A 72089-nucleotide genomic window follows, 5' to 3' on the forward strand; every position below is an offset into this window, starting at 1 on the left:
GGACCCAGACTGATTGAGGTCATGATAACTTCAACATGTGGTTTCCAAGGTCACTTGAAATTGAAATCCATAGAATGAATTCTATGAAATTCATATAATGGAACAGTGGATATGGGTGATTATATGGGCACAGTCTGGAAATAGTGAACATCAATTTTACTGACTATCCATTGGCAAGAACTCAGTCACAAAGCCACACCTAAGGGAAATGTAGTGAAGCTCGGTTTCCAGCAATAGAAGAAAGGATGGCTTTTGGTAAACAGCCAGTCATTTCCACCAGACCTTGGAAACACAATGTTGCTGAAAATTTCAGACGTGAACTGCTGAGAACATTTAAAAATATCTGTTACTATGATCTTTGGGTAGAGTGGTGTAATACCTTGGACTTATTCAGGCTTATGATGTCAATGGCACAAGAAAAAACACTTGGTAAAGAAGAGGTCAAATACAAGACAAATTTCAGAGAGTAGATAGAGCCAGTGATTTATTTCGGAATTCACCATTATAATTAGAATCAAGAAATAACCATTTTCATGAAACCATCAGAGCACAAATTATAGCAAGTGGGAGATTATTTTAGAATTGGAGGAAATTTTAGACATGGGGTTCATTATTTGTAAACCCCTCTGTCTGTAGAGATAGATAATGACATATGCATTATTATAAGCTTGGCTAGTGCTGCCACACAGTCAGTTTAACCTCCAGTTCTCAGCTGGATTCACTTTAAAGTTGGAGACTGCTGATGCTCCATTTAATGACTCTTTTCTTTTCTACTTGTTTCCATTTCAGCAGTTACCATTTTGTCCTGGCTCTCATAACTTCACACATGGATTATTTCAACAGACTCCTAGCTGTTCTCCATCAATTCAGTTTCATGCCAATCCATTCTTCATAGTGCTTACAAAATTAATCTTCCTGAAATACTAGTTCATCACATCTCTTTCGTTTTCCAGAATGACGTGGTTCTCAGGTTCTTTCTGAATCCAACATAAGGCTGTGCACTTTTTCCTTTTCAATCCTGCTCTCATCAGCCTAATGTCTCTTTATGGCCCCTTAACACAGACACTCAATCTTATGACTCTCCGTCCAACATGTTCCCTTCCATCTATGTGTCTTTCACTCTTTAAATCTCTTTCTCCAGGGTGCCCCTCTTCAGCCACATTTCACTGTTTCCTCAAGAAAAAAAAACACACAAATATTTCTATTTTCAAATCCTGACCTTACTTACTTCCCATTTGGCACCTCCCAAGAGACGTTAACTCTCAATTTCCATTAAATTTCTCTAGTGGCTTCATATGTGCAAATCGAACTTTGCTATAAAACATGAGAAAGGAAGACAAGTATATATGCCTGTGATTCCATAAAAAGTAGAATGTGTTCGGATTGTCTCCTGTGCCTTCACTGTACACAATATAATACACCATGTGTAGATATTTCGTGGTCTGTTATACATTACTTATACAGGAAAGATTTTAAATAATTAATTAGTTAATTAATTAATTTATTTTAGTGCTATGGATTGAACCCAGGGGCACTTAACCACTAAGCCACATCCCCAGGCCTTTTTATTTTATTTTTTTTTTTAATTTTGAGACATGGTCTGGCTAAGTTGCTAAGGCTGGTTTTGAACTTGCGATTCTCCTTCCTCAGCCTCCAGTATCGCTGGGATTACTAATATGCACAACCACGTCCATCAGGAATGTTTTTCTTTTATTCCACCTTTCAGAAAAAGACTTACCTTTATGGACATGCTAATATACGGTAAGGTCACATACATCACATCTACCTGAGCCAAAAAAGATGTACCAACAAAAATGTGTACCACTGAAGTCCTATAAACTTGACAAGAGCAAACTATAAATTTGGCTGTGGGTTTTCTAGACATCATTAAATAGAGGAAATCCTGCACAGAAGCAAACTGATTGCTCAGGAGAAATATACCTAATTCATATTCCTTATATTTTATCGAGCCATATTCATAAACATATACCTGTTCTTAGACCAATATTTTAAGGCCATTATTACTCTTCAAATTCTGAACCATTGAAAGGCAACTGACTGAGACAGAGGGATATTGAAAGAATTGGAACATCTATTAGAACAGAACTCTCTAATCTTTTAGGCATTCACTTGAGAAGCAAGTTGTCCAACTTCTGGTAGACTGAACAGAATAGCTTCCCAATATTCAGATGGCATTAAGAAAGAATGATACTATGAATCCTTATATTTTAATTGTATAGTTAAAAAAGACTTTTTATGAAAAATAAAATAATCTTATTTTTAACCTATTGCTTAGGACTCATTTTTTGAATGGCCTTTCTTTTAGATACAAAGCAGGTTCAGTCTTCTTCTCTCCACATGGTAGAAACCAGTTGTCCACAACATTACATAGTGTTCTTTTTACTTATTGAGAGAATATTGGATTAGTTTGTAGAACGAATGTACCAGACAAAGATATTTGCTTCAGAGACTCCCTTCCAGTTGAGATACATATATGACATTGTTCTGTACAGGAGGGTGTACAGGGTTTTGGGGAAAGCCTCTATTTTGCTGATCCAATTACTACTTCAATGCTCCTCCTTTTTTTTTTTTCTTTATTATGGGAATGTAGTCACAATGTCTGGAGAAGATACAGATACTTTATAGGCTTAAGGATACAAGCATGAAGACAAAGACCTTCATCTTTATAGTGGAGGACAAAGACAGAGAGGTTTTGGTCTCTATGGTAATTGTTCAGTCACTGCATGAATCCAGGGCTACCTACGTCTGGACTTGGCCTACTTTATGGTATAAATTTGAGTTGTGAAAGTACTTCAGCTATATATGCTAGGATGATAGAAAGTGAGATGAAGTTGGGTAGACCCCAGACCTAGAAGAATGGGCCTTGTACCTTTTCCTAACTGTCAGATTGGAATTCAGCGTTTATGCCAGTGGTCCAATATCTATTGCCTAAAGTGTAGTAGTTAATTCATAGTGAGTTGTCATTGGTACCCAAGGAAGTTGCACATGGCAGTCAAGATGCAAAAAGTGTGCATTATAATCAGGTGAGGGATGGATTTGAATTCTGGTGAAAAATTAAATGTATAAGCAGTAAAAGATCCTATTGTAGAAAATTGGCAAAGGTAAGGTCATTGTCAAAGTCCATTCTACCATTCTGACCTTGTAGGATTCAGAGCAGAACTTCCTACTGCATAAATGGACCACTAAAGAGTCAAATGAGGCAAATGCCTTCAACATAAGCAGTCTACATAGTGACTATGAAGAGATATAACTAGTCAGATTCTGCATGTACTTTGAAGATAGAGCACAGTGAACTCCTGAAAAAAAAAAAATGCATTTGAGATATGAGAGAAGGAGAAGTCAGAAGAGGCTCAGAGAGGAACAGTTTTGGAGGAAGGTCAGCAGTTCAGATTTGGACAAGACCAATTTAAATGTTTATCAGACATCCCTATAGAGATCTCATCCCTATATGAATGCAATATTTTTGAGATAATTCTAGGCAGAAGATAGAATTGCAAGTGTGATCAGCAAATAGATGATATTTGATATCATGAGACTAAACATACATCTAATAAATGATGAAGCCTGGATGTGAAGGGAGGATTTAGAGTAGGTAGATAAGAAAAAGTAAAGTCTAATGCATAACGATAAAGCCATCTGACTTTATTGCATGGAAAACTGGTCAGGAAGGGTTGTGTAGCTAATAATGCAATGAGAAGTTTGCAACCATGAGGAAAACGTAGGAGTCATTTCTCCCTTTGAATTCAGATTCTACTGGGAGTTAAGTGTGAAGTGGAACCAGCTGAGGACAGTGAATTAAAAAGTAATATTTCTGGGCTGGGGATGTGGCTCAAGCAGTAACGTGTTCCCCTGGCATGCGCGGGGTGCTGGGATCGATCCTCAGCACCACATAAAAATAGAATAAAGATGTTGTGTCCACCTAAAACTGAAAAATATATATTAAAAAATTCTCTCTCTCTTCTCTCTCTCTCTCTCGCTCTCTTTAAAAAAAAATAGTATTTCTATGCACTCCAAGGAACAAGGGGCAGATGCACAGGTACAAACCTAGTGACTGAGAACTCCTCCAGAAAACAATAAGGTAAATTCATAAACAACTGCAAAACAAAAGACTATTATCAGAATTTATGAGATTTATTGTATTTGAATACATCTTTAACATGCTTATTACACATCTGGTCATTTGGAGGTTTTTGTTTATGTTGCTTATGTTTATGCTGGATTTTGCTCTAGGTGTTGTGTCTTCTTCTTATTTTAAAATGTGAACTTATGATCTCTGGAACTTTTATTTTTGAGACGTTTTAAGTTCTGAGATATCTAATTGAAAAGTAAGCTTATACCATGAAAATTTGTCTTTACTTCTAAAACATTACTGATCCTAAAACATGACCGAGTGCATAAACCTTAAGGGATTTTTGGAACCGCAAACGAAAGCTGATTTGGAGTTATAACCTCAGATGAAAGTTAGTGTATGGCTATACATTCTTTTTTTAACATTTATTTATTTTTTGTAGTTGGACACAATACCTTTATTCTATTTATTTTTATGTGGTGCTGAGGATCAAACCCAGGACCTCACACGTGCTAAGCAAGCACTCTTCTGCTGAGCCACAATCCCAGCCTTGGTTATACATTCTTAAAGGATATTTTTCTTTTTCTACACCCAACTCCAAATTCAGGACAAGATAGTTTCCTTGTTTTACTGTTCTATGGGGAAAATTGCCCTATGATTATTCGCATTGTGCCTTTTGAAACCCAAGTATTCTAGAACTCTCTGATATTAAAGGAAGTCTCTTGTCTTTCCTCTGGAAGCTCCATATCATCGGATTTTTTGCATTGTCCTTGAGGCAAAAGTGTATTCAATACTACCTTATATCTCTTCATTCCTTCCTGTTTTACATTCAATAGTGTCTTCTGACATTCTTATTAGCTTAACAATGCTTTTACAAATTATTTTTATTTAATAATTTATGCATTGAATCCATTAATCACTCTGGGTAGTTTAGACATTTTAACAATATTAATTCTTTCAATCCATGAACATGGGAAGTCTTTGTACTTTTTTGTATGTTCATTGATTTGTTTCATTAGTAGTTTATAATTGACAATGCAGAGATTTTTCACATTCATATTAAGTTTATTTCTAAGTATTTTATCTTTTTGTAACTATTATGTATAGGTTTGATCTCCTGATTTATGTTTCAGCAAATTTACTATTGATGTGTGAAAACACTACTGATTTTAGTACATTGATTTTATCCTGAAACTTTACCAAATTATTTTTATCAATCCTTGCAGTATTTTGTAGAGTTTTTAGACTTTTATATTTGTAAAATTATGTTATCTAAAAAAAAAAAATAACATAATTTCTTCCTTCCCTGGTTGGATGCCTTTTATTTCTTTCTCTTCCTTAATACTGCTTTAACTAGGATGTTTAGTACTATGTTTGTTGCCTGGGTCCTGAAAGTGAACTACTTATCTTGTTCTAGATCTTAGAGAAAGCGTTCAGCTTTATCCTGTTCAGTATGATATTAGCTGGAAAATTTTAATTCATGGATTTTATTTTGTTGAGGTACATTTCTTCTGTATTTAATTCATTGAGAGATTCTTGAAGAAATGTTGAATTTTGTTGACTGTCTTTTCTGTCTCTATTATGATGACCTATGCATTTTGTCATTTATTCTGTTCATATGGTCACACATTAAAATGAAAATGATATTCTTCACAAAAATTTAAAAAACAACTCCTAAAAGTCCCTATATATTAAAGCAATCTTAAGCAAATAGAACAAATCTGGAGACATCGGGATACCTAAGGCTCAAAATATACTACAGAGATATAGTAACCCCAACAGCATGCTACTGACATGAAAACAAGCATATAGACCAAGGAAATAGATTGGAGTAAGGATATCCTCTTCAATAAATGGTTTTGGGAACACTGGATATTCATATGCAGAAGAATGAAACTAGACCCCTGTGACCAAAAAAAAAAAAAAAAAACACTTCAAGACATTTGTATAAAGTGTTTTATGATAAGACTACAGAAGCACAAATAAAAGCAAAACTTTAAAAATGGGCTTATATCAGACATAGAAGCTTCTATACAACAAAAGAAATAATCAACTGGGTAAAGAAACAACCTAAATAATGGGAGAAAATATTTGCAAATAATTCTTCCAAGAAGGGATTAATACCTAGAACATTTAAATCATTTAAAAATTCAACAACAAAACCCAAATAATCCAATTATAAATGTGCAAATGATCTGAGTACGCATTTCTCTAAAGATACAAAAATGGACAAAAAACATATGAAAAAAATGTTCAGCATCACTATTAGAGAAATACATATCAAAACTACAATGCAAGATATCACACCAGTTGGAATACTTAGGATTGAAGAGATGCCAACACTCTCATGTTTATTTACAATAACCATCATATAGAATAAACTGAGGTGTCCATTGGGAGATAAATGAATGAGTCAAACATGATATATATATACTATCAAATATTATTTATCCATAAACAAGAATGAAATTATTATTTGTAGTAAAACGAATGGAACTTTCATAACATGAAAAAAGTCAGAGACAGAAAGATAAATACTTCATGTTCTCATTCACATGTAGAAGCTAAAAGAATTAAATCATTGAAGAGTAGATAGTGATCACTGAAGGCTAAGAAAGGTAGAGGTCAAAAGGGATAGGAGAAGGGTGGATTACAGAAACCAAAAAACAGTTACCCTGGAAGAATGAGTTTTAGTGTTCTACAGCAAAAGAGGGTGCTGTAATTTACAAATTACCACATATTTTATAAAGAATTAAGAGAAAGAATTTCAAAGGATCTCAACACAAATAAATGATAAATGTTTAAGGAGGTATTGATCAAATAATTGTCCTGATTTAATCAATACACATTGCACACATGTATTGAATTATCACAGTCTTTATCCCACAAATATGTACAATGATTACGTGTCAGCTTAAAAAAATTATGCATTCTGTGTAGTTATTAGAGTGGAAGGGAAATTGATAGGCTTTGTAACAAGTCCTTTGTTTTCTAACAACTATATTGCTGGACTTACTATCTTTACAAGACTAGTTGTTGGGTATATAACTGAATCACTTTCCCATATAGTAAAAATAAACTTTCATAACACAGACTTCAAACAACAAACTCTGACTCATGTAGTAGATCCTAACTTCAATAATGGAGAATGTGAGATTGTTTACTTGATGTTTATTCTTTATGTGATATACCAAAAGTAACTGAAATCTCAAGTGGACTGGACTGTTTGTTGAGAGGACAATGATTGTAGTTCAACCATATTCTCAGCAAAGTTCTGTGGTCTTAATAAGGGCAATTTCATCATTAAATATAAAATTGGCATGAAATTGTAGAGCAGTCTTTGCTAACTTGTTTCCGTGATAAAAACAGACATGCACTCTGGGACTGTCCATCTGGCACCTTCAGTAATAAACTAAAATTTGATTTTTAATGATCTTAATACTTATTGTTAACAATTATTTTAATGCAGAGAATGTAACTTTTTCAAATTTAGAGTTTGCTTCCCCAAATTCTGATTAAATGTTGATTTATCACATGATTTTATCTCATATATCTGTATGAGAACAGATTATCCAAATATTTATATCTTGAGTTTGTGTACCATTTTGTAGATTAATTCTTGTCTTCATCTGTTTGTGCTGCCATAACAAAATGCCACCAAATGAATAACTTATATGAAACAGAAATTTATTTCTCCAAGTTCTAGAGTCCAGAAGTCTCAGATCAAAGCAAGGTCATCCTGTGTCTGCTGAAGGCCTGTTTTCTAGTTCTTAGATGGCACTTTCTATGTACTCAGTAGTGGGAAAGGCAAGTAGCCTTGTGGGATCTTTTTTTTTCAAAGGCTCCACCCTTGTGACCTAACCACCTCCTAACTACCTCATCTCCTATATGCCACTACATTGGTGACTAGATTTCACATATAAATTCAGGCCACAACTGTATTTAAATATCCTCAGACATTAAAAAATACACAAAATTAGGAAATACATATAATGCTTTTTTGCCCCCAGATTCTTTGTGTCCTCCCAAACCATCAGAATGATTGGTGGTAAAGCTGGTGGGTCAGTATAGAAAACCATAACCCCATTCATCATAAGAACTGCCACTGAACTATAATCTTTTTAATAATTTATGCCTATTTTTATTTTCATGAGTAGAAATCCACTTTTAGAAATGTGATTTTTTTTTTCTTTTAGCTATAATTCTACATTTAGATAGAAAATATTATTTTGTGTGAAAACTGATCAAAGTTTTGGGGCTTTTTGTTAGCTTGTTTTCATTATTTACTTTGATTTAGCCATCAATATGGTCCAGCATGCCTGCATAAAACAATTTTAAATATGGGACAATAGTTTTAAATATAGAACAATAGTGTGATAGTTATATTACACTGAATAGTGCTTATTGATCAGTGTCAAGCTAAGCTGAGAGCAGATTCTTTTTATGCATTGATTTGAGTGATTTCACATTTGGCTTATAATGTAGGCTTTGACTTTTGGTTTTAAATTCACTGGGCAGTCTTCTATTTGGGGACATTCCAACTGTAGCTCAGCCTACTCCAGGACTGGCCACCAGGTGGCAGATATAAAAGTGCTTATGTTAATTAAAAAAAAATGGAGCTGTTTTCTTTACTTATGTTTTGACATAAGTGAGATACTAACATTAAAACTTTGGAGTGTTAAATAATTCTACTTTGGTTATTATGTATGGACCTGCATAAAAGCAGACATGTTATGGAATACTGGTTCTTCTGCACCCTTCATGTTGTCCTTTCATTTCACATAATTCAAGATTGAAAATGGAGGAGGTTTTGTGTTTGTTTGTTTTTAATCATTGTAGGTCTTGGCTAGTTGACTGAGTTGGAGCAAAACCAAACATGGGCATATCTAGGTTGCCCACTGGGAACCCCAAAACCATTTCTAGCAAAAAGGGTTGTAAAAGGAGAGGAATTCAAAAGCATCACTCTTGAAAGAGAAGGGGTGACAACATTTTCTGTAACTTGATTTTCCCTTCCTTAGTAACAACCAGTTTTCTGAAACATGAAAATAGTTTGCAAGAAGCAACTTTATTGCTTTTCCTTACAATTAGGGAAAAGGAGGCAGTGGTGTTCAAATGAGGCTTGACAGTCTGGGTAACAAGCACCAACCATCTGTGCTCTAGCAGCACTGTTTGTATTTTTAATGTTTACACATACAGCAAAGATAATTAAAAATAACTATAATTAAAAATGATTACAACAAATTACTTTTCCCTCAACAGTAATATGTGTCTGTAACTTATAAGATACTTACTAAAGTAACCTTTATGGAGTCTAACAAGAAAACCTTATCATTGCTGCCTTGTTTCTGAAAGTGTATAGATTCGAGGGAGGGGAGATTTTTCCCAGCCATGAAACCATTTGGCTTATTGCACTTCACAAATATTATTTCTTAGTATAGGAATTATTTCTGTATTTATAAGGCAAGATTCTTTTTTCTTGGAAGAAAATACTAGATGTAGTTTCTGCCAAAAATAGAAGTCAAATGACAGGGTAGAGGGGCACGTGGAAGAGAGAGAGAAAAAAAACTAGCTTAGGTCCCTGCACAGTTTTTCATTATTACAATTATTTTTTAAAAGTCATATATCCTTATATTTTTCCCTAGAGACTATGCATGAATTTAGGGCCCAAGGACAGATACAGATAATTGTATCTTTATTTTTCACATTCCTATTTTTCCCCCCAATAGCTATAGCTTTGTTAGATACTTGCTCAAATTCACCAGGGCAGTTTCTTCTCTAAAGATCGATTTTCTCCTGGAAGGCTTCCCTGCTTTTCAGTGTCTCTTGCAAATAAGCTTCTGCCAGTCTCTTCACTGTGGACCCACCATACCCACAGCGTGCCTGGACCCCAGTAGAAGGCAGATTTAAATGTTTTCCAGAAGATTTCTTAATTCCCACAAATCAGTTTTCTTTAGACCATACACACTAGTCAATTTAAGAGGCCCACACATGCTACTTAAATACATTACTAAAGGAAATTTAAAACATGTTTTGGTTGCAGATGCTCTTTAAATTTTTTTGGAACAATGTAGGCTTGAGTTAATTCATAAAAGGATTCCAACAGAAATAAATTCAGGTAATTTCTGATTTAAAAAAAAAATCTTCTAATGAAGATTTCTCTTCTTTTCTCTTTTCCTTATATCCCTTCTACATCTGTTTTTCCTTCCAAGTATGGCTATTTTTATGGGAAAATGTATCAGAAAATTAATTTGACATTTTTTTTGCCTCAGCATTATGTAAGTCAGAATACCACATGAAGCAAAATTCTCAGTGTCTACTTCTAAAGACTAAAGATGTAAAAATAAACTGCATTATATTATAGCATATTGTAATTTGTAAGTACATGAATTATATACATTATAAAACTAATAATTTTCATCAGATAAATTTCATATGTTCGTGCTTAATTCTTTGGGGTTTAATGTGAACTCAGATGCTTTCACATTTGATACCACTAGTGAAATAATGGGGTACTCGAAGATGAGAGAAGAGTATATTTCATAGTTATTAGTGTGTGATGGTCTGTAGCTAATTGGTAAACATTTTAAGCTCTTCTCCTATTTTCTCTACAGGATTATATTTGGGAAAGTAATAGTGGCAGGGGTCAGTTAAGATTCATTTAGAGACATCTAAAGATGAAAACTTTCATTGTAACAGCAAATATAGTGAAGCAAAGGCATAGATTTCTATAGGAGTATGAACAGATTATAGAATCCTATTTCCTTTTATTATAAAATTAAAACATTTTATTAATTAAACATTATATGCTTATAACATTTAACCATAGCAATTAAGTGTTGCATATCAAAATACTTATAATTCAATAAAATTTAAAAATGGATTAGCTTTATATTAATTTATTTAAGTTTTATATAACTGGAAAGGAATTCTGAGAATCAGTACATTAAAGAATCATAAAATAAAATTTAAATGAGCAGTGTCGTCATGTTGTGTCATGTACCTAAAACCATACCAAACATTTATGGAAAAGAATTATCCCCAACGTCTGAGGCAATCATCCAATGACAAGTTCTGGAGCAACAGGAGCTGAATTTCTCTGTTGTTTTTGAGAGTGCTTCAAAGCAGATAAGTCTAAATGGAGATTGGTAAATCCAGACTGAAGAGAGCCAAAGCATCAGAATCTAGCACTAGAGCCAAGATTTTTGTATTTAGATGCAGTGAGTTGATTCAACACAAAGGAACAGTGCAAAGACCATGAACAAGGAAGAGTGCAAAACCATGAACAAGGTGGAAATTGCCAGACCTTTCTTTGAGTATTACTGAATTTTGACCTGATGGCTCAGAATCTAACTTTGAGAATCAACATGAATATGGAGGGCCATGGATGATTAGATAATGTTCTGAATAAAATTGATGGGCAAAACACTTTTTGCAAGGGTTTATTCAATAGATTATTTATTAAGTACGAATTATGTACAAGCAGTATAGAATGCATCAGAGGCAGAACAACATACACAAGGAAATGAGAAATTATAATGTAGAATCTCACTGTCAAGTGCTACTGTGAGAGTTAGGAGAAGACACTGCAGGAACACAGGAAGCATCATTGCTCTTGGATTTAAATAGTCAGAAAATAATTACAGATAAAGAATGTCAAGAGAGAATCTTTAATATTGCATAAAAATTAGCTAGATAATGAGATTCAGCCTGTGCTAAGGCCCACAGTCTAGTGACCCTGGAGCATGAATTCCAGGGGACTAAAACAAGTGTGGAAGGAGAGAGAGTCTAGGATCCTCAGTTTCCTTTGCACATATTTGGTGGGAAGGGAGGAGTGAGATGTCAAGGAATGCTGCTTAGTTCATAAAAGATATGCTGTTCCTTTTATTAACTTATTTTTCATGAATAAAACCCAGTATTTTTTATTAGTGTATTATACAATTAGTATAACACACACAGAGGTGCCCACACATGCATACAATCTGTATAGGAAGCTGTGTTAAGTACTCCTAGAAAAAGATTTTTCTACTGAAAGATAAAGTTCATTTTGGAGAATCATTGATCATTTGCTCTGGTGAAGTACATTGTTCTTGGCCCACAAGTTTACCTTATATTGTCCCCAAGTATCCTGTCAAGGACAGGACTTAGCTACTTCCAGTAAAAGGTGCAAATTTGTATTATTAAAAAAAACATGGTATAATATTAACCTTTCCACACTTTAAAATTTTTTTATTATAATGGGTTGTTGACTCAGTATTGACAATAATACAAAATTAAAACCCAAATAAGAAATCTGCTAAGTTTTTTTTCTTGACCATATTTCAAGTGGAATGTGTTAACAAGTCATATTAAAAAACAAATAATAAACAAAAATTCTATTTAAAATAGTTTGTGTCTAGTGTGAAAAAAATGACAGTATGGTAGAATGTAAAAGTCTAGATTAAAAACAAAGAAAACAAGAATGTAAGGGAATGAAGGAGGGGGAAGAGAATAAAATTTGGGAATGTCAGAAAATAACTCAGTTGTGTTTTTAATGTTTCTAAATATCTTCTTCTAAAATTTCTTAGAAATTCTAAAACTCTTTCCTGATATAGGAAAGCTTGTATGTAGATAGTTATGGTCGAGACTGTTGTCTCTATTTTGACATGAAAATGTATATGAGTGGTAGGAGTTGTAGTATTTCCTGTTCCCTTTCATGTTACTGAGAGAAAACAGAATGTGTGGGAAAACATTAGGTGTCCACAAGTAGAAGAAATGACAACTGTAAAGAGACTTTTTCTCAATTTACATCCTGTTACAAGAGATTTATAGGGTATCAGAAAAATAAAAGCAGAATTCTAATAGCATATGATAATATATATATATATATATATATATTCTTTTGAACACAAATATTATATTTATTATAAATAAGCTTTTATAAAATAATAAAACTGATTTTTAAAAACAAGCCATATTAAAACTTAAATAATCGGAGAATGTGGTACTTCAAAGTATTCTCCATGGGAATGCATATATTTTCCTTTAAATATGCTGCTGTTACACTTCAAGCCACATTTAGAATCATTCTTTTGAGATTTTATAAAAACTTACTATTATATTAGTCACACAAGAAAATTCATCTATTTTATAATCAAATCACATAATTTAGAAACCAAATGTCATATTATTCAATTTTATCATTCTATTTTCATGTCCAATATTTCTCAGTGTTACAAATATTTCTCAGTGTTATAAAAAATGAAAACACAGTCAAAAGATTAAGATTTATCTTTAGAGAAGATATCTTTGACAAGTGAATAAATGCATAAAATATTAAGTAAGTTCAAAAGTACCTATTTTCAGTTCAGAAGATAATTCTAAGAGTTTCAAACTGATAAATCTTAGCATCAGTAGAATCTGTCTGCAACCTTGGGACTTAGCCACCTAAGAAGGGACAAGACTCATTTGCAAGAATAAGTGCTTCTATGTTTGTTCAAAAAATATCACATAGCTTTATGGGCACACTGTGTAAATAGAAAACAGTGCTACACACATAAAAATGAGGATAATGAGCATGTCCTTTTACCAAAAGGAAGCAATTAGACTCAGTAGCAAGTAATTATTTTAGTGAAAAGTACATTTGCTTTTCAGTTTTATTCCACACTAGAACTCCAGCTGAAAAAGACCTTGGAGACCAGTTAGTCCAAACCAACTAACGTTTCAGGGGAGAGGAAAATGAGGCATAGAAACTGAAAGCTAGGTGACTTGTCCAAGGTTACATAACAAGTTATAAATCTTTGTTCAGAATTCTGGGCACTTGACCATTGATACAAGATTCTTCCTAGTACATCCTAGTGTAAGATTTGTTTCATGGAATGTTTACATAATCCAAAGCAATTTTTGAAATGTTAAATTATAGAATAAGTTAATGTATCTTTTGTGGACTTTGAAAGGATAAAGTACTGCTTTATCCTTTTAACTTTGTTCCACATGCCAAGAACACTATACTTTTTAAAAGTCACAAGTGGGTGATTCAGAAATGTGGATGGATCACTTAAGAAAAAAATCTAGTTTCTTTTTCACCAGTCTCACTACTTCTTTTATTATTTCACTTAGACTGAACAGTGAAATCAGAGTATTAATTTCCAATTTTATTCACTGTTTTTCACCCTGACACTAATATGTGTTTAGTGCTTTTGATTTAGCCAATATTTTACTCTGTTTCCTTGGAGATTTTTCCAAAATATTTCAGGAAAAAAAAATGTTGTATTTTCTGGTTGACCACCTGTTAGAAAGACATATTTAAAACACTCAAAATCGTGAGTAGTGTCTTAGTCCATTTGGTTTGCTACAGTAAACTACCCTAGACTAGGTATTTAATTAAAAACAGAAACTGGGAATTCCCAGGTGAAGCTGCTAGACAACTGGGTGTCCATTTCACAGATGGTACCTTCCTGTCCTTTCCTCAGGTGGCAGAGGAACAAACAAGCTCCTCCATGCCTCTTTATAAAGGCTTTAATCTCATTCATTGTGGGTAGCCCTCATGATTTAATCACTTACCTGAAGGCCTTACCTCTCAATACTATTACACTGGGGATTATCTCAACATATGGATTTTTTCTTGTGAGTAAACAAATGTTCAAATCATAACAACTAAATACAAATCCTTAATACTGTTTGTCCAAAACATGCTAAAAGAAGACTTTCCATTTGGTAATAAATGGTATTCAATTTCTATTCTTTTGAATTTCAATTAGTTAATAAACTCCGTGTGGCACATTCTTCCCATTTTACTATAATCCTCTACTATCAATTCCAGAAGTTTGTATTTTTGCAAAAGCACCAAGGAAGAACTTACCCTGTCAGTTATGCATTATCTTTCCATATAAACTGACCTTTGATTTTTGAAAGGGAGATGATCAGTGGGATTCCAGGAGAATCACTTTATTTAGACCCAACTTCAGTCTTCAAAATGAACCTTCCCACCCACAATAGGAAGACTAAAGGAAGTACAAACTCTGAAGATTGTTTTTATTCAGAAATGATAAAATTTTAACAAAAATATTCTTTAATATTCTCCCAAAAATAGCACAGAAAGACATTCTGCTGAATAGGAACCTAGGTTTTTAAATTAGGAACAGGGGATCATAAGCCTGAGATAAAGGCAGAACAACTAACACCAAGAGTAGTTCAGGATGTAGAGCAACCAAGCACACAGGATCAGATGGAATCTGTACTGAGGGCAGGAAGGGAGCATTTGACCTTTCAGAGATGAGTAAGAATTGGCAAGATGAAGTGCAGGGATAGTTTTGTGAGAGGAGTGCTCTCAACAGAGAGAGCAATTTTTGCAACAAACTTAAAAAAAAATAAAGAAAGAGAAAGAAAAGATGTGGCCTATTTTGGAATTAAAATTAATCTATTATGCATGAAATGCAGAATGCTGGGGAGAGTGACTAAATATGAGAAGCCAGCAGAATCAGTTATTGAAGGGTCAAAGAAACATCATTAAGGAGTATCAACTTCATCCTGAAGGCAATATGGAGATATTTAAAAAATTTCTTCTTCATGGTATTAGCACAGAAAGAGTTGTATATTAGAGATATATCCTGGCTACAATGTGGAAAATAGATTAGGCCTAGAGGATTGTCTATCAGCTAAGGAACACAAGATACAGGATAATGGCTTGGCCAAGGTTACTTTTGATTTTTTTGAAATGATTGGTTCAAGAGATATCAAAGAGATAAACTGAATGCAATTTGGTGATTGAATGTGGCAGCCTAGAGAGGGGATTCCATAGCAGTGCCATTTACTGAGAAGGGTAATGTAGAAGGAGGAACACCTTTTGGAAAACATAGTGACCTGAGTCTTTCATGTTTTATTTGAAGAATATGTATGACAGGTATATGTAATTGATAAGCAATGGTATCAATATGCCGTTGGATATCTGAATCTGAGAGCTTAGAAAAAATACCTGAGAGATGTAGATCTTGGAATTTGAGGGGATGTGTACATATAATGTGGCACTGCATATAGTGAAATATTTAGTTGAACATAAAATGGATTGAAGCATTGATACATAATAGAATGTAGATAAACCTCTACAAATGATACTAAGTGTTATACTTGCAAGAAGTAACAAAATAATTTAGCTGGAGAGAGAGAGAGAGAGAGAGAGAGAGAGAGAGAGAGAGAGAGAGAGAGAGAGAGAATGTTTAAAGAAAGAAGGAAGATGAAGGGATAAACAAGTTGTGTTGTATACAACAACGGAATATTATTCAATCTAATGTGGAATGAGGTACTGATGCATGCTTCATTATAGATGAACTGCCAGAAAATCATGTCAAGTGAAAGAAGCTAGACACAAAAGACCTCATATCTTAAGATTCCATTTTTATAAAATGTCTAGAATAGATAAATCCATAGTGCCAAAATGTAGAATTATATGTCCTGGGACAGGAGATGCTAAGGTGAAGAAACTGTTTGATGGGTAAGGGAGTTTGGTTTGGAGAGATGAAAATATTTTGAAGCTAGAAGAGATGCTGGTTGCCCAATCCTGTAACTGTACTAAATGTGTTGAATTATTTGTTTAAAATTCATCATGAATCTTGGGGCTGGGGATATAGCTCAGCTAGTAGAGTACTTGTCTCACATGCATAAGGCTCTGGGTTCAATCCTCAGTACCACAAAAAAAATTATTATAAATTTTGTGTCAATAAATTACTTTTTTTTTAAGAAGGAAAGTAAATGACAAAATCAAAAGTCATGATTTGAGGAAGGAAGGGACTGAAAAGTTTCCATTTGTTCTGGGTATTGGGAAGAGGCCATATTACAGTGGGTTGAAGAAGGAGGAGGCTGTCAGATGTAGAAACAGTAAGCATTCAACCTCTGAGGATATTTGGCTCTGAAGGGGAGGAGGAAGGTCAATTTCTAGTTAACTGATGTGTTTCTCAAGGACTTTTTTTTTCCTTAAGATGGGGTAACTTTAATGTATTAAACTGTTCACAGGAATGATGTAGTAGAAAGTGAGAAGTACAGTTACAGGGCTAGTTTTCTTTCCATTGAAGGACAGGCTGTGAATGGAGGCCCACTGGTAAGTTAGATGGAAAGAGATTTTGAGATTTCCCACCCATGTCCTTGTATTTTTGAAACAGAAACTGAGAAGTTATCTACTGAAACCCATGGAACTAGAGTAGAGATGTAAGGGACTGGAGGAGACTTCAGAGAGTCTTTGGGGTATTAGGAATAAAAGTGGACTTGAATGCACCCTTGGGGGTTGCAGATCATTGACTCATATTGGCACCTTGTGTCTGCTCGATTTTGTTTTCTTCTGAAGTCTCATCTTGAATAGAGTTCCTGAGAATGTGGCTAATCCAGTTGATTCATTTTCGAGTTCTACCATTGTGAAGGACAGCAGAAAATGGTAATGGCTGGGAGAAAATCACCCATTCTTCTAATGACACAATCTTTGCTTACCTTTTCTGATAATACAGGACTGACTGGCATTTGCACGTTGCTTTTCATTTTATACTTTCATCTGCATTATGCCTTGATTTTCAATATAACAAATTGGTCTTACTATTAATATTTCCATTTGATGTGTGAGGAAATAGAAACTGAGAGATTGAAATGTGTTAGAGCCCACTTAGGCTTCCTGACTTTAATGGCGTGATTTGGAACATGCACACGATGGCATTAAAGAGTATATTGGATTAAATGGCAATAGTTGGATTTACCAGAATATAAGCTAAAGAAACAAAGAAAACTCCTCACCTCTGCAGAAGGCTGCCTGGATGGCACACAAATGAGAGAATGGAGGCTTCTATGAAATTTGACAAATAACAAGGTTAGGTGCAATACATAAAATAAATATTATATCTTAAAAGAAATCAATCCTTGGTTCACAGCTCAAAATAGCATTTTTTTTCTTGGTGCAGCAGAGGATGCTCTGGTATTATATCAAGCAACATTTAGTGCGCAAAAGTAACTGAATGCAATATATTTACCCACAATAGTGCCAAGGCTTTTCAAGGAATGGTATTGATTTACTTCTTTCAAAATCAAAGTGACAGCAAAAGGTGTGGGGGGGCAGATCACATGATTCAGGGAAGATATCTGAGGATTTAAAAGTGGCAAACACAAATCCATTAGTTTTAAAATGAGTCAAAAGACAAATCAGAAAAACAAGACTGGTGAAACAGTAGACTCCATGTCTATTGTAGAGAAAATACTGTGTAAGGAAGATGGTAGGAGGAAAGAAGACAGAAAGGAGTTGGAAGGATTGTTTTATGAATCTGTAGCTGAGTGAGTTCAGTGATTTTATTCTTCCCTGAAGCAATATATTATGGGTTTTGGTATTTTATACTCAGCAGACAAATATAATTTATTTATTAGATTTTCTTTTTTTGGTTATTTGTAATACTATTCTAAAAATTACTTATAACTAACTGGAATCTAAATAAAACAGTATCTTATTCAGGCATTCTTAGGCTGAGTAGCCTGGTATGGCTCAGTTAATGCACACAGCTAGCCCTAGAAAACAGGTGAAGTTATAGTTGGTCTATTTTTATTGTTCTCTGAGGACTCTGCCCTCAGGTTTGAATTAGGATGAGAAGCCCTGAGAAACTCATACACAGCATGGTGGAGGAGCAGTCAGAAGAGGTAGCTTATGTCCAATTCATGGCATACTTAACCACATTCCTACTCACTGCAATACTGTGGGAAATGGGTGAACGTATAGAGGGTATTGGAATGGTGGAGGTGGCAGAATTACAGATAGTGGGGCCAGATTTACATCACCTTCAACTCAACCTCCATGTACTTGCTAAATGTAGTACTCGGCTTGCTCCACAGTTATATCAATGTCCACACTCCTAAACCATGAGTGATCTGGAGAATCTTGAAAAAATGGTTATAAGCCATTTTGTCTTAGCCTGAAATAGAAAGACTTTTTTTTAGTACTTACTAAATAATTGTACCTATTTATTATATAAACATATCAAAAATGCTACTTTTGGTAAAATTCTATTCAGTATTTTTTCTCTGTCACATTAAAGTGTTACTACTTTTTAAATTTGTTTTAATTAGTTATACATGACAGTAGAATGCACTTTGACACATCATGTATAAATGGAGTATAATTTCTCATTCTTCCAGTTGTACATCATGTAGAATCTCACTGGTTGTGTAGTCGTACATGTATTCTCATTATTTTTTGACAGTCTTTGTAATTAGAGTTTATTACCTTACAACACTCTAAAGCAGTATTTTTCAAAGTGTGCCAAGACCACCTATTTTTTTAAAATGCTCCTATTCACGTTCCATCCTAATATTTCTAAATCAGAAGCTCTAGGATTGCAGTACTGAAATCAGTATGTTTAACAAGATCCCCATAAAGAAAAGTGCATCTTTGGCAATTATACAGTGCATTGGAATTTTACTATCTGAATATGCTTATGAAACCAGCACTTTGATCAAGAAATAGAATGATCAGCGCCTCTTGAGTAACCTTTTTGCTCTCCTCACCAAGTATAATAACTGCCTTAATTTCTAAAATGTAGGTAAGTTTCACTTGTTTTTGTAATTTACACTAATTGGATCAAATCATATATATTTGTTTGTGATAGCTTCTTTTGCTTAATATCATATTTAGAAAAGCAATTCATATTCAAGCTTATAGTTACAAACTATTCCTTCTTAAGACTGAATAGTATTATTTTGTGAATATACCATGACATAAACATCCACTCAACTGCTCGAGGTTACTTTGAGTAGTGAGTGCTGCTATGAACATTATTGAATTTGAGTTGATCAAGTCAAAACCTGCATCAAAATTAACAAGGAGGGCTTTATCCAAGTCTGTTTTAATGGGTAGAAAGAGCAGAATGCATGGGAGAATTATTAGGAGCTGGGGTAAGATGGTCTTGAATGTTTTTTGTTTTCTAATTGGCCACACTCAATTACCTATCTCTAGAATAGAAGATAGTCTTACAACTTTGAAACAGGTATCAACTAAAGTTAGCCTCCAAACCTTATACAGAAACTGGGAGATAGATCTGTTGATTTGAGAAGGATTTTATCTGTGTATTTGAGAAGGATGGCTCCAAGGTCCCTGACAAAGCAGGTTCTGGGCTGTGAAAGTGACAAGGAACTTTAAGAGGTCAGATAAATAATTTACAAGTTTTTTAAAGTAAGTTACCAAGGGAAGGGAGGTCAGATGGCTAGAATAAGGCTTGGAATAAGGAAGATTTCTATCCAAAAAAAAAAAAAAATTCAAGCTGAAGGAAACGTGAAGGCAATATAGGTCAAGAGTATATTTAAGAGAAGAATTGGTGGATCAATGGTCATGTATATATTCAGTGTTATAGGATTGTGTTATACATTTTCCATATTTTTATGCCTATCTATGTTTCTTTGACTAGTGTAGGAAAGTTCTGGTAGCTGTACATCTTCACCAAAACTTGACATTTTCCCTTTGTTTTATTTTAACCATCTTGTGGACAAAAGTGGCATTTCATGGTACCAATCTATTTCTAATTAACTTTTAATAGCTGTGGACTTTGAACCTTGTCTAAGAACTGTCATCAGTCTTAGAGGCATTTTTGTGAGTTTTTTCCATAGCTGTACTAATACAATCAATTATCGTTTTAATAGGATATCTAATACTGGACAACCCTTGAATTTCTAAATAATTTACATCCAAATGTTTTTATTTCCTATTCAATTGTTTGATATTACCTTATTGGGCACTATTTCATCAATATTCATGCCAGGTTATTTGTAGATTTCTTTTTAGTTTTATCTTTACCAATTTAGGTAGTGATATTAAAAATTATGTAGAAATATTCACAGATTTTAAGGAAGAACAGACCACTTCTGCTCAGTTCTGAAATATGTAAGGTTAGGCAGCTTTCATGGGCAATCAGGAACAGGAAAATAATGAAGAAATATATCTGAGTATTATCTGCACCTTTGCAACATGTTGTAACTTTTGCAATCTAAGTTTTTACCTTTTGGAAAACAGAGCAGAAAGGTTAAAAAGATGTGACTCTAAAAACAAATAAGTGAATAAACCTCCAACTAGCAAACAGCCAAAGAAATATTCAGTATATCAAAAGCATCTTAAGTGTAAAGTAGTAAAATATTGTTGGTATTTCAAGACATCCAGAAGGCAGAGTTTGTATTGAAAACAGCCAACCAAAGATTTTGCTTCTGAACTTTGAGATTTTAATTATAAATCTTCAATGAAGATGTGTCTAAAAATGTGATCCTTACAATTTGCACATCTGTTCTGTGTAGGAGGTACAGCAGTTCGAGAAGTTTTTTTTTTTTTTTTTTTTTTTTTTTAAAGAGAGAGTGAGAGAGGGGAGAGAGAGAGAGAGAGAGAGAGAGAGAGAGAGAGAGAGAGAGAGAGAGAGAATTTTTAATATTTATTTTTTAGTTCTCGGGGGACACAACATCTTTGTTGGTATGTGGTGCTGAGGATCGAACCCGGGCCGCATGCATGTGAGGCGAGCGCGCTACCGCTTGAGCCACATCCCCAGCCCCTCGAGAAGTTTTTGAAGAAACTGGTATACAGTTAGAATTCATGTCCCTCCTGAGTATTCAACAACAGCACACCCTTCCCACAGCCTTTGCAAAGTCAGACATGTACATCGTCTGCTGCCTCCAGCCATATTCTGTCAGCATAAACTGCTGCCCACAGGAATGTCTAAGGTGGAGTGGGTGGATCTGGGAGACCTGGTCAGGGCGGGGAAACACAACTCCCATCACCAGCAGAGTGGCCACAGAGCTGAAAAATGGATTGAGTGAACTATGAAATGATTCTGATTTCTCTTGGTGATCGCAGGTGGAACTGTCAAGCCTCTGTTTCATCAAGCAGATGCCTTTGTGACCATTCTGTTATGCTTCTCTAGTAACAGTGCAGTGAGATCCCAGTGCAGGTAGTTTTGGCATTGCCTTTATTTCCTGAGATAAGACTTCAAAGATTTTGGTTTCAGTCCTTTAATGCCAAAAGGCAATAGTTGTCTCATCAGTTTTCAAAAGGTTAGGGATCTATAAAGCGCAACATATAGCCAGGTGTAGTGGTGCATTCCTGTGATCCCAGAAACTGAGGAGGCTGAGGCAGGAAGATCCCAAATTTGAGGCCAGTCTCAGAAACTTAGCAAGCCCTTTTCTCAATATAAAAAGAACTGTGGTATGTATCTCAGTGGTAAACCACCCCTGTGTTTGATCCCCAGTACTAAATACATAAATAAACTACATTAAAATTTTTATAACAAAAAAAAGAAATATTCATGTTCTGTATGTGGAGTGCCCTGAAGACTTTCTGATTTAGGGCTGATGTCTGGTGAATACGCATCAAATGAATGAAGAAATTAGGTGAGTAATAAATGTCTTCTGCCTCATTCAATATGATGATTTCAAGGGATTTTGTTTCTTTTGAAGTCTTTGATTTTTTATTGTGAAATTGACAGAAGTCGGTAGAATATAAACTGTGATGTGAAAATGTTTGCTTCTGTTAAATATTCAGGGATTTCAATAATCCTGAAAGAGTGCTAAGTTAATGTTCTAGAATATGTATGTAATGTCTTGTAGATAGTATATATTTAGACCTCACAAATAAGCATGCAATTGACCTTGATACTCTATTCTTATAGTGGTCTTTCCTTAGTCCAAGATCTATAAAAAAGTTTTATTGTTTCTGTTTTTATACTTTTCCTGATCCATAGACAAAGTTTTGTCTAATTCTTTGATAATGGCTAGGGCATAACTTCAAGGATTTGAGCCACATTCAGGTGACATTGCTTAAGCTTCATTTTCTAAAGATGAGAGGCCACATCTTCTTTTCATATAATTGTGTTACATGGTAGCCTTCAAGAATGATTGAGGTACTCAGGAGCCACAATTGTATCACTAGGAGATATTTTTCTGCTTTTGAGTTTTCTCTTCCTTTCTGGTACCTAAGGATTCCCTTTCTTTTATTATTATATTTGACTGCATATTTAACAATTTTATAAATTATATCATTTCAGTGCTTCTCTATTCTCAGCTTGGTCTTCCATATTTCTGGAAATATATTCCAGGTGATTCTAATGTACACTTAAAAGTTACAACTGTTGATGGTGCAATTTATTGGTTTAACAAAATCAATTTTGTTATATTTACAACATAATGGAACAGGATAAGCCAGTTATTTGAATTTCTATGGATTCCTTAGTGTAGAAAATTTGGGGCATATTAGATCTTTGCATCAATGGAGAATATATGCAAATAGAATATATAAATCATTAAACAGATGAGGATGTGGCCAGAAAGATACAAGAAAAGGAGTAATTTCTCAGAAGCTAAAGGAAACTAGAACTTTGGTATGAGTGAAAAACAGAGTCAAATGTCACACAGGACTCAAGTTTTATAAGGACAACATATTTGTCTATTTCATTTTGAAATAGGGAGATCACTGACCACTGTTGACTTTAGTAATAGGACATTAGTTGTAGTTGTGGAAGCAAAGTCAGACAGATTTTGGTTAGGAACTGAAACGGGAATACATGGGCAGGAACATTGAGTGAGAACTACATTTTAGGAGCATTTGGCCCCAGGGGAAATGGGAAAGTTTCAAGGAAGCTAGAATCAGTTATGGGGATGAGGGGAAATTTATTTATTTTTGTTTTGGAAGAGACTAAATCATGTTTATAATTCTGAGAGGCCTGTTACAGAGAGATATGGAAAAGTTGATGAAGAGTGTTACCTCAGGAGGAGGGGAGGTTGAAAATAACCTTGAAGTTGCACAGGAATTATCAAGGCATGCAAAGGCCATGATTTTGATGGTGACAGAACTCTGGCAGAACACAGTATGTGCTTACTCAAAAGACATTCTTCCTCTGCCTAGTTAATGCATAAGTATGGATTTTATTAGAGTGTCAATGTGTCCAATTCTAGATTACTCAAGTCATCATTGATTTAAGTTAGTGATGGTAACACCCACTTTTCAAGAAACTCATTTTGCTAAGTTTTCTTGCAGTGTTGGTCAAGAAAACAAAAAAGATTCCTCTTCCACCAACCCACTTTCTGACTTAGGAAACATTTTTTTTTTTGGTGCTTTTCTTATAGAACCCACCCTGAGTCTATAAGGTAATCATATAAAGACAAGATTCAAGTTGTACAAAGTTTCCTCCCCATAGTGAGTCTTTATCTTCCTCAGTAGCACCCAGTTTATTTGAAATTGTATCATAATCCTAAGTAGCATTTCTATTTCAATTTATCACAGGTCTCAAAACTCTTTATGAATTGCCTCAAAAAATAAAAATACCCAGGTTTCATCATTATATTTAAATTGGTCAAGTAGTAAAATTCTACCAAATGACTCATTCGTAACTCCCCTTAGAGAAGGTTCTCTAATTATTTCGTTTCTAATTACTTACGTACATAGCTGAAGTTCAATAACTAGTCATGCAATAGACCAATTCAATATAACCCGTTTAGTTCATTTTCTGAAAGGCATGGTATAAAATGTTTTTACCTAATTTCTCAAAATGAATTAATTCTTTATGCTTAAACACCTTTTATTATATGTTGTTTCACCCATTTTCCTACCTTCTATTGTATTGAAAGTATTAATGTAAACACTCTAACTCCTCTATCAGGATGATGCATGAAACAAGGTGGAGCCAATCGGCTATAAGCAGAAAAATGTACACAAATTCTAGGTCATGTCTTCAATCAGGAAATTTCATGCCCTCCACTATTTCTTATTTTCCATTCTTGTAGGCTGGAATGCAGAAGGCGTACTGGTGTGTTTGCTGTGACCAGGCTGACCAGAAAAACACTCTAAGGGATCTGAGTGCTGGATGACCTCCCTGGAGGTCAGCCTTTTGTCCCTGGAACATCATTGCTCATTTCCCCCTTTTTTTTGCCACATATCTCTTAAACCAATGACCAGCCATTTTTTTTGCTAGGCTCTTCTAAACCCAGGTATTCACTGAAACTAAAGAAGGGAATGTGTGGTGAAATCTTGAAAAGCTGAGCATTTCCTCAAGGAAGCTATTGACCTGGAAGTGACTGGGTTATATTTATTGTGAAATGATGGTATATCTCATTTTAACAGTTTTAACAGGACCAGAAGTCTCTACTGAAGTTAAATTCAATACAATGTGAAAGATTTTTCTGCATACTTAAGTTGTGACTTTAGACTTAAGTTGTGACTGTAGACTTTACACTTATTTACCAGGCAACAATTTATTGAACTCCAAGACTGTTGTAGCACTTGTTTTAAATATGGGTACAGCACAAAATGAGGCAAGACCTCCACTCCATAGAAAATGCTACTTCGAGAGAAAGAGTGTCAATGTGTAAGTGACCTGTTTGGAAAATCATCATCCTAAAAACGTGAGTAAAAGGTCTAGAAGGGTACATTAGGAAGAAATCAACTAAATCTAGAAGAATTAAAAACATATTTTAAATCTAACTATTTTGAATACTTCTGACTACATGCTGAAACTCTAGTTGTCAGCCTTTTATTAGTGACACTCAATGGAAAAAAGTTCATAAGGGCATCCATATTTGGAGGCTATCTTGGAGCTGTTTGAAGTACAAAATATTTCTATTGTGATTTTGACATTCACATTTATCTTAATTACTTTGTGTTTTTAATAGAAAATAATCACGTTTTAATATAATACAAGACAAACATGTGAAATATAAACTTCCTTAGAAGTGAGACTAAGTACAATTCTACAAACAAATTGCAGTAAAGCCTATTAGTGGAATCTATTGGCAGCTATGTTAAAATGGAGGTTCCTTGGAAGGAAGATCTTGACAGAGACCAGATTCAGGAATGCTACAACACAACATAGCAAGAAAATTTCTCCCCTGCCTCTCTGTGCTTGGAACTCTGATTGAGATTTTTTCCTGAGCACAGCAGAAGATACATTGCTTCAATGTCACATGCCAAGTTTAAACCAGCAACAGCCATTCAAGCATTGCAGTCTCTTAGCTATTGTATAATGTTTATAAAGGATCTAGAGGTGATTATACCCTCTTAATTTTTCCCCTGTTTATTTTAAATGGGAGGTGGATAAAGGAGGAAAGGGAATCTGAATGTTGCACCAATGTAATGATAAAAGAAATAACATGCACAGATTGTGACAATCCACTTGGAAAAAAAAATCCAAACTAATTTTGTTCTATTTCTTCTAAGCCATCTGAGAGCCTTTCTACATTTACCCATACAGACTAAATTACACTGTGATCAAGTTTATGGGAAGATAGCAGCACATATGTAGATGAAAGCACAGACAGATATTTATGAAAAACTGGGTTTCTATAAAAAAGGAAAGTTGGTGGTTATTTTGAGGTCTATTAGTTAATGTTTAAAAATGGAATCTTTAAAGAATATGCCACTTATTCAAACATGCCACTTTTCTTCAAAAAGAGAGAAACAAGTTTTCGATTACCAGCAGTTGTTAAATGTTGGCTTTGGCTGGCTGGTCCAGCCTTTTGTCTTCCCAGCTGTATGAATCACCTCTACAATATGTCCCTTTTGTTTGCATACTGCGACTTGGTGCCTGTCTGGGGGTGGGGGAAATATGTGGAGAAAAACCTGTTACTTTGTTACCCCAGGACCAGATTGTTCCAAGTCTGTGTGTGCATAATTTATTTCAGAGTCTTTCCTTAAATCTTGGCTTTCTGTCTTTCTTGCATATTTCTGCCCATCCCAAAAGAATAAACCTAGTTTTGTACCAAAAATAAATTGCATGTTATTAATAAACCAAATCTTGTAAACCCCTTCTGTTTACTTTTAAAATTGTCTGTGTGAGATAGAAAATGTAATGGCCTTTTATGTTCCACTTGCAAGTAAATGTAATCCTTTCTTTTTTATGTAAAAAATTTTTATTTATTTATTTATTTACTTATTTTAATTGGTTGTTCAAAACATTACATAGTTCTTGACATATCATATTTCACACTTTGATTCAAGTGGGTTATGAACTCCCATTTTTACCCCAAATACAGATTGCAGAATCACATCGGTTACACATCCACATTTTTACATAATGCCATACTAGTAACTGTTGTATTCTGCTACCTCTCTTATCCTCTACTGTCCCCCCTCCCCTCCCCTCCCATCTTCTCTTTCTATCCCATCTACTGTAATTCATTTCTCTCCTTGTTTATTTTCCAATTCCCCTCACAACCTCTTATATGTAATTTTGTATAACAATGAGGGTCTCCTTCCATTTCCATGCAATTTCCCTTTTCTCTCCCTTTCCCTCCCACCTCATGTCTCTGTTTAATGTTAATCTTTTCCTCCTGCTCTTCCTCCCTGCCCTGTTCTTAGTTGATCTCAGTATATCAAAGAAGACATTTGGCATTTGTCTTTTAGGGATTGGCTAGCTTCACTTAGCATAATCTGCTCTAATGCCATCCATTTCCCTCCAAATTCTATGATTTTGTCATTTTTATTGCTGCATAGTACTCCATTGTGTATAGATGCCACATTTTTTTTTATCCATTCATCTATTGAAGGGCATCTGGTTTGGTTCCACAGTCTAGCTATTGTGAGTTGTGCTGCTATGAACATCGATGTGGCAGTATCCCTGTAGCATGCTCTTTTAAGGTCTTCAGGGAATAGTCCGAGAAGGGCACTAGCAGGGTCAAATGGTGGTTCCATTCCCAGCTTTCCCAGGAATCTCCAAACTGCTTTCCAAATTGGCCGCACCAATTTGCAGTCCCACCAACAATGTACTAGTGTACCCTATTCTCCACATCCTCTCCAGCACTTGTTGTTTGACTTCATAGTGGCTGCCAATCTTACTGGAGTGAGATGGTATCTTAGGGTGGTTTTGATTTGCATTTCTCTGACTGCTAGCGATGGTGAGCATTTTTTCATGTACTTGTTGATTGATTGTATGTCCTCCTCTGAGAAGTGTCTGTTTAGGTCCTTGGCCCATTTGTTGATTGGGTTATTTGTTATCTTATTGTCTAATTTTTTGAGTTCTTTATATACTCTGGATATTAGGGCTCTATCTGAAGTGTGAGGAGTAAAGATTTGTTCCCATGATGTAGGCTCCCTATTTACCTCTCTTATTGTTTCTTTTGCTGAGAAAAAACTTTTTAGTTTGAGCAAGTCCCATTTGTTGATTCTAGATATTAACTCTTGTGCTATGGGTGTCCTATTGAGGAATTTGGAGCCCGACCCCACAGTATGTAGGTCGTAGCCAACTTTTTCTTCTATCAGATGCCTTGTCTCTGGTTTGATATCAAGCTTCTTGATCCATTTTGAGTTAACTTTTGTGCATGGTGAGAGAAAGGGATTCAGTTTCATTTTGTTGCATATGGATTTCCAATTTTCCCAGCACCATTTGTTGAAGATGCTATCCTTCCTCCATTGCATGCTTTTAGCCCCTTTATTAAATATAAGAAAGTTGTAGTTTTGTGGGTTGTTTCTGTGTCCTCTATTCTGTACCATTGGTCCACCCGCCTGTTTTGGTACCAATACCATGCTGTTTTTGTTACTATTGCTCTGTAGTATAGATTGAACTCTGGTATCGCTATACCACCTGATTCACACTTCCTGCTCAGCATTGTTTTTGCTATTCTGGGTCTTTTATTTTTCCATATGAATTTCATGATTGCTTTCTCTATTTCTACAAGAAATGCCATTGGGATTTTGATTGGCATTGCATTAAACCTATAGAGAACTTTGGGTAATATCGCCATTTTGATGATGTTAGTTCTGCCTATCCATGAACAGGGTATATTTTTCCATCTTCTAAGATCTTCTTCAATTTCTCTCTTTAGGGTTCTGTAGTTTTCATTGTATAAGTCTTTCACCTCTTTTGTTAGGTTGATTCCCAAGTATTTTATTTTTTTTGAGGATATTGTGAATGGAGTGTTTTTCCTCATTTCCGTTTCAGAAGTTTTGTCGCTGATATACAGAAATGCCTTTGATTTATGCGTGTTGATTTTATATCCTGCCACTTTGCTGAAATCATTTATTAGTTCTAGTAGTTTTTTTGTAGACCCTTTTGGGTCTTCTAGGTATAGAATCATGTCATCCACAAATAGTGATAATTTAAGTTCTTCTTTTCCTATTTTTATGCCTTTAATTTCTTTCGTCTGTCTAATTGCTCTGGCCAGTGTTTCAAGAACTATGTTGAACAGAAGTGGTGAGAGAGGGCATCCCTCCTTTCTTTTAAAAAATGTAGCTTTGAAATATATTTTCGTTTGTCAGTTTAAGATTATAGGTCTCCGTTTTCGCAGGCATGCAATCTGTATCTATATTTACATATAGACAGTCTATGTTAATTATAAATTGTACATATATGGTGTACATACATTCACCAAGATGGATGTGTTCTACGCATTTCTGTGAGCATTATTTTTTATTAAATTCTTTTAAGGTTGTCACCAACATCATCACTTCAGGTATGGAAACAAACTTGAAGAAGTTGAAGGGAATCTATACTTGGAAATCTGTCCTTTGTTTCATCACTCTTTATTTTCATAAAGACAACCTGGTACATGCAAGTGACTCATCTCTGGTGGGAAATAGAGCTATATTTGAATCCAGGACCCAAAGTCTAACACATGATCATTAATCAAGATGCCAACACATTTTCTGTCTAAATTGTCTGTAAAATAAATGTTTTAAAATGTTATATATGATGAGGTCCCATAATAGGAACTATATGTTTCTTTTTTGTTTTATTTTTATGGCTTTGCCAATTTATTCTCAAACTTTTTTATCATCCATGATGTCATCTTCCTGCTATGAATATTATAATTTTAAAAAGTCATACATGTTCATTATAGAAAATCTGGAAAATACATTAATGTACAAAACCTGTGACATTAAGATATAATCATTCTGAAATTGTTGCCTTGTATACTTGCAGTATTCTTGCAATGATTTTGTGTCTGCTATGTGCATGCATTTTTCTTTTGAAAAAAAAAACTATGTACAGCAACATAATCAGTTTGGTTTTTAATAGGTGAATTTTTATGTAATTATTGTAAAATAATATGTATATCTGCATAGTATTTCATAATGAGTTTATATATTTTTTAGTCAATGATTTTTTGTTTGTAAACTTACATTTCATTGACTTTTCCATTTTACAAATGTTTATGTAAAGATTTCTCTAACAGCAATATTTGCAAGTGCTTGTTTGCATATTTTAATAAGTGTATGTTACAATTACGAAGTACTATGCAAATTAGATAGGCAAAATATTCCATTTTACTTTTAGCTTGTATTTGATTGCTTACTACCTTAAATAAGTTCTAAAAACTTGCTTGACTCCTTATCTCTTCTTGATTGAATCACCTACTCTTTCATTCACATGGTTATATTTATTCATTTGGTGAAGTATACATATTTAGAGCCTATTTGCAGGCCAGGTTCTGTGTAATGAGGAACATTTTTGGTTTCAACCCCCACAAAACTTATAAGCATTCAAGCCTGATAAGCAAGGGATATAAAACGAATATATTTTTTAAACTACTGATTTATCTAAATTTCATGGAAAGAAGTGTAAAAGGTACTTAGATAGAAAAGAAAAACTTCCTTCTTATAAACAATGTTACTTACATTTGAATGGTCAAAATATGTAAATACATAAAATTTAAATTATATAAAATAATACACTGTGAAAAACAGCTCCACCAACTCTCTTGCAAATTTTGTTTGCAAAGAAAATCAATATTCAGATATTTTTTCTATATTCTTGCCAAAATATTGTTTGCATGTTTTTATGGATATTGTGTGCATATACATGAGGGTATTTTAAAAAATGTGAAAAGAATCACTAACCATTTCTTATTTTAAAATTTTTATTTGAAGGCTACTTTTATGAGTATATAAAGAGCGGCCTTTTTTTTTAATGGCTATATTCTCTTTATATATCTAATTATGTGGGTGAAACTTACTTTATATAGTAAAGTAATATATAGTTGATGATCCTACTAAAATATTTCCTTTGATTTGACAGATGCAGTTGATTTGACTTAATCATACTTTGTTATATTATCTGTTTTAATCAGGTTACTTTTCTTCTTCATCATATTACATGTGCTTTTACATATTATAATGATTTATGCAGTATTTATGACAAATTAGTTAATGTATAATTTTAGTTTATTACATATGCTTAAAATTTAGTTTTAACTATTATGTTATGCTACTTGTAGAGAGAAATGAAATTAATACATTTATACTTAATTTCTCTTTTCTCCTTGTTTTGCCAATAAATTCTTTCTGATTTTAATCTGATGTAATGGAATACACATGCTTTGATTTTATAATTGCACATAAATGATACATTTGATTTTTAATTATAAAATAACTATAGATTTCTTCCTAGTTATTGTTTATCAAGTATTTTTATTGTCAAAATTTTACCACATAAATATTTAGGACTTTAATTTGTATGTTTTTAATTATTCACAAGGAAAAATAGTACACGCTTATGTTGTAAAACATGATGCTTTTATATATGTATGATTTGTGCAATAACTAAGTAGCATTATTTAACTTGTGTACTACCTCACTTGTAATTTATTTTGTGGTGTGAAAAATTAATGACTACTCTATTAACAATGTTCAATTATACATTGTATTGTTTTTTTTACTATAGTTTCCATAAATTATAGTGTATCTCTTGAACTTATTCCTCTAGCATAACTGTAATTTTGTGTCCTTCTATTAACATCTCACCAATCCCTCCACTCCCTGAGATTCTACTGACCACCATTTTACTCACTGTTTTTGAGTTGGACTTGTTTAGATTTCATATATGAGTGAGATGATGTGGAATTTGTCTTTTTATGTCTAACTTATTTCAATTAAAGTCCTCCATGGTCACCCATGTTGTAGGTATAGTCTAAAATCTTTTTTACTAAAGAGTGTTTCACTATAAATACAATTTTCTCCATCTATTCATCTATTGATGGACACTTTAGCTAATTCCATATCTTGGCTATGGTACTTAATATTGTAAGGAACAAGGAGCATAGATATCTTTTCAAAATACTGATTTCAGATTTTTATGTATATGCTCAGAAATGGATTTGCCAAATCATATGGATATCTCTGTTTTTAATTAATAATGGTTCCACCAAATTTCTAGAAACAGTGTGTAAGGACTGTGGGTTTTTTTTTTTTTTCCATCTCCACACTAACGCTTGTTATCATTTGTCTTTTTGATAGACATTCTTAACAGTTGTGAGGTTGTATCTCATTATGATTTGAATTTACATTTCCCTAATGATTATACTGATATTGAGTTTTTTAATTTTAATAAGCTTGTTGATCATTATATGTTTTTGGAGAAATTAGTTCAAGTCCTTTGAGATTTTCTTTTCTTTTTAAATGTTTTTTTTTAGTTGTAGGTAGACACAATATTTTTATTTCAGCTTTATGTGGTGCTGAGGGTTGAACCCAGGGCCTCACATGTGCTAGGCAAGCACTCTACCACTGAGCCACAACCCCAGCCCTCCTTTGAGATTTTTCTAATCAAATTGTTTTCTTAGTATTCAGTTGTTTGTGTTTCTTATATTTTGCACAGTTAGTGCTTTGATGTATGATTTGCAACACATTTCCCCATTCTATAAATTGTTTCTTCACTTTGTTCATAGATTTTTGTGTGTGCATGTGTGCCCAGAGCTTCTCAATTTGTCTCTCTTTTTGCTTTTGTGATCTGTAATTTTAAAATTGTATCCCCTCAAAAAGATAATCAGACAAATGGTATGCAGTTTTTTTTCTGTTTTCTTCTAGTAGTTCTACAGTTTAAGTTCTTACTTTAAAGTCCTTAATCCATTTTCAGGTGATTTTTGTATATGATGTAAGTTGAGGATTTACTGTGAAGTTGAATTTACTGTGATGTGTGCAGATACTGAGTTGTTTCAACACCCTTTATTAAAGAGACTGTTGTTTCCCAAATATACGCTCTTGTCATCTTCGCTGAAAATCAATTGACTATAAATGTATGGGTTTATTTCTATGTTCTTTATTCTGTTCCATAGATCTATGTGTCTGATTTTTATGCCAGTGTAATGTTATTTTTGTTACTGAAATCAGTTAATGTAATACCTCTGACATTGTTCTTTTTCCTTAAGATTGCTCTCATTATTCAGAATTTTTTTTTTGTGATCCCATAGGAATTTTAGTACTAAAATTCATTGAAATTTTGATAGAAATGTCCTTGAATCTATAGATCACTTTGGATACTATTAATATTTTTTTAACAATGTAAAAGTTTACAGTCCATAAACACAGGACATTATTTTGGCAGCTCTTTTAGGATTTTCTTAATTTGGTTTTTGGATAGTTTCCTATTAGTGTATAGAAACAAACTCAGATTTGTGATTTTTTCAAACTTCAACTTTACTGAATTTTTTTATTAGCACCAATGATTTTTGGTGAAGTGTTATGGTTTTCTATATAAGATTATGTCATGTATAAATCCAAACTGTAGCTTGATTCTAATTTTGGGGGATACAATTTTAAAATTATAGATCACAAAAGCAAACTCAGTATCTACACACATCACAGTAAATTATTCTTTTACTTGCCTAATTGTTTTGGTTAGGACTCTCACTAGTTTTTATGTAAAGATGTTGATTTTCTGGATGCCTTTTCTGCATCTATTGGGGTGATCATATGGTTTCTGTCCTTTGTTCTGTTAATTTGGTGTATAATGCTTATTAATTGGCACATGTTGAACCATCCTTGTACCCCAGGGTTCAAACCCACTTGATCATGAAGAAGACTTTTTAATGTGCTATTGAACTTAGTTTGTTAGTATTTTGTTGCAAATATTACATCTGTTCACAAGGGATTCTGGTTTACAATTTTGTTTGCTTGTAGTTTCTTCATCAGGCTTTAGGGTCAAGGTGAAACTGGTTTTCAAAATGAGTTTAGAAGTTTTCTGTCTTCTGGAAAGAGAAGATGGCGGGCCAAAGGGAGGCAGCATTCTGTATTGCTCTGTGATCCAGATCTCACCTAGTCGGAATACTGCATCTCTGAGAATGTTAGAGCATTGCTACACAGCTGATTTCTGCAGAAATCACCGGCACTGTGACCCCTGCAAAGGGCTCTGAGCCTCAGTGTTTGAGTAGGACTCCAGACTCCTAAAACCCAAAGCCCACAGTAGTAGCCCATGCAGGGCTCCTGAGTGCCTTAGCAGAATCACCCGTCAGCACCTCTGCAGAACTCTCAAACTTTGCTCCATTCGCACGCAGGTTACTCAGCTGCTACCTACCCACAGCACAAACGCCATCGCTTGGCTCCCCCTACCTCACCAGACACCCTGGCGCTGGAAGCAGGCTGCCTCCATTTTGGACCACCCTTCTTGCCATATTTGATGGGGGCAGCTCTCATTGAATCTTCCTGTGGCCAGGTATGTTTCCAACTCCCACTCTCCCCAGGGGCGAATAACTCAACACAGTAACTACCCATCATAAAACAGCTCTCAGTTGGACAGGTGTGTAGTCTCACCAGGGCGCCGCCTACCTGGTGTGAGCCTTGGTGTGAGAGGTCCTCCAGTTGGGAACTGCTAAGGGAGAGGGAGATGGGGCTGAAGTTTGGAGCTTAACAGAGAGACCGGGAACTGGGAAATCTCCAGGCAAGATAGGGAGATAGAACCATAGTATCGGGCGTTCAAGTCATAGGAGCAGTCCCCAAAAGAGACCCGTGAGGCGCAGTCTTCCTGCAGGGACTGGCAGGTAAGAACTTCCAGCTTCTAGGAGCCCTGAACCAGAGCCAGTCTTCCCAAGCTAGTTACCTCCACTATCCTGAGAGCAGAGACACCAGCTTACAATAGACGACCCCACCTATTGGATGAGAAGAGAAGCAGGAAAAATACAGATCTCTAAAATTAGCAACAACCCTGTTTTCTTCCTTTGAGTATATTTTTGTTTTCCTCTTTCTCTTCTACCCCTCTATCCTCTGGCCCTCACATCCCCAACATATGTGAAACCAAGAACTTTGCATGAAAAACATTTTGAGGACTGAGTCTTCTGAATAATACAATATAGAGGTGTTGTATATGCCCTTTTTTTCTTTTCTTTTTTCTTCTTTCATTTTTCATTCCTCCTCCAAATTTTACTATTTTAACATCCTGTATTTTTCTAAATACATATGTGTGTTTGTTTTATGTACTCTACTGTCCTCCCACGTACTTGTCTACCCTAAATTACTTCCTGTCTGTTCTCTTGCTACTAGCACTCTTCATTAGATTTCTCTTTTACACTTCCTAAGATATATTAACTCTATATCCTCTCATCCTAACTCCTCAGCATATCATCCTACACCTGAACCCCAGTTTGTTGTTCACCATAAGAAACTGTAAAGCATATTAAAAAAACTATTGATTATAGTTTAGATAATAATTGAATCCAACATTTCTGTACATTGAGACTAAACTGTAAAAGTCTTAATAACAACAAATTGTCATAGATGGTATATTGTTGATATTGGGATCTGCTAACATTATCCTTCCCCACAAAAGAGAGATCTTGGAACCCTAAAAGAGCACTACAAATCTATAGGGTAAAAACAATAATACCCCAGGCCTACAGACACACAAGCAACATGAAAAGACAAAGAAATAAAGTTCCACAAAAAAATCAAGACACCGCATCATTAGAATTATTGGCAGCCACAGCAGAAGAAATTACAGATAAGGAGTTCAGGATGTACAAGGCTAAAATGTTCTGTGAACTCAAGGAAGATATAAGAGAGCAAATACAGGCTCCTTCGGAAAGGAGCTACATAAACAAATACAGGAAGCAAAAGGTCACCTCAACAGGGAGATAGAGGTTAAAAAAAAATCTTTGAAATAAAAGAAACAATAAACCAAATTAAAAGCTCAAATGAAAGCATCACAAACAGAGTAAACCACTTGGAAGATAGGACATCAGACAATGAAGACAAAACATATAATCTTGAAAAGAACATAGACCACACAGAAGTTTTCTCTCCTTCACTGTTTTTTTTTTTTTTTTTTTTTTTTGGAAGAGTTTGAGAAAGATAACTATCAGTTATTTTAAAATATATGGTATAATTCATTAATGAAATAAGTAGGATGAAGGTTTTTCTTTCCTGAGATTTTCCATAAAAATCATATTACTCCTTATTGGACTATTCAGATTTCTTCTCTCTTCATAGTTTCAGTTTTGGTAGGCTGTCTTTGTTTAGAAAATTACATTTTTTCTAGGTTGTCCAATATTTTAGATTACAATTGTCCATAATAGTCTTTTGTGATTCTCTGTAATTTTGTATCTCCTCTTTTATTAGTAATTTTATTTATCTTGGATTTTTTTAGGTCTTGATAAATATTTCTAAATTTTGTTTATCTTTTCAAAAACTTAATTCAATTGCATTGACATTTGGAATTGTGTTTCTAGATCATTTTTTATATATTCTTGATACAATCTTATAAATATTTTTCTTGTACATACTTGAGGTTTAATTTGTTCTTTTTTTTAGTTCCTTATGGTATAACATTATATTTTTAATTCAAATTTTGTTTTTCTTTCTTTTTTTTTAATTTAGGCATTTATTTCTATAAACTTACCTTTTGGAAATGATTTTTCTGTATGCCATAGGTTTGGTATAGTGTTTCAATTTTTTTGCCTCATATTGTTTAAATTACTTTTGAAAATTTTCTTTGACTCAATGGTTATTCAGGAAAATATTGTTTAATTTCCATATATTTGTGAATTTTCCAAAATTCATCTTACAGTAGATTTTTAGCTGCACAGCACTGGCCAGAAAAGATATTTGATTTGATTTCAATCTCCCTAAGTCTATTAACACTAATTTTGTGCCCCAAATATCTATTCTGGTGAATGGTCTAAATGGATTGAAAAGAATGTATATTCAAGTGATGTTGGATAGAGTATTCTGTATATGTTAGGTTAATTTGCTATTAAACATAATTCAAGTCCAGTATTTTCTTATATTTATTTTCTGTCTGGATGATATGTCCATTCTTGAAAGAAAAGTATTGGTGTATCATACTGTAATTCTATATCAGTCTATTCCCCTTTGTTTAAGATATATTTTTACTTTATATATTTTGGTGCTCTGATGTTGTATCATTTATTTTTTCAATTGTTATAGCTTCTTGATAATTAATTTCTTTGTCATGATAGACTGCCCTATTTGCTTCATTTTTCAGATTTTAATTAAAAATGTATTTTATTAGATAGAGTTATTGTTACCCCTGCTTTCTTTTGGTTGCCATTTGCTTGGAATAATTTATATATAAATTTAAAAACCATTTAGTTAACCTAATATCTTATTTTAATTAACTAATTAATTAATTAATTAATTTTTTATTGGGATTGAACCTCAGCTTTATCGCTGAGCTGCATTCCCAGTCCCTTCTATTTTTTATTTTGAAACAGGGTCTCCTGAAGTTGCTTAGTGTCTCACTATATATATGGAAAAGTCTGTCTTTGAACTTGTGAACCTCCTGCCTTAGCATCCTGAGTTTCTGGGACTGCATGGATGACACCGTGCCTAGGGAAGGCTATCATTTTGTTGGCTAATTTGATTCATTCAAGGTAATTACTGATGTGTAGGTACTTCCTATTTCCATTTTGTTAAGTATTTTCTTGTGATCTTATAGATTTCTTTTTTTATATATTTTTTAATTGGTTGTTCAAAACATTACAAAGCTCATGATATATCATCTTTCATACATTTGACTCAATTGGGTTATGAACTCCCATTTTTACCCCAAATACAAATTGCAGACTCACATCGGTTACACACTCACATTTTTACATAATGGCATATTAGTGACTGTTGTATTCTGCTACCTTTCCTATCCCCTACTATCCCCCCTCCCCTCCCCACCCATCATCCCTCTCTACCTCATCTGCTGTTGTTCAATTCTCTCCCTTGTTTCCCTCCCCCCTTTCCCCTCACATCCTTTTCTATGTAATTTTGAGGGTCTCCTACCATTTCCATATGCTTTCCCTTCTCTCTCCCGTTCTCTCTCCCCACTCGTCTTTGTTTAATATTAATCTTTTCCTCATGCTCTTCCTCCCTGTTCTGTTCTTAGTTGCTCTCTTTATATCAAAGAAGATATTTGACATTTGTTTTTTAAGGATTGGCTAGCTTCACTTAGCATAATCTGCTCTAATGCCATCCATTTCCCTGCAAATTCTATGATTTTGTCATTTTTTATTGCTGCGTAGTACTCCATTGTGTATAGATGCCACATTTTTTTTTTTTTTATCCATGCATCTATTGAAGGGCATCTCGGTTGGTTCCACAGTCTAGCTATTGTGAATTGTGCCACTATGATCATTGATGTGGCAGTATCCCTATAGTACGCTCTTTTAAGATCCTCAGGGAATAATCCAAGGAGGGCGATAGCTGGGTCAAATGGTGGATCCATTCCAAGCTTTCCCAGGTATCTCCATACCGCTTTCCAAATTGGCCTTACCAATTTGCAGTCCCACCAGCAGTGTACAAGTGTACCCTTTTCCCCACATCCTCGCCAACACTTATTGTTGTTTGACTTCATAATGGCTGCCAATCTTACTGAAGTGAGATGGTATCTTAGGGTGGTTTTGATTTGCATTTCTCTGACTGCTAGAGATGGTAAGCATTTTTTCATGTACTTGTTGATTGATTGTATGTCCTCCTCTGTGAAGTGTCTGTTCAGGTCCTTGGCCCATTTGTTGATTGGGTTATTTGTACACCATGATCAAGTAGGATTCATCCCTGGGATGCAAGGCTGGTTCAATATACGGAAATCAATAAATACTATTCACCACATCAATAGACTTAAAGACAAGAACCATATGATCATCTCGATAGATGCAAAAAAAGCATTTGACAAAGTACAGCATCCCTTTATGTTCAAAACACTAGAAAAACTAGGGATAACAGGAACTTACCTCAACATTGTAAAAGCTATATATGCTAAACCTCAGGCTAGCATCATCCTAAATGGAGAAAAACTGAAGGCATTCCTTCTAAAATCTGGAACAAGACAGGGATGCCCTCTATCACCACTTCTATTCAATTTAGTTCTTGAAACACTAGCCAGAGCAATTAGACAGACAAAAGAAATTAAAGGCATAAAAATAGGAAAAGAAGAACTTAAATTATCGCTATTTGCGGATGACATGATAATATATTTAACAGACCCAAAAGGGTCTACAAAGAAACTGCTAGAGTTAATAAATGAATTCAGCAAGTGGCAGGATATAAAATCAACACGCATAAATCAAAGGCATTCCTGTATATCAGCAACAAAACTTCTGAAATGGAAATGAGGAAAACCACTCCATTCACAATATCCTCAAAGAAAATAAAATACTTGGGAATCAACCTAACAAAAGTGGTGAAAGATTTATACAATGAAAACTACAGAACCCTAAAGAGAGATAGAAGAAGATCTCAGAAGATGGAAAAATGTACCCTGTTCATGGATAGGCAGAACTAGCATCATCAAAATGGCGATACTACCCAAAGTTCTCTACAGGTTTAATGCAATGCCAATTAAAATCCCAATGGCATTTCTTGTAGAAATAGAGAAAGCAATCATGAAATTCATATGGAAAAACAAAAGACCCAGAATAGCAAAAGCAATTCTAAGCAGGAAGTGTGTATCTGGAGGTATAGCGATACCAGAGTTCAAACTGTACTACAAAGCAATAGTAACAAAAACAGCATGGTACTGATACCAAAACAGGCGGGTGGACCAATGGTACAGAATAGAGGACACAGAAACCAATCCACAAAATTACAACTTTCTTATATTTGATAAAGGGGCTAAAAGCATGCAATGGAGGAAGGATAGCATCTTCAACAAATGGTGCTGGGAAAATTGGAAATCCATATGCAACAAAATGAAACTGAATCCCTTTCTCTCGCCATGCACAAAAGTTAACTTAAAATGTATCAAGGAGCTATATATCAAATCAGAGACACTGTGTCTGATAGAAGAAAAAGTTGGCTACGATCTACATATTGTGGGGCCGGGCTCCAAATTCCTTAATAGGGCGCCCATAGCCCAAGAGTTAATAACAAGAATAAATAAATGGGACTTACTTAAACTAAAAAGTTTTTTCTCAGCAAGAGAAACAATAAGAGAGGTGAATAGAGAGCCTACATCCTGGGAACAAATTTTTACCCCTCACACTTCAGACAGAGCCCTAATATCCAGAATATACGAAGGACTCAAAAAATCTTATAGATTTCTTTTAGTTACTTTTTCCAGTCTTATTTTCCATTTTGATTAGAATATTTTCTCTGGTGGTATTCTTTATAATTCACTTTTATCTTTGATAATCTACTCTAGGTGTTTACTGATAGTTACATTGAAGCTTAGGTAAAACATGTTATTAACAGATTGTTTTAACATAATGACAATTTAACTTGAAAAGCATCAAACCACTCTGTACTTTTACTGCCATCCACTTACAATTTATGTTTGTGATGTTACAACTTATATCTTTTTAAATTATATACCTCTTAACAAATTTTTACTTCTATTATTACTTTTAACAGTTATGGCCTCTAAAATTCATAGAAAAGATAAAAGTGACTTACAGATAACTGGTATAAATTAGAGTATTCTCAATGTAACTGGGTACTCCCTTCTACCAGTGAGTTTTATACATCCATGTTTTTGTTTTGTCTGTTATTTTTTTTTCACTAAGCAGTATTCTTTCAGTTTAAAGAACTCCATTTAACATTTCTTGTAACACAAGTCTGATGGTCATGAGCTCCCTCAGGTTTTTGTATGAGAAAGTCTTTATTTCTCCATTTCTGAAAGATACTTTTGTATGTAGTTTTAGTTGGAAATTTTAGTATTTATTTCTTTAATTATTATTATTATTTTTTTACCTTCCACAAGAATATGTAATCCTACTTTCTTTCTTGTTCTGTAATGTTTATGGTGAAAAGTCTGCTGCTAACCTTATTAAAGCTCCTTTATATGTGATGTGTTTTATGGTTCTTCCTTTTCCTTTGATTTTAATCATTAGTTTGTACAGTTAGATTATCCCTAATGCAAAAATTCAAAATTCTAAATTCTTCAACATTCAAAACCTTTTGAGTGCCAACCTGACTCCACAAGTGGAAAACTTCATACCTGATCTTATGTGATAGGACAGTCAAATTTCAGGTGTAGTATATGACTTTATGTGTAAGGTATTTTTGAAATATAAGTGAATTTAATATTTATACTTGAAGTCCATCCTCAAGTATAAATATGTCATGATAGACTGCCCTATTTGCTATCTCAAGCTATCTCATTATGTTTATGTAGGTAATCCTAAATCTAAAAAAAAAAAAAAAATGAAATCCCAAACACTCTCATTCTAGTCATTGCAGATAAAAGATACCAAACCTGTAATGTGCCTTGTTGTCATCTTCTTTGTATTGAATCTGTTTCAAAACCTTTGTACTCCCTGTATTGTACAAGGACAATTACATCTTTCCGCATAGTTGAAGTTTTCTGCTATTATTTCTTTAAAAACAACAACTTTTTTTCTCTTTTGCTTCTCTTTTTCATTTTTGAACTTTTATCATTTTAATATTTTCTCTTTTGATGTTGTTTCATGCTGCAGTCTGGCTGGGCACAAATAACCGAGCCGCCACGAAGCACTTGTAGGTTCAAACAGCAACTCTTTATTCCCGAACTCCATCAGCACACACCACATGCTCCCCGGGAACCCTCTCCCTCCACCAGGGGGTCCGTGTGCACCCACTCTCTGGAACCCCGGGAGAACTCAACAGGAACTCCAAAGTAGCGGGCCCCAGGGGCAGCAAGAGCCGCCCTATTGCTGGACAGTAAAGGTCATATATACAATTGACTACACAGCTTAACATAACCGTCATTATCTCAGTGGCGCTCTGGAGGCACCTCTCAACCACTCCCTTCTGGCAAAATGCCATGCGTCATCCCCACTGGGCGGTGGCCCTCAACAGTTTCATTCATCCCATCCATCACCTTTCTTCATTTCTTTTTATTCTTTTTTTTCCTCTTTTTTTGGCTGCATATATTTTCATGTAATCTGACATTAATTACAGATTCTCCTGCTTGGTCAATTCTACTATTGACACTCAAAATATTTTTTTTATTTTAGTCATTCAGTTTTTAAACTTCAGAATTTCTATTTAAAAAAAATTCCCATTTCACTGTTAAATTTTTTTTGGGGGGATTCTTTATTGTTTTCCTAATATCATTGACTTATTCTGTGTTTTCTTAAAGGTTGCTGAAGTTTCTTAAAACAATTATTTTTAATTCTTTGTCAGGTAGTTTGTATATCTCCATTTCTTTGGGGTCCACTGTTGCAAAATTATTGTGCTGTTTTGATGTATTATGTCTCCTCTTTTTCACGTTTTTGTTGCCCTATGTTGATGTCAGGGTGTTGGAGGAACAGTCATCTCTTCCAGATGCTACAGGCTTGTTTTGCTGTGGAAAGTCTTTACAGGATGGTATGAAGGCTCTTGTTTTATGGGACACAGTGGTTCTTATAACAATGAAATTGCAGCTGTATTCTCTGTGGAGTTCTCTGAACTGAGATCAGTGTTGCTGGGGACTACAAGGACCCTCAAAAAACAAAAGTTGATCTTTGCAGTGGTAGCAAAAGTTGGGATATTTAGATTGTAAGAACTGCCCAATTTGTATTCCTTCCACCAAAGAAGTTGTGGCTCAATCAATCTCTTATAGCATTGATTTGGGCTTGCAGGTCTTTTTATGGTGGCAGTAGGATCACTGTCTGATGAGTGGCCTCTGTGTAGTAGCCACTAATGGCCCCATTACTCAGGGCGCAGGTACCACTCTCCAAAGTTGCCTGGTAGTTGTATGGGAGATACATATTGTTAACAGTGTATGAGATTTAGATGTTACAAAGCAGCCAGGGAGCTAAAAACATGGCATGGGCATACAAAGAGATCCAGAGGACCTCAGGTCATGTAAGCATATAGCTTTATATGGAGGCTGAGCTAGTGCTAAGAGTATGGGCTCTTGCAAAGAAAGGTTAGCTTTGAGGTCTATAGTGTGAAGGAGCTTGCTTTGATATAGCAACAACTTTGATATCTGAAATGTAGATATCTAGACCACAGGTCACAGTCTAGAATGTGGACACTTGTAGGGTTGGGAGACACACATGGTTGGGAAAGGCAATGTTATCACAATTATCACAGTTACAGCAGTGCAAAGCTGACTAAAAGAGGCAATGACTCCTTTTCTGAAGTAGTTCAATCTTCATTGCCTTTGAATGTGAGGTGTCCCCAAGAGCTCATGTGTGAGACGATGCAAGAAGGCTTAGAGGTGAAATTATTGGGTTATAAGAGCCTTAACCCAACCAGTGAATTTATCCCCTGATAAGGATTAACTAAGTGGTAGCTAGGTTAGTAAGGAGTGGCTGGAGGAGGTGGGTCATTGGGGGTGTGACTTTGGGGTATACATTTTGTATCTAGCTAGTGGAGCCCCTCTCTGCTTTCTGGTGTGATGTCTTGAGCAACTTCCACCACACTCTACCAAATGATGTTCTACCTCACTCAAGTCCCAAGGAATGCAGACAGCTGTCTATGGACTGACACTTCTCAAACTGTGAGTCACAAAATAAACTTTCCTTGTTAAAATTGTTTTTTTTTAGGTCTTTTAGTCATAGCAGTTTAAAAACTGACTAAAATGGGCAACAACTCCTTTTCTAAAGTAGCTCAGTAGTCAGCAGTGACTTCTCTTTGTGGGTGGCGTGTATAGTGTGTATAGTCATGTCTTGCTCTCTGGGGGTCAACAGAAGAAATGACTGAGCAGAAGACAGTGCATCCTCTCTAGGGAGACCCTCAGGAACACTGTGGTATTTTTCAAGTGGCTGATAATAATAGCTTCTGTCTTTTGCCTTTACCTCTAGCCATCTAGCAGCGTCTTGCATATGCGGATCTCATTAGAGATCCTTTCAATGTTTATGCTGATTTCTTTGTTCCTGTGCATTATTATATTTTCTTTAATATGCCCTTGAGGCCCTTATAGTTATGGATACCTGTCTCCATTCTCTTGGTGATGACATTATTTAATCATTTTCCTCTGTAAATTTAGCTGTATATTTAAATTTAATCAATACCTTCAATTAAGTCTTTGTTTTTTCTCATTTCCTCAATAAGAACAAGTAAACAATACTAACAAAAATCTCACTGGCATAGCAATTAGGCTGTCCTTAAAACTACAGATTAATTTTTGAGAAGGACCAAAAGCTATCATTAAGCACCGAAAGTGTCTGCACTTACTTTGCTCTTCAATTTTTTCTAACAATATTTTATGGTTTTCAATATGTCACTATTATTCATATATTGTTAAATCTGTACATAATTTGTGTTTTTAACTCAAATTTAAATTATATGTAATTTTGAATTTCAAGTTCTATTTTTTTTCTTGCTGCTTTGTAGGAAGGTAATTGATTTTTCATAGGATTTATTCCCTGTGACCTTGCTAAATGCTGTCGTTGGTGCCAGTATATTTTTGAGACATTATGGAATTATCAATTTAGACAAATAAGACATTTACGAACATAGTTATATTTATTTTATTTTAACTGGTATGATTTTTATTTTTCTAACTTTTAATGAGTTGTGATGGATATATTCTTAAAAGACACAGCCTATCAAACTTACTCAAAAAACGAATAGAAAATTTGTATAGTTTTATATCAATTCCAAAATTAAATTCATAGTGTTCTTTTTGTTTTGTTTTTTTTTTTGTTTGTTTGTTTGTTTGTTTGTTTTTTTTTTGCTAAGATCTCTAGAAAAATACTGAATAAAATAACTGAGAGAAGACATCTTTGTTTTCTGATCTTAGGAATAATGCATTCTATCTTTTACTATTAAGTATATTACTATATCATATTAGTAGTAGGTTTGTTATTGACGTCTTTTATCAGAATAAGATAGTTTTCTTATATTCTTAGTGCACTGAGAAATTTTCTTATCATGAATGAAAATTGAATTTTGCCTTTTTTTTATCTATTTAGTTTTCTTTCAATGTGTTTATATGGTCAATTGCTTTGACTTGTTTTATTCAGAGTTCTTCAGATAAACAGAACCACTTGGGTTTTTATTAGAAGAGGAGGTTTGGGCTTACTGCCTATTGAAACACTGAGAATAAATAATATTTTAACAGCTATGTGAGTTAAGTTGTTAAAATAATATTTTAACTGATAAGGTAATTAGCCACCATTACTTACTTTTAAATGTTGAAATAACTTTATATTCATAGATACCATTTCTTCATTATGTTTTATTTATATATAACTACATTTGATTTAACATTTTGTCAGGATTGTTTCCAACACATATTCACGAGTGATTTTATTTACTATTTTTGCAATGTCTTTGGTGATGGATTATAGAATGAATATAGAAATATTTTCTTCTCCATATTTCTAAAAGGTTTGTGCAATATTTTTATTATTCCTTAAAGATTTGTTAAAAATATGAGTTAAGCCAATTGTTTTGGAGTATTTTGCATGAGAACACATTTAAACTATCAATGAGATTTCTATAATACAAAACTATTTCTGTAGTCCAGATCTTTTTTAGTTTGATAGGTGTTGTTTCAAGGATTTGTCCATTTCACCTAACTTATTTCATTTATTGGCATTTTTTATAGTATTCTATTATTTGTTAATATTATAAATCTGTAGAGATATCTTCTTCTTACTTCTTGGCATTGGCAATTTCTTCCTCTTCTTTTTTTCCCATCTCTAGAGATTCATCAACTTTTCTAAACTTTTTGTATAACTGACACTATGTTTCACAGATTTTTCTCTGTTTGGTTTATGGTTTTCATTTAACTAATTTCTGCTCATTGCTATTTCTTTCCTTCCACTTACTTAAATTTACTTGATTTTTTTGTTTCTTTCTTAAGTTTGGAATTTTGATTATTGTACTGAGTCCTTCATGATATATTTGCTGATAAAAATGTACTAATTTAGAATTACCTCACAAGTTTAAAGTATTGAATTTTAATTGTATTTTAGGTATAGTCTCATTTTTGTTTTTCCTTGATATATGAGTTGGTTAGAACAGTGTAGTTTAATTGCAAAATAGTTAGAGATTATCTACATAAAAATAATTCTATTTAAAAAAAATTATGATAATTCTCATTGAGATTAGGGGCACTTCTCTTTTAGGATGAACTTATGCTCCTTTATTTTGAATAAAATTCAGTGGAAAAAAGAACACCATGTGAATTTTCAAAGATATTGGAGAAAAAAAGAGAAAGCGGAACAAGGAGAGGGATAGGAGAAGAAAAGGGAAAGTACTGGGGTAAGAATTGGATTGAGTTATGTGCATTAGTGAATATGTCACAATGAACTCCACTATTTCATATAAGGTTCTGGTCCTCACCAAACACTTACTTATTACTGGATGAATTCAATTCCTATAGTTCTAGGACAGAGGTCTTCAATGTTCTTCTCTCCTATCAAGTTGTTTTCTCCAAAACATAATTTTCTTTATTTATGAGTGCAGCAAAAGTATGTTTACCTGATGCTTCACCTTTTCAAAAGGAATCATTGTGTTGGGTCAGACCCGACAAGGATAATTTACTATTTGATTAGCTAAAAAATGAATTGATTGGTGACCGGATCAATATAGTGACACTCCATTATATTCTTGTGTCATACCTATACTATACAAGGCAGAACCATGGGGGAACCCAGAATTCTAATAGTATAAGTATTCCCTTCTACTATAAAATACATGACTTAAGGATTTTTGTCTTAGATCGTGTTCTTTATTATACCTTCTGAATAAAGAACAAGACACCTTCATTCTTAAACCAACAATGGTACATTTTAAACATAAAATTTATTAAGGATAGGTAAGCCTCTAGATAGAAAAAAAGAGGAGATTGGTTTATGCAATATATGGAGTCAGAGAAGATGGGATATACTTGATAGGGCATCTTCAAACCTGGAAACCTGAAATCTATTTGTGAGGCTCAATCCAAACCTTAAGGCTTGGAATCAGGGTTGCTGATGGTTTAACTGTCCAACATCAATAGACTGAGGTGAGGACTTGGGGGCCAGTGGTACAAGTCTTAGAGTCCAAATGCCAAAGAAACTCAGTTCTGATGTCCAAGGGCAGGAGAAATGTCTCAGCTGCAGGAGAGAAAGATGGTGGTTCAGTGGGCAGGGAAAGAGGAGAAAACAAAGAAATTTTCCTTTCCTATGACTTGTTCAATCTGGACTTTCAGCCTGTTGGATGGTGTCCATAATACTTTGAGTGAGGGCAGATTTTCTTTATTCAGTCCATTGATTCAAATGCAAATTTCTCACAGCATATCCTGAAATAATGCTTTATCAGCAATCTGTATGTCCCTTAATCCAGTTATATTGATACTGGATTAAATATCACAACTACATGAAAAATAACTTAATCATGGGTTGAAATTTTTCAGTTGATCTAAATATAATGGCATACAATTAAGATTTTTAACTTGGTTGGATCGTGATCAATGTACGGTGTTCAGATGATTTACCTGATATGTGAATAATGGATTGATTAGAAACAGGAAACTGGGGAAACTACTGGATGACTTACCAGGCTATGTTGCTGTTCAGAAAAGAGAAAAATTGTGATGCTTGGGAATAAGAGGAAAATAAGAGCCTAAAAATTTTGACATATGATTTTTGCACTAAACTCTCTTTTTGACTCTGTTTTTTTTTAGTATATGTTTTTAAATACTTAAATACTTCCGACTTATTGGTAAGCATTTTTGATATATTAAAATGTACATTTCATATTTTTATAGATTTTTTTGATCTTCTGCTTTTGCTTTGGATTTGTTTCATAGAATTTTTGATAATACCAAATCAGCATTCTTTTTTTTTTTTTTTGGTTAGTAATTCTATTTACATCTTTAATTTGTGATGTAAATTAAGGCATGCCAATGTACTTAAAGGTAAGTTGCATATTTATTGGGTATCTTAAGAGAAATATAAACAAATATATATGTGATAGTCTGTTTCAAAGTAAAACAAAATAACAACAGAAAATCACCAAACACAAACAAAAAGCAAACAATAAATCAAGGAGCTATTTTTTTTCATCTTACATGTTCAATTGATGCAGACTCTCACCTGAATATATTTTATTTTATTTACAAGAAGAAAAAATAATTTGGAAAATCGAATTTATTGAATTTTATACAATATTCAAACATAGTTGCTTTGATTTCAAAAGAAAAAATTCAGTTTCTATTTCATGGATGTTTCCATTACCTGGGAACTCACAAATTAAAGTTAATTTGATCCTCAGCATGGTGACCTTTAGAAAGAACTGAAAAGACTCATCTTTTCATTTAAAACTTCACTTTGCAAATCTGTAACAAATGGCCTAAGGTCAGGCTCAGAACCCTCATCCCAGAAAGAAAGCAAATATATTTCCAATAATAACTTTTCAGAATTCTTTAAATTGATAAAATGAGTCTAAATATTGTATGTCAAATATACCTGGTCATGTTTGTCTTGAGGAAATTATTAATCTCTGATACTAATATCTTTGGGTATTATTAGTAAGAAGATACTCCTATCCCCAAGTTCTTTCTTGGGGCCCATTATTTGAAGACCCCAGATATCATTTGAACTGGATCATTTGAAGAAACATTTCCAATATCTCTGCCAACTTCCACCTCACTCCCTAACCAAGGAAATTCCAGCTCATCTATTGATAAAAGACTTTCTATCATTCAGAACACTGCATGCAATAAGGGCAGATATGAACCCATCTTATACTAACTGTATCAATAACAGGATAAAATGAGTGATATCTCTTCCATTTATGGAAATACCACTATTGAAGTTACCTGGGGACACTGCTATATAGATAGAGACAGGAAAATGTGATCGATAATTTCCATTTGTCCCTCCAGGTTGATTTTCAACCCTTTTTGTCCTGCTAACCATCTCCAACCACATTATGGTCCACATCTTTGGCTTTTATTGGTTTGGACCATAAGGTATCCCTGAAGGATATTAGAAGGAATGATGGGAGTGAAGTCAGACACTCATTTCCTTGAGTCCCCTCTCTACAAGGTTGCATCACTGTCGGGACACTGAAATTACTATTCCTCTCAATATTTCTTACCTCAGTGACCTTATTCCTCTGGATTCTAATAACTCTTTTTGTCCTTTTGGGCATGGAAGGGTAACAGTGGGTGTTACTAAGCCTAGGGACACTTTCTTTTCCTTTATGATATACTTCAAACTGTATCTTTGTAAAAAGTCACTTTTAAATAAAGCTCCTTAAATTACCATGTTTGAATGTGCCATCTGACATGGGATGACTGTCATTTCACAGTTTCTTGGAAGAAACATAGATTATTAGACATTTGAATCTAACCTCTGTCAACAATGACATTGTTTTTGTCTTACCAGCATGAAAGACCTAGATTTTGCTTGATATCAAATTCTATCCTATGTACAGATTTAAGAGCAACATTTATAATGTGGCTTTGTCCTCCTGAGTCTGTCATTAAATAGTAAATAAAAATGGAAACAGCTTGAGGTTCTATTTCCTAAGTTTTTTTTCATTTTTATTTTTTCAGTTGTAGTTGGACACAATCCCTGTATTTTATTTATTTTTATATGGTGCTGAGGGTAGAACCCAGCATCTCACACATGCTAGGTGAGTGCTCTACTGCTGAACCACAACCCCAGCCCTCTATTTCCCAAATTTTGTCTTTGCTACTTCATTCTGCTTATCAAAGCCAGGACAAATAAATAATCCAGGATGAAAGTTAGTATTATAAAGGTTATGTACAAGACTATGTATGGTAATTAAACATGTTTTTTCAAAGAAATACAATCCATAAATTTTCTATTGATATGCTATAGAAAATTCACAGATTAATAGAAAACCTTGTGCCTCAATTTCTTCATTCAGTCCCCCTAATGATAGGGGGACTTACTGCTCTGGCTTACAGCAAAGATCCATGCTGGAGCTCACAATGCTTCTTCTATTCTTAAAATACAGCTGCAAATAGGTTTGCCAACCTAAGTTATAGACAATTTAAAAGTAAAAATATTAGCATGCATGTAGTTCGATATGACAAACATTTATCTCACCTTTAGCTTTGGTTTTGGGAAACTGAAGAGCATATTTCTTGACTAGCTATCAACATGTCTACATGTGGAAGAGCTTTATTTCCTATAAATGTTGGAATGATTCAAGCATATCTTCAAATTTCAAAACATATACTCTGAAAGGGTTGTTTCTGAAAGATTAAGAGATTCCCTATTCCTAGTCAATGACTTTCTCCTACCTAACATAGAAGCTAATAATATGGAAACCCCCTTCCAACTTCTGTCCCAGGCCATTCTGTGCACTATACTCCAGCTTCTCTCAAACACATTGAGCATTGTCCTTACAATTTCCTCACTCTGGACAAATTTTGTTAGAAAAAAATGTTCTCAAAGCTAGCTTCTCTGTTTCCCAATAGCATTGCTGAGCTCTTGAATTAGAAAAACAAAACCTCCTCCAAGAGACTCTCTATGCTTACACTCCTTTTCACTTGTTCTCAGCAAAAAGAGGATGCTTTGCACTTTTCCCTCTCTGGTCTTTTTGGTCATAAAGGCACCAGGCTCACTCTTCTCTTTTCATGAGATCACATTTACTAAGGGACAGTAGTACATTACAAATGCACAAAATGGCTTTCCATTTGGAAAAAGGAAACATAGAAGACACGGCTATGACAGGCTGTTATCCACAAAAATAATCCTGCTGAACAGAAATCACAAAAATTCTGTCCTGGTGGCAGACAAATGTCTTTATTAGATACCAGTTTTGGTTTCTGCAAAGGGACAACTTCAATTATTGCCTGTGACTCCTTCCTTTCTATTCTGGTATCATCCTTATCCTCCTTTTTAAAAAATTAATTACAATATGAAAAAAAAGGCTAATAGGAAAGATATCCTCTTCCTAGTTTCTTTACCAGTAGACTAGGTTCTGTTCATCTGGTTGAGAAGCCATAATAAGAGATGTCAAGACATTTCTGCAGCATTATTTTCTGTGTCAGTTAAATAAGCAGTTGACTTTTCCAACATAGTCCACAAATAATTCCTAAACTGTCTACTTGAGGTAAAAGGCAGATAAGATATCCCTTCTGCAATTTTAGCCTATTTCATTATTGAGTTGATATTTTCTCAATTTTTTACTGGGTTCTTCTCTTTCTTATAGAATCTTCCTAAAAGCATATAAGAAGCATTCAATAAATTGAAAAATCCTCTTTTCATCTTCAAGTCCTAAAGTTACATTCTCTTTAAGGTATGTGATCTGTAAGTTTTTGCATGTGACATTTTTAAAATTTTGGCCATGACATAACAAGTCTCATCCTTTTGAATCTGCAATGTCCATTTTCTTGCTGTCATGTCAATGGCTCCATTTGAGTTTATTGAATAACAGCATAAAATTTTATTCCTATTTTGGTATTAGTTATTACATAAGCTAAAGTATAATCACAGCAAGATGTCAAAATACTATGTTTATGGATTTTTTTAAAGCAGGTTGTTTTCTCTTTCCAAAAATAGTTCAGGATGGTTGAATGGGGTCAATACAGGTGATCATCAGGGAACTGGTTTCATTTCTTCACCTGTGTATGCCTGTGATGGTTCACAAAATGAAAACACAAGAAAATGTTAGCAATTGAATATTTTTTTCTATTTGAATTTTAAACCATACTTGTATTTATTTATCATTATAATAGTTTAAATATAAATAAAATTAAAGTGACAGTAAAACTTGCATGAATGCATACATGTTTATTTAACAAATATATCTTTATGTGTAGCAAGTGGGATAGGAATTAAGGATAAAAAAGGTAACAGTTACAGATAGAGTTCTTGCCCTAGTAGTGGAACTTACAGCATGGCTAGGCCAACAGCAGTAATCAAATCATTTTGCAAACATTCAAAATATAAACTGTGATAACTTCCCTGAAATATGATTCTAGAATCTATAGCAGCATGTAAACATTGTCTGAGGTTAATCTGGAAGCTTAATGGAGGCTGTCTTGAGGAAATAGCCTCTGCGCTGGGAATTTCTGGATGAGAATAATGACCACACAAAGTGGCTCCCAATAAAGTATGAAAAATTACTGAAGTTTTCCTTCATTTATTAATTCTCTAAATATTTATTTATTTAGTTATTTTTATCAGAGTGATGTATTAGGAAAAGTCAAGTATCACTAAAAGCCTCGTGCACTGAAGATTGTTATACAGCATGACTGCCTGAGCAGTTGTATAAAAGCCTGGGCAGACAAAAAGCTAACAAAAGAGATAAAAGGAAAATCTGCAAATTTTATATCCAAAGGAACTTTGACCTTTAGTTGTGTCTCTGGGATTCTAGAAGATAATGCACACACTCAGAGGTGCATGCCCAGAGCTACATATGTGTTCACTTCTGGCTAACCTAGAGATTTTGTGCAAGAAGGAAGTGAAAGCTAGGGCGGAGTTGCAAACTTCCTGGCAGATTGTCAAATGTGTGCCCCAACCAGCATAGATATCATCTAGGCAAAACTGTAAGATTGGTCCCAAGTATTCGAGGACATTTCTACCCAATCCTTAGCTGACCACTGAGATAACTAAGCACAGACTTCAGAGACAACACAGAATAAAGAATAGGTTTAGAGCTGGGGTTGTGGCTCAGTCATAGAGCACTTGCCTAGCACATGCAAGGCACTAGGTTCAATCATGTAAGAGTAAATAAATAAAGGTTGTGTCCATCTACAACAACAATAAAACGAAATTTTAAAAAAAAAGGATAGGCTTAGAAGAATTAGTTTAGAAAAACTTCCAAAAAATCAAAGAAGATTTTGTTGTTGCTTTCCCCCCAACACACTGCATCATCTCAAATATATCCCACTTAATTTCATATACTTTGAGTTCTTTATTTTATATTTAAGGCTTTCATCAATTTCCTATGACCCATGACTGCTCACCCAAATGTAAGAAGCTGAAAATCTGACTTTCCAAGTCCTGTACCTTCAAGGAAGACTTGATAAATGGTTGGAATAATGTTCAGCATTCAGAGCAATTACAGGATGAGAAAGCCACAAGACATTTTACCAAGTCCAGAAGAGAATAGAGTTCCTCATAGTTGAAGGTCTAGAATGCAAAATTCAGCAGAAGAATAAAACAAGGAGAGAACTGAGAAGAGGTCATTGGATTTGATAAAGAACATCCTGAAGATGGCTACTGAGAAAGGAATTTGCTCAGAATAATAAGGTATAGGCAGAGGGCCAGAGAATTAGTAAGGGAGTCTGTGGGTGAAAACAGTGATTTCAGATAATGTAATTTAAGAGAGAGAGAGAGAGAGAGAGAGAGAGAGAGAGAGAGAGAGAGAGAGAGAGAGAGAGAGAAGGAAAATGAATTATAGATTGAAAGGGAGCCAGTTTGGGTATGTTTGTTTTAGTGGGTCTCTGTTAAAATGAAACAAACAAACTCAAATTAAACAAGGCAGTAGTCATTTTTAATTTTTCACTTACCAAAGCTCCTATAAGAGATACACACAAAATGAATTTAAAGATTTTAGTTTAATCTCTAATGTGTTTTTCTAGTCTTTGATTGATGTACTAATCTACGAAATTGTCTAGAGACAGATGGCAAGACGAAGAAATATCCAAAGGCCTAAGTTATTCATAGTTTGGAACACTGATCTCTGAAAAATTGTGTCCATGGTTTAAGGTATGTTAAAAGGAACCATGATTGTTCTTTCTTGGGATTGAAATTACCTAAAATAAAGTTGTAACATTTGGACCTACATATCTGAATATGGTAGAGATAGCTTTCTTTCCTCTGGCCCTTCCTTCTTTCCTTTTTTCCTTTCTTTCTCTAATAATATTATAAATAGTATCCAACTAATTAATTTGCTGAATTGGATAATACATTATCTAAGATACTATCTTCTATCATCATCATCTAAACATACAGCTGTGTGATACATGTAGGCATACAAATATATAAAAGAGAAGAGCCAGTGGTGCTTGCCTATAATCCCAGTGGCTCAGGAGGCTGAGGCAGGAGGATGGCAAGTTCAAAGGTAGCATCAGCAATTTAGCAAGGCCCTAGGCAACTTAGTGAGACCCTGTCTCAAAATAAAAATATTTTAAATAAAAGAAGAGCTGAGAATGTGGCTCAGTGTTTAAGCAGTCCCTGGCATTAAAAAAAAAAAAAAGCAAGAAGAAGAAGAAAAAAAAAGAAGAAAGAGAGGACTGAGAAATTTTTTTTATGACCATCATGATATTTTTAAAGTTCCTATTCAAGAGATGACTGACAGAATAATAGTAGAAAACTAAAAGAAGACATATAGAAAAGTATTTTTCTAAATTTGTCTGATGAAGATACCATAAAAATGTCAATCATTCTAATATTGCAGTGTTTCTTTTATATCATTATGTTGGATTGAAATGCCTATTCGAAAACAGATTGGAATAAAGATGGCAATTTATGAACACTTATCTGAGGCAATGCAAAGTTGGCGCCACCAGTTTTTGGTGAATAGGGAGATGATCAGGCTATTTTTGACTAATTTGTGGTTTTCTGGGAGCACTTAGGATGGGGTGGGACATGGCAATTTGAACATTTATGTTACTTTGTTTATTGGCATTTTTAGACTTATGTTGAGGTGTATAGTAGAGACCCATTTTAATATAACAACAATAATTTTTTTGTTGTCAAAGGCATATCAACATAATTGAAGAGGCTTTTATTATGTATTTTGTCAAAGATGACCTGACAATTGCAAATCTTAGAAAATAGTTTTTTGGTTTTGTTTTTTTTTATAGTCTTTGTTTTCTCTTACATTGTCTGACCCACAGTATTGCCCACAGGGGTTTCATATTAGAAACTTATTTAGTGATGAATGAATGAATGAAAGAATGAGAAAATGGAAACATTTCTTTAAAAATTTCCAAAGATAAAATAAAAAATAATATGATTTTAAAATTTTAAAAATAGAAAACTAGTGATCAATACCATAGCTTCTTGGGGCAGCATAATTATTCACTGTTTAATACACAGATGGAAAATACAATAAATTTCCTAAAATATTTTATACTGGGTGACTGACTTTTCACCTTACTTCGTGGATGACTCAGAAGTCTCAAGGAAAATCTTCCATAGGATTGCATTTTGTTTTCTAAAGTACTTATTCCATTCATGCTATGGTTTAGATATGAGGTATCCCTCCTAAGCTCATGTTTGAGATGATGCAAGCATGTTCAGAGGTGAAATGATTAGGTTACCAGAGCCTTAACCTAATCAGTGGATTAATCCACTGATATGGATTTGGGGTGGTAACTGTAGAAAGGCAGAGTAAGCCTGGAAGAAGAAGGTCACTGGGGGTATCCTTTGGGGGTTTTATTTTGTCCTTGGTGAGCAGATCTTCCTGATTCCTGCTTTCCATGTCTGGAGCCGCTTTCTTCTACCATGTCCTTCTGCCAAGATGTTCTGCCTCACCACAGGCCCAGCAGTATAGAATCTGCCAACCATCTACTAACCTTCTGAAACCATGATCCAAAAACCTTTTTCTCCTCTAAACTGTTCTTGTCAAGTATTTTGGTCACAGCCCTGCAAAGCTGACTACAACCATTCAGGTATGTGACATAGTTACTTATTTGCCCATAATTCAGTATAAAACTACACATGAACATGAAAAATACCTGGTCCCTTTCATTATTCTGCAACACTTTGCCTTGGTGAGAATATTTATCCACTCCTCTGGTTCTTCCATTTGATATTGCATCAGCTATGGATGATTTCTAATATCCTAGTTTTGATGCTAAATGTCTGGTTTATTTGGGTTGTAAGGTAATAATGCAGACTCTTTAACTAGAAGTTTTTTTTCTAGCTTGACCACAAAATCTTCTCAACATAAAAAGCAATAGTATTTTCTTTTCAAATAGGCTCTAAAAATCTCTATGAGAAGTTTTGAACAAATGTCCTTAGTCTGTTTGAGATAATTGGGACAATCTCGGGAGCCCACACAACCAGGATTGACATTAGCTCATATAGGATATTTTAATTTTTTATTTTTGTTTTTCCCCTAGAGAAAAGGTTCAGGCAGTAGGGGTGCCACTGGTATATTTGATAGGACAATTCTTCATTTTACTCAATAACTTAAAAATATTCCTGGTTACTTTCAAATGTCTCTAATGGATTAAATATCCTGAGTCTGGAAGCTGCTCAGCTGAGGTTTGATTATGGGGCAATTTTGACAATGAATAGGAATTAATGGTCTGGATATGTTTGACTGAACTACATTTTAAACAGTTGGTGATAGATTATGGTTGCGTTTCAAATTCTCTGTTCAATCTTTTATGGTGCTCAAAAGGCTTAAGGAAAAGACTTTAAAAATCATATCAAAATTTCAACATATTAAAGCTATTGCTAATATAAGTTTATTTGTTTTTCACAACATCAGTATACAGTTGGGGGTTGCAAACCAGAGTCTAGATATTAGTTTTACTAGAGATATATTCATTTAATTGATAGGAATAAATGCTTTAATAATATTCAAATCCAGAGAGTATGTCAGGAGAAATTCATATAACATTTTAGAGCACATGAATGAATTTTTGAAAATGTCAGGGAACATTCATTGTGGCCCCAAGATGTCTGATTTCAAATAAAATAGACATACATTTTTGAAATTATGGTTGTTTCCTTTTCTTTATAAGCCTATTTTGGCTTACAAGATAATTTTTATTTATCCATTATACATGTTTGAGTACTTACATATTATGGGCTTTCTTTTCATCAGAAGTTTTCCACTTTATTTCTCCCTCAGTAAAAATGAGTCACTGTGTGTTCCTTGTCTTTTACCTCCTTTTATCTGTGTCTGTGGACTGAGATCGCCTGAGTTGACTTTTCTCTTTCTCCTGTGGGGCCATCATAGTCAATAACTTTAATGAGAACATTTGATGCATAAATATTACAAAGCCAGGATCTCAGTGATGAGACGGTGGGAAGAAAAATGGTGTAAGTGACACAAGTTGGATGTTAATAGAGCAACAGAAGCTGTTGTCTAGTTAGGGAAGAGAGAGGCTGATGCTGGAGACTTGATTTTTCTTTGGGAATGGAAGCTTTTCAAGGACAGAGACTGTGTCCTATAGCAAATAAAGACAGGAAGTAAAGTTAATGTTTGATACGTTTGATAAATACTCTTTGGTTTCAGTATTAGTATATTTCTTATGAAGACAAAAGCAGTCTGAAAGAGGAATTGAAAAAGTAAAACCCATCAAAAATTCAAAATAACTATAAAATAGAAATTAACATAATCTTTTTATATTTATTTGATTGGCTTTTTGAACAATATGTAAAACCAAAAAAGAAAATACAGCATCCAACTGTGTTGGAAGAAATTTGATCCACATTTCTCCTTTAGCAAACTACAAAATATATAAACTAAAATGGGTAGTTTCTTGGATGTAAGCCCTCTTCTGCTACATGATGTGTAATGTTTTTGCATCTGTTTTTTACTTCAATTTTACCAATTAGGGGTCTAGAAATGCACTGTTCATACTTGGTCGTTAGCCAAGCCAATAAACAAAAATCATTAATCACTGTCACTTGTCAATTCTTCACTTAAGAAGTAGTCTCTTGGGGCTGGGGCTATAGCTCAGTGGTAGAGTGCTTGCCTAGCATGTGTGAGGCACTGAGTTTGATCCTCAGCACCACATTAAAAATAAATAAAATAAGGCATTCTGTCCATCTACAACCACAGTATTTTTTTAATTGTCTCTTTTCATTGTTGCTACTAAAATCATAAGGGGAATTGATAAACTTTGTTTTGGAGAACTGAGGCTAAGTTTTCAAAGGTGGAATTTATTTTTTTTTCAGATGGAAAATGTGGTATTTAAAGATAGATTACAGCTGAGACTGAGTATATCTGTGAGAGCAAAACCATGCACCTACCTATGGCTGGTCATACAAGGGATTATACTGAATGTAGTTAAGCAGACTGCTGTTTCTGCAGGCCATTTCCAGGTGGTGGTTGGTAGCTCAGTTATGGTACACCACAACCACATATATGTCCTCCCTTTCACCACACTTAAAGTATGGATGGAACAAAATCTAAGTACAGAATATTCATGAAGACTTCATAATCCCTGCTATAAAGTTTAGGTTAACATCCCCTATACTTCCCTAAAAATTAGCATATATGCAAGTCTCTTAATTCAATTAACAAAAACAGAATAAAAAGGGGTATTATCTTTATATTTTATCTTGGTAATCTGAGAGAAAATTGCAGACATCAGAAGATGATCATAGAAAATACTCAAGTTTACTCTCCTTTTTTATTGTATAGGATCCAAATAACTTTTTAGCAGCTCTAAGGTATGGTCCAGTATAGATGAAACTGAAATAAAAATTGCAGATGAAAAACAGCATCCTGTCAGTAGGCAGTGTATTGAGGTGACCGACAGCAAGAGCTCTAAAATCAAACTAATCTAAGTTTGAATCCTGGCTCTACCACAGAAAAACTTTGCCTTCTTTGATAATTTATTAAATCTCTATGCTTTATCTATTTAATAATACATACCTTGCAATATATACACATCTCTCATATAACATAATGTCTGGTCAATAGTAAGTGTTCAATAATGATATATACATAAATTCTACACACACACACACACACACACACACACATCCAGTTCTTTAAGTATATGAACTAAAAGATCAAGGTTTAAATTTTATTCTTTTTAACCTCTTTATAGCATCAGCTTTTTGAAACTGTAAAATGGTAATAATGGTAAAAACAATTTAGGAATGTTTACAAGGATTAAAGTAAATAATTTATGTGGCAGGAGTCAGCACAGCATCTTGCACACAGATTTTGTCCAACAAATGTTAGGTGACTTTGAATCTCAAAGAATATCATAAAGCATATTTTCCATGCGAACAACGAACTGTTGAGCACTTTGGGGCATGAAAGACAAAAAGCTAAAAAAGACTTGACAATGGATTACTTTGTCCTAGTGACACTTAATTGGATTTCAGCACCTGAACACTGTTGATCATCACATTTGACAGTCTTGTCAGTTCAGAATTTGGAGATACTGGTGAAGGCATGACAATGTAGAAACCAAGGGCTGAATGGCATCTAAACGGTCAAGTTCAAGTTCTTCATTTTTTATGAGTAAAATGCAGTCCAGAGAGTTTACCTAACTTGTCTAAGATGGTACAGTATTTGCACTTCTCAGGGCACAGGGAACCATATTCATCATGAGTCTGGGACTGTTTTGATGACATGTGCTGAGTGCCAATCATGTGGACAGCAATCCGCAGTCTGATGGGCTAATCAAACACAGATGGGAGTGAAAATGGTGAGGTTTTAGCAGGGTGAAGTTCAGTACACCTAGATATGTTTTTCAAAAACTTCTAATTGATAAAATAAAAAAAAACTGTACTTTAAACTTAGGTCATACAGTAACACTGAGAAGGGAGGACAAGGGTACAAAAGGCCATTTTTAACTTTAAAATATCTATTGAATATTGAATATAAAGGTTTTCAAATTTAAAAAAAAAGGTGTTTTTACATCCTTAGTTTTTAAGACACTGCAGTGGGTTCATGGTCCTGCCTAAAGCATCTTTACAAAGTGAGTTATTAGGAACATAGTTCATTTATCTTTCATGAATACAAGGTGGAATTGCTACTGGGATTTGGATTTAGATGTCTTTCCAGGAAAATTAAGTACTCTAATCCTGATCATTAAGCCACCCTTAATAGCTCTTGGCCTGATTTCCATTGCACTATCATTTTTTTAAAAATTTAACTTATCAGCTAAGCTGTGCTGCTACTGAAGGTGAGGAGAGTAAACACATTACATTAGTGAGCACCAAGAATAATTTTTTATATTAAACTCATTTTAATGAAGTTTGTACACATGACAATTTATGCTCAAGAAATTGCAATATACTATACTTTTTTCATGGTGTTTTTCTTAAAGGGAAATGTTTCCTTTGAGTTCATTTCAATCTCTTTTTTCAGTACTTCTATTTTGTTGCCAGGATATTGATATCTATTAAATAGAAAAATAAATCACCAGTATAAATATGTTAGAGATATTCCCAAAAGCAGAAACCTGATATTTTTTTTCAGATGTAAAGATGACAATAAGTTCTTGGGAGAAACCAGCTATTAGCTACCTGCTGAGTTTATTTGCACATGTCCTTCTCTGTTATATTCATGCATCTAAAATTAATTTGTTGCTAGATTACTTTTTTGTATATATTATTATATTGAATAATATGAGATTTGAGGGAAAAAAGAGGGCAATTCTAAAGCATTATTTTAGGTCATTCAGTCTCTAATCTTTTCTAGGGCTCTTTTGCATGTAAAGTGTCTATTTATTAAGTTATGGAAATTGGAGCCCATCTCCTGGTTTCTAAAAACAATTATTATTTTTGTCTGTGTACTAGAGGTGTTTACGCCTTCCTCTTTTTCTATTATAATGCCTTCTCTTATTATTATATTGAATGTTCTTCTCTCAGACTGAAAATGCCTGTTTTCAGTTCTTGATTTTATTTTTGTATACTTCATTTTCTCAGGTAGTTATGCTTTGGTAAGTCTCTTTTGATTTGTGATAACTGAGTTATAAGATTTTTTTCTTCTTTCCTCTTTTATATTGGTTCTTTCCCCAAAGATAATATATAGCATATTAGCATGTTATTTTGACCCATTATAAATATCTTTATATTTTAATTTTTCAAATATATATGTATATAATTTTATATTATAAAATACTTTTTAGGAAACACTGGATATTGGTAAATGTATTCAGCAACAATAGATTTTTTTTTCTGTCTGCTCATTTTGGTATTTAGATGAATTAAAAAGCAATTCTATTAGGTTTGGCATCTAAGACTATAAACTAAATAGAACTTTTTTTTTCTTTTTGGAGTGATAATGGTGTCGCAGGTAGAAAATAGAAAAATGTGATTATGATGTCTGCCTTTTGATTTTGTTATTTCTTGCCATTACCTTGAAATAAGCACTTATTCCTTCACTTTTTAAATATTGAAACAGACTTCTCAATAATTATTCTTTTTTTATCTATTTCAGATTCAGTTCATTCTGTATAATGTTATTAAATTATTTATCTGAAAATACTCTTTTGTGGATGTTATTCCTCTAGTCTTCACTAACTCTACATTACGTAGAGAAAAAATATTCAAAATATTTTGCTTGGCATTCAAAAGCTTGCAAAATGAAACTATAGTATTTCACTATTATCCTTTTGAATATAGCAGTATGAAAATCATTGTATCTAGAGAGCATCTTATGAACTTGGCAATATAATTTTTTCAAGACTCAGTTTCCTCAGAGCTAAAAGGTAAAATAATAGTACTGATCTCTAGGGTTGTTGAGTACTAAATTTGTTAATAATGTTAAAGGTTCTAGATTGGGAACAAAACATACTCAATATAGGTTACTTTTAAAACATTTTATTAATTTCTTGGCTCAAGATTTCTCCCATATTATCCCACTCCAGATCCTACCCAAATGAAAATATTTCTGTTGTACAATAGAGTGATGCATTCCTTCTGTGAACTTAAAGCAGTTATAAATTTATATGAATTATTTGTTAATGTTATATTTACTTTAATTGCTAGTGCAAGATTCAGATATGTATATTTTGCTTCTTCAAGACAGCAGTAGATGTTACACATCTGTTTCACTCAAGGAACCCGAGTAAATACCTATTGCAGATTTAGCTCATTCTACATATAGGCTTTTCCTCTGACCTTATCTTCATTGCTTGGAGAAAAAAAAATTCTAGTAAATTACTGGAAAACTTTAAATATTCAACAAATGCTTGCTATTAATGATGAGTTTTACGAAAGTAGCCAAGAAAACCTGCAGTGGAGTTATTTGTAACAACATACCTTGATCCTATTACTTTCATTTCTTTGACTATCCTGTATGGAGTTAAGTATCTTGAGACTAGAGCACAATAAGTAAGATGTTACTGAACTTTTGTTTAAAACCTATGTGTTCATTTTATACCCTTAGGTAAAATCAGAAGAAAATATATCAAATACAAAATAATAATTACCCCTGAGTGAAGTTGAGTGTCAGGTAGCTAGAAATGCTTACTACTTCTTATTTTATATAATATAGATAAAAAGGAATACAGTTACTTTTGAATTAAACATTTATGCTGTATTATTTTTTTTAAATAAAAAGGTATGTGTGTCCATATATGTATAGGTGTCTGCAGAAAGACTAAATGTCTGTTCAGATTAAAAACAACATTTATTTTATCCATTCATCTACTGAGGGGCATCTGGGTTGGTTCCACAGTCTAGCAATTGTGAATTGTGCTGCTATGAACATCAATGTGGCAGTATCCCTGTAGCATGCTCTTTTAAGGTCTTCAGGGAATAGTCCAAGAAGGGCAATAGCAGGGTCAAATGGTGGTTCCATTCCCATCTTTCCCAGGAATCTCCAAACTGCTTTCCAAATTGGTTGCACCAATTTGCAGTCCCACCAGCAATGTACAAGTGTACCCTTTTCTCAACAACCTCTCCAGCACTTGTTGTTGTTTGACTTCATAGTGGCTGCCAATCTTACTGGAGTGAAATGGTATCTTAGGGTGGTTTTGATTTGCATTTCTCTGACTGCTAGAGATGGTGAGCATTTTTTCATGTACTTATTGATTGATTGTATATCCTCCTCTGAGAGGTGTCTGTTCAGGTCCTTTGCCCATTTGTTGATTGGGTTATTTGTTATCTTATTGTCTAATTTTTTGAGTTCTTTGTATACTCTGGATATTAGGGCTCTATCTGAGGTGTGAGGAGTAAAGATTTGTTCCCAGAATACACAATGGAGTACTATGCAGCAATAAAAAATGACAAAATCAGAATTTGCAGGGAAATGGACAGCACTAGAGCAGATTATGCTTAGTGAAGCTAGCCAATCCCTAAAAAACAAGTACCAAATGTCTTCTTTGATATAATGAGAGCAAATATGAACAGAGCAGGGAGGAAGAGTAGGAAGAAAAGAGTAACATTAATCAGTGACATGAGATGGGAGGGAAAGGGAGAGATGAGGAAAATTGCATGGAAATGTAGCGAGACCCTCATTGCTATACAAAATTACATATAAGAGGCTGGGTGAGGAATGGGAAAATAAATAAGGAGGGAGATGGATTACAGTAGATGGGGTAGAGAGAGTAAAAGGGAGGGGAGGGGAGGGGGGATAGTGGGGGATAGGAAAGGGAGCAGAGTACAACAATTACCAATAGGGCATTATGTAAAATTGTGGATGTGTAACTGATGTGACTCTGCAATCTGCATTTGGGGTAAAATTGGGAGTTCATAACCCACTTCAGTCTAATGTATGAAGTATGATATGGCAAGAGCTTTGTAACGTTGTGAACAATCAATAAAAAAAAAAAAACAACATTTAGAAATTTGAGTTTCAGTCCCAACATATAAACAGTTTAGAAGTCATTATTTTTGCATTCATAGTAAGAAAAATCTTGAATTATTTTATAATCACTGACTTTTCTTAGAAATTTGAGGTCATAGGACAAACCATTACTGGAAAAACTAGAGTGTCAGAAAAATATAGCTTGTGTTAGTCAATTGCTAATAGCTGAGGTTGTATACATGTATTTGGATCACAGTTTTGACAGTTCAGGGATATGGTGCCACTATCAACTTGGCTGTCTTGAGGACCTCATGGCCGATCTCATTTCAGCAGTAAGAGCATGAGTAACAGGAGAGACCGCATGGCCAGATAGAAAACCAGAGATATGGGTTTCCGCACTGTCTTTCAAGGACATGTTCACACTTTTCAACTAGCCCTCCTTTTTACAGCTTCCATATTACTTCCCAGTACTGTCACCATGGGGACCAAGAATTCCAGCATATGAACTTCTGTGGAATATGCTCAAGTTCTATAAAAATCACAGCATCTCTGAAATCAGCTCACTAGGAGCGGAAGTCATTAGAGACTATAATAGGTAGGAAACCCCTAAATGTTCTTATTCCAAGATGCCTCATATCATCACTAGTTTTCATCCAAAAGTTAAAGGTATGGTAAAAGTAGAGTATGAAGCAAAGCAGAGTCATATGTGACATGAAGTGTGCAATTATCAGATAGAAATTAAAATGACTGTAAACAATACATTAAGGCTCTAATATAAAAAGTAGACAACATTGGAGAATGGATGGGAAATGTAAACAGAAAGGTGAAAACTTTAGAATGAATCAAAAGGAAGTGCTAAAAGAAAAACATAACAGAACAAAGAGTACCTTGGATGGAACCATCAGTAGACTGGAAGTAGCCATGGAAAGAACCAATGGGTATAAAAATATGACTATACAAACTTCCATACTTAATACCAAAAGAAAAAATAATGAGTAAAATGGAACCAAATATCAAATAATGGTGTGACAATTACAAAGGAAGTAATATACATGTAATGGGAACAATAGAATGAGAAAAAAGTGAAGTATAAGAAGTACTTGAAGAAACAATTGCTAAGAACTTTCTGAAAATAATGACTGACACCAAACTATAGATCCAGGAAGCAAATATCAAGCAGAGTATATATTAACAAAACAAACAAAAACTGACAATTGCAGAAACCAAAAATAATCTTGAAAGAAACTGGAGGAGGAAAGCACCTTACCTAAAAAAGAAAACTAGAAAAATTGTACAGGGCTTCTTTTTAGGAAACAAATAAGAAAGAAGATAGTGCAGTGAAACATTTAATGTATTAAAGAAAGAAAAAAATAAACATGTCAACCTAGAATTGTGCACCCAATGAAATGATGATCTTTCAAAACTGGAGATGTACCGATTATAATAGATAGTCTCAAACAACAAACATACCAATCCAATAAGAAAACAACAAACAAACAACAAACAAACAAAAAACAACAAACACAAATCCCAGGCATAGACAATAAACCTTTTGGTGATGATGAGGTAAAACTGGAAACTTGTACACTTTGGGTGGTATGATCTAATGGTACCCCTGCTATGGAAAATAATATGGAGTATTATTTAAAAGTTAAAAGTAGAATATTTAATATGATCCAGAATCTTCACCTGTGGGTATGCACTCAAAAAAAATTAAAAATAGAGGCTTGAAGAGATATTCTTACACCCATGGACACAGTGGCATTATTCACTATAGACAAGACTTAGAAGCAATCCATATTTCCATATACATATAACTCAGCCTTAAATAGGAAAGAAATCCTGTCACATGATACAACATGGATAAACCTTCAGGATAGTATGCTAGCTAAATTAAGAAAGCGACAAAAGAAAATACTGTGTTATTTTACTTTTATGAAGAATCTGAAGTAGCAAATCTCATAGAAACAGATAACAGAATAGTACATATGAGGGGTAGAACAGGAAACAATGGAAAAGAAGACTTGTTTTATAGGTAAAAAGTAAGATTCACAAGGAAAAAGTTGTGGAGAGTTCTTTCACAACAATGAGAATACCCTTAACACTACTAACCTGTAACCTTAAAATGGCTAAATCTTTATTTTATATTATAAGAAATGTCTTGGTTGAGACACTGTACTATAGGTCTGCAAGGTGATATTGTTAGGAGAAACTGCACAAAAGGTGCATAAGATCTCTAGCATTTTTTCATATAACTTCATTTGGATCTATAATTATCAATAAAATTTTAACCTAAAAAACATACATATTGAGTTTTTTATATATATATTCCACTTTACACTTTGGTATATAAATGTTTTCACACATCTTTTCCAATTTCCTCTTCATATTATTATTTTTGTTTTTTTGGCAAGTGATGCTATATTGATTTTACAGGTGATAAAACAGAACCAAGATCCTCTGCCTCAAAGATTGAGATCATTCTTGCTGCTGTGATGTAACTAAGTAAGGTGACTATATACTTTTTTTTTAATAGAAAAGGAATGTTTTTCTTAATCTTCCTTTTTCAGAAGTATCTAAAGGTTTGTCAATGACAGTTCATAGCCCAGAAAACTGTCTATCAACCCAATCCCAAAAAGTGTGCTGTGTTTAATTGGACTTTCTTACAATTTTGAATTTTTTTTATTTTTTAGTTGTAGATGGACATAATACCTTTATTTTATTTTTTATGTGGTGCTGAGGATCAAACCCAGTGCCTCACACGTGCTAGGCAAGTGCTCTACCATTGAGTTATAATCCCAGCCCCGCAATTTTGAAATTTCAAAGAAAGTCTTAAAAAGATACCCTCTAAGACTATCATAAGATTTTTTGACTTTAAGGAAATTCCTTCATTTTCCCAGTTTAAAATGTTTAAAAATCATTAGTTAGGATTAGATTTTGCTAAATACTTTCACGTGAATCTATCAGTATGATCATAGTATTTATTTTTCAGTTAATATGATGAATTACATAGATCTTTAAAGTATTTAGATCAGCCTTTCATTTAGAGAATAAATCCCATTTTCATTTTGATACATTATTGTCTTAAAATACTCTTCATTTGATTTGAGAGACTGGTTGGCAGTTTTTCTTACTTGTAATGTTTCCATGGTTTAGAAGCAAGGTTTTGATGGCCTCAAAAAATTTAAAACATCACTTTTCTGTGTATTTTGGAAAAAATTGCAAATATATATCTTATTTTTCCCTTAAAATAAGCTTTTTGGGAAAGGAAATTTATTTGTGAAAAAAAAAGGTTGAAATTCTCCAATAGATATTAGACTATCAACTTCAACAAGTAATATTTTTTAAGTCTCTATTTTGAAACTATAATGCTGAATCAATTAATCAAATCATTTATTTATTTATTTATTTATTTTTGAGGGGATACCTGGGATTGAAATCAGGGGCACTCCACCACTGAGCCACATCCCCAGCCCTACTTTGTATTTCATTTAGACACAGGGTCTCGCTGAGTTGCTTAGCGCCTCTTTTTTGGTGAGGCTCATTAACTTGTGATATATTCATTTTTTCTATTTCAAAATATTATTAAATTTATGTTTTCATTTCTTCTTTGACATATACTTTAAAACAAAGCATTTTGTGTCAACATTATTGACTTAATATTTTGCTATTGATTTCTAATTTATTTCAAATTTGGTGAGAGAGCAAATATTCTTCAACATATTCTTAATGTGCTCTCAAATAATAAAAATTCTGTTTATATTGACATGAAGTTCTATATACCTCAACTAATTAAAATTTGTTTATCTTACCATTCAAATTGCTGTCTTATGGAAAGAATATGCTACAGGTTTTTAGTTTAATTGATATTTGTATAAATTTCCTGTTTGTTCCATCAATTACTCTTTTATTTTAGAAATTTTGTTAATGTGTATTTAAATTGATAATTTACATTTTTATGTTGACTGGTCACTTTCATTATATGCCATGTTTATCTTCTTAAAATCATCTTACTTTAAAAAAATTGTTTTAATATGGTATGGCTATAGAAGCTTTTCAATGTTTATTTTTTCTTTATATATTTTTTCATAATATTACTTTTAGGCTATCTTTGTCCTTATATTTAAAATTTATCCCTTGAAACATATTTGTATAATTCTGTTATTTTCTTTACTAGTGTCCAAAATTCTTGGGCTCTTATCTGGATGTGTAGTCTAATTTAATTTTATTTTAATTACTGATTTGGTCTATGGTTCCATTACTTTATGTTCTTCTGTGTTTTGTTTGTTTGTTTGTTTTTGTTTTTTACCTTATAAAAATAACCAGGGGCTTACATTATTCTATTATTTTTCCATTTATTATTCTTCTGTAATTTTACCTTCTAGTGCTTTATTTTAACCTTCTTTTAGTGTTTATTCTGGAAACTACAGCTTGTGTTCTTATCAAATTATGTAATTAATATAATTATTATTTTACTACTTTCCTCATAATGAAAAATTTAAAAACTGGATTTTACATAAACCTACTTTTCTGATATACTATTATTATCACTTTATTTTACTTCTATACATAAGATTTCAGAAGACATTGCAATTAAAATATTGTATGCTGAATATTAATTTATATTAATTTATATTTTTACCATTTTGGGGTATTACTTCTCACACTTTCTTTGCTTTAGAACCACTTTTCTTCTTTCTCTCTGTCTCTCTGTCCCTACCTACCTACTCCTCAATGCAAGGAAGCTAGAAAACATTTACCTGAGTTCTTGTCTGAACAAAGGCCTTGGCTGCCTCCTTATTGCTGATGAATATAGGATTAGATTGGCAGACTCTCTTCCCCAGCTTCCATTCAGTACTTCTAAGATGCTGTTCTAACAGTGTCTTCTGGTTTTCTTCACTCTTGTACAGAACTTAATTTTACTGCTGTACCTTTGAAGTTAACATTTGTAATGTTTTTTAACTCCCATGGGCTGCTTTATGTGTTTCTTGTTTTTTTGTTTTTGTTTTTGTTTTTACCCTTCTGTAGTTTTAAATAATTTGCTATGTTGTGTTTTTGCATTCATTTTTATGTATTTATTTATTTTTGTGCTGGGGATTAAATCCAGACAAGCTTAACCACTGAGCCACCTACCCAGCCCTTTCCCTTTTTAATATTTTATTTAGAGACAGGGTCTCACTGAGTTGCTTAGGGCCTCACTAAATTGCTGAGGCCAGCTATGAACTCCTGATCCTTCTGCCTCAGCCACCAGAGCTGCTGGGATTATAGGCATGGGCCACCATACCCCGCTCATTTTCTTTTTTTCCTTTCATCTCTCCCTCTCTCTTATTCTTTCTTCTTTATGTTTCTATGTGTTTTTCCTGTTTTGTTTTCTAAGATCTTGAGTATGTGGATTGTTGTCTTTCAGTAGTTTTAGAAAATCCTTAGCTATTCTTTCTTCAAACAATCTACCTCATTTTAAAAATTTTCCCCTTATTTAACTTCAATTACATAAAGGCTAAAATTAGACTATTGCTCAGATGTTTCTTGTGCAATATTTATTTTTAACCATTTTTTTTAATCCTGATGATATACTTCAGTATTTTCTATTGACCTACTTTGAGTTTATTTATTTTTATTTTAAAACATTAAATAGACACTTAGAAATTGTATATACTTGAGCTATAAAACATACTAATTTGATATATGTATAGATTTTTGTATTGATTATCACAATCAAATTGATTAACATATCCATCAAATCTATAATTACCAAATTAATTTGTATGTGGTAATAATATTTATATTCTGCTTTTTAATAAAATTTCAAGTAAGCAGTAGAATATTCTTGCCTATTAACTATGATATACGCTAGATTCCTTGAAATTATTCATCTTATAATAAAATTTGAACCCTTTTACCAGGTTATTTATTTGAGATATTTTACTTTTATTTTAAATGTAGTCATTTATTATTATTTTTTTAAAGAGAGAGAGAGAGAAATTTTTTTAATATTTATTTTTTAGTTTTTTGGCGGACACAAAAACCCTTGTTTCTATATGGTGCTGAGGATCAAACCCGGGCCGCACACATGCCAGGCGAGCGCACCACCGCCCGATCCACATCCCCAGCCCCAGTCATTTATTATTATATAAAGTAGTCTCCTTATCTTAGTTTTACATTCTGAATTTTTAGTTACCAACAGTCAACCATGAGTCAAAAATATTAATATCTGTATTGATTCTTCTAAAAGGAAATGACTACATTCATATGACTTTCAGTATGGTATATTGTTTTCATTGTTCTGTTTTATCATTAGTTATTGTTAACCACTCATTGTGCATATTTATAAATTGAGCTTTATCATAGGTATTAATGTATATGAAGGGTATAGTATTATCTTCATCACAGCATACAGAGCACATATAGGGTTTGGGATTTATATAGGGTGTGGTGACTCCTGCAGATAAAGAGCAACTAGCATACTCCTCACTTATTACTGATTTAGCTGCTTCCCATAAGTTTTGATATATTGTATTTCTGTTTTTGTACATCTCATGATACAGTTTGACTTCACTGTTGATTTTTTCTTTGACTCATTGATTCTTCTGGATTATGTTAATATTTTGTGGTTTGTCAAAATTCTTCCTGTTGTTTACTTCGTTTTGTTCAGAAAAAATATTTAATATTATTTTAATCTTCTTAAACTTGTTAAGACCTGTTTTGTGGCCTTACATATCTTGGAGATTAATAAGATTGCATATTCCTCACTGTTCAGTGGAATGTTCTGCATATGTCTATTGGACACATTTGGAATGAAGTGATTTCCAAGTTTTCTTACTACTTTTCTGTTTGGATAATAAATTATTGAAAGAGGGTCTTGAAGTCCCCTACCATTAAAATATTACTATTTGTTCCTTCAATTTTTAAAAATATTTTCTTTATATATTTGCAAAAGTTATGTCATCTTGAGTTATTCCCTTTATCATCACATAGTGATCTTTTTTTGTCTCTTGTGATAGATATTGACATATAGTCCAATATAAAAATAGTCATGCTTTCTTTCTTTTCATTATCATTTGCATGTTTTACCATTTTTCATACTTTCACTTTGACCTGTATGTATCTATAAAGCTAAAGAGAACCTTTTGTAGAAAGAATATTGTTAATTATTTTTAAAATTCATTTACCCACTCTCTGTCTTTTTATTTGAAAATTTAATCTATTTCTCTGCAATTTGGTACCATTCCATCCCATGTGCTTTGAAAGCACTGGCCTCAAACTGTTTCCATATGACCCTAGAGGGTGATATATAGTCTTCTTCTACAGAAAGATCTCTAACCCTGGTCTTACTTTGGACCTTGAAATAGTTTCAAAATTTGGCTCCAGTCTGTCAGCTGTAGTGCAGAAGCAGAACAGAAACTACTCAGCAGTCTTTAGATTTTACTGTGTCCATTTGATTTCATTTTCATATTTCCATTATTTTACAATATTCTTTATTCCTTGATGCATTTTGTTCATCCACTATTCTACTCTCTTTGACATATTAATTGTAATTAGTTTCTGCTAAATCCAAGATATGGAAAACTGGACATCCACCTATTATTTGCTGTTTCTTTGATTATAAGCCATATTTTCTCACCATGTTACATATCTAGTAATTGTTGGCTGTATGATAGACAGTGTTGAGATGATGTTATTTTTCACCAAAAAGATTTTTCTTTCTATCACTTTTGTAAGTTAGTGAGGGAGTGGTCATTTGAATGCAATTAGAAATCAAACTTGGTCAGGGCTTAGCTCTCAAAAGATTCAAGCAGCTTTTTGTATAAGAAAAAAATCCTCCAGATCCTCTGATGAAATGGACATTGGTTCTTCATTTTCTCAGCCTTGAAACACTGTGATGCTTTAAGCTTTTAATTTCAGTTGTTTTTTCTTATCTCCCAAACATTATGATCTTAAAAATACATTACTTTTAAAAAAGTAATAAATTTCAACTGAATAATTTTTTATTGTGCTTTATAAAGGAATTTTACTCTGTTTTTTAGAATGTTAGTCCTGGTATTCTAACTACTGTTAGAAACAGAATTAAGCAAATGTTTGATGGAACAATAAGCCATGTATTTGTATCTTCTTATGTTCCCAGTTTGTCCCAACAACACCTCAGAAGGGCTAAAATTCTGTTGGTTAGTATTTAATCCAACAACATGTCTCTACCTGAGCTGGTCTTTAATCTATAATATGATAAGCAAATTAAGTGCTGCAGATTTTCAACTTACTTAAGAAAGTCCCTCCTTTCTATGAAATTTGAATGCATATACTGTTTGTTGCTTCAACAGCACTTGGTTGCTTTTTAAAAAGAAATGTAAAGAATTTATAAAAACTTTCCATTTACTGACCTATAAGCCTTGACCTACCACAACTTATGTGACTCTTTCTTGAAAGCAAAATGCTCTTGGATTTTAGTGCTGTGAAAAATTCTGATTTTTTTTTTTTACAATAAAACTAATACAAATCCTAATGCTTTATTTATTGCATCATTTTGCATCTTATGTTCCAAAAATAGCATCTTTCAAAATGTCTTTGTCAAAAAGACATAGAAAGGACAGAAAAACAAATTAAAAT

The sequence above is a fragment of the Spermophilus citellus genome (genome assembly GCF_964194105.1).
Source record: "Spermophilus citellus genome assembly, chromosome: 10".
Classification (NCBI taxonomy): domain Eukaryota; kingdom Metazoa; phylum Chordata; class Mammalia; order Rodentia; family Sciuridae; genus Spermophilus; species Spermophilus citellus.